The sequence below is a fragment of the Helianthus annuus genome, chromosome 8, assembly GCF_002127325.2.
Source record: "Helianthus annuus cultivar XRQ/B chromosome 8, HanXRQr2.0-SUNRISE, whole genome shotgun sequence".
In the NCBI taxonomy this organism is placed as follows: domain Eukaryota; kingdom Viridiplantae; phylum Streptophyta; class Magnoliopsida; order Asterales; family Asteraceae; genus Helianthus; species Helianthus annuus.
Window position 1 is genome coordinate 35,110,348 of NC_035440.2, and position 72,089 is coordinate 35,182,436.

The 72,089-nt window shown below is 35.0% G+C and overlaps 4 protein-coding genes and 1 long non-coding RNA gene across 5 annotated transcripts; all 5 read left to right on the forward strand.

Annotated features, from left to right (window-relative positions):
- The first annotated feature begins 12,138 nt into the window (after window positions 1–12,138).
- LOC110871021 lies at window positions 12,139–12,742 on the forward strand. The gene is made up of 3 exons (XR_002553430.2): window positions 12,139–12,229; window positions 12,515–12,594; window positions 12,719–12,742. It is a non-coding gene; the product is annotated as an uncharacterized LOC110871021 (long non-coding RNA).
- Window positions 12,743–15,155: 2,413 nt separating this feature from the next.
- On the forward strand, window positions 15,156–16,229 carry LOC110869857 (ATP-dependent DNA helicase pif1-like). The gene has a single exon (XM_022119065.1). The coding sequence runs from the start codon at window positions 15,156–15,158 to the stop codon at window positions 16,227–16,229; it is 1,074 nt and encodes a 357-aa protein (XP_021974757.1).
- A 10,684-nt stretch (window positions 16,230–26,913) lies between these two features.
- On the forward strand, window positions 26,914–29,171 carry LOC110872617 (scarecrow-like protein 30). Its single transcript, XM_022121455.2, has one exon. The coding sequence runs from the start codon at window positions 26,930–26,932 to the stop codon at window positions 28,916–28,918; it is 1,989 nt and encodes a 662-aa protein (XP_021977147.1). The 5' UTR covers window positions 26,914–26,929; the 3' UTR covers window positions 28,919–29,171.
- A 3,285-nt stretch (window positions 29,172–32,456) lies between these two features.
- Window positions 32,457–34,491, forward strand: LOC110872616 (thylakoid lumenal 15 kDa protein 1, chloroplastic). Its single transcript, XM_022121454.2, has 8 exons — window positions 32,457–32,601; window positions 32,677–32,802; window positions 32,868–32,963; window positions 33,041–33,113; window positions 33,820–33,881; window positions 33,962–34,043; window positions 34,109–34,169; window positions 34,269–34,491. The coding sequence occupies exons 1-8, from the start codon at window positions 32,476–32,478 to the stop codon at window positions 34,318–34,320; spliced, it is 678 nt and encodes a 225-aa protein (XP_021977146.1). The 5' UTR covers window positions 32,457–32,475; the 3' UTR covers window positions 34,321–34,491.
- A 635-nt stretch (window positions 34,492–35,126) lies between these two features.
- Window positions 35,127–36,722, forward strand: LOC110872615. Its single transcript, XM_022121453.2, has 2 exons — window positions 35,127–35,827; window positions 35,915–36,722. The coding sequence occupies exons 1-2, from the start codon at window positions 35,353–35,355 to the stop codon at window positions 36,652–36,654; spliced, it is 1,215 nt and encodes a 404-aa protein (XP_021977145.1). The 5' UTR covers window positions 35,127–35,352; the 3' UTR covers window positions 36,655–36,722.
- Window positions 36,723–72,089: the final 35,367 nt, after the last annotated feature.

The window sequence follows — 72,089 nt, forward strand, 5'->3', positions numbered from 1 at the left end:
ACCTTTATTTTAATAAAAATCAAATAAAAATAATTTCTAAGGATTCTCGCGGGCCGCGACCCATCTCCCTAGGTCTGTCGCGGGGCGCGACATACTGACACCAGGCGGAACCCGCTTGCGCCAGGTGTCCCAACGCGTGTGAAGGCTACCCGGGTGACTCGCCAAGCCTACAACCTAACCTACATCCCTCGCGGGCCGCGAAGCCCTCTTGTGTTTCCTTCGCGGGGTGCGACAAGGTGTCGGTCAGACACTATAAATACAAGGCATCGGCCTTTAGTCCCATCTCGTTCAGAATTCTCAACTCTCTCTCAAATCTCTAAAGCTAAAAATTATACCTGGGTATTATACCCCCTAATAAGCGAAGCTCTGCCTCGTCGTAAGTATTCTAACCTCCGGTTACGTATTAGATACGCTGCTCGATTGATCTAGTGCTCCGTAACGACTGTCGTGGCTCTGCCCGACGTAGTTGTTGGAGTTCTGTCTCTGGGAGGGTATAACTAATGTAAATTGGGTTATTATACTAACGCGTGTGCATTGTTTAATTAATAGATTACAACCAGGAAGTCACAGGAAAAATACCTAAAGTAGCAATGTGATTAATCTCCTTTTTGCAAAATATTTTTACAAAACCTCACACGATTAATTATATATTAAACAGTTATTGAGTATTTGTATTCTACAATTGTCGTCGGTATGTTGTGGTTTTGTATACAACATTTGTTACTACCTTGCGAGGAGTAAGATGGCCACAAGTCGGGTTGACAGTACCGTGGGTGGTAGGGCTGTAAACGGACCGAAAGAACACGAAGAAGGCCTTGTTCATGTTCGTTCGTTAAGGAAATAAATGTGTTCACGAACGGTTTATGAACACTTACCGAACGAGATTTTATGTTCGTGTTCGTTCATTAAGGAAATGAGCGTGTTCGCGAACGGTTCATGAACAAAAACGAACACAAATAAATTTGGCGAACCCGACGAAGGATAAAGATAGATGGCCCAAAGAGTAGCACTCGAACTTGAATCCCTCATTGTGGAACGGAGGTTGATCGTATTCGACGATGTAAATAATGAGAAATGAAAGGGAAATGGTGCATAAACAAGGTGAAAGTGGGTTTGCTAGTTTAATTGTTAGGGTAATAAAGTAAATAAAAGTTTAATAATATAAAAAGTACAAATAAAATATAAGAAAGTACAAAGATCTTCAATTAAAACACAAACATACCAACATAAACGAACGCAAATCAACGAATGTTCACGAACACGTTCACGAACACCTTACCGAACGTTCACGAACACAATCGAACGAACGAGACCTCTATTCATGTTCGTTCATTTAACTAATCGAACGAAATTTCTTGTTCATGTTCGTTCGTTTATTAAACGAACGAACATAGACGAACTTCCCGCCAAACGGTTCATGAACTGTTTGCTGAACGTTCGGTTCGTTTACAACCCTAGTGGGTGGTAATTGAATAGATGGAAACAAATATAATTGCGCGACCGCCCTCAATACTGTACAATGGTTTTTACTAAAACTTGATTAAACTGGGATTCACTCACCAGTATTTCCCACTGACAAAAATGTTTTAAACGCGTTTCAGGTAACAAAAATGTGAAAGCCAAATAGAAGCCAGCTGGAGAGCACTGAGGGCTTAGAAACGTGGCTATAAAAGTTACCTAAATAAAAAAGAGATTTTAGTTAGGGTTTATCCCTCTATCCCTATAGGGGAAGGTTCAAATGAAAACCACTAGTTATTGTGAAAACTCGAAAACTAATTAAAAAAGCCAAAAAAACATACCAATTTTTTTTTGCATAATAATTTTCGCAGGTATTTTTATATAAAGAAATTAAAAAAAAAACATTGTGTAGTGCACATGTGTAATGCTACACATGTGTATGTGTACTACAGATGTGTATTATTACACATGTGTACTACAAATTTTTTTTTTGAAAAAAAGTTTTTTTTTTCATATATAAAAACCAGCGATTTTTATAAAAAAATTGAAAATTTTTTTTTGTTTGTTTTTTATGCTTTTTTTAGTTAGTTTTCGAGTTTTCACAATAAAAGTGGTTTTCATTTGAACCATTCCCTATCCCTATAAATGCATTGTAAAGAAAACTTGGGTTTTATCCCATTTATCTATTTTAAACATTTTGGTGTTTAACTCTGATAAAGATATTTCCTAACTACGGTCTTGATGAAAATTTCTGCTGCCAAATTAATAAACACCGATATCATCTGACTGGTTCGCGGCTCCCGCTCCCAGGTTGGGGTCGGGGGTTGTGACAGCATGCGCGATAACGTGCGTGATTTATGTTTCCTACATGCGTGATTAGGTTTTTTGAGTTTATAACGTGCGTGATTTTCAAATGAACGTGCGTAATTTGGTCGCGTACGTGATGTATGTTAAGCCCTAATGTATTTTACACTTTCTCTCTCTCTCTCTCTATATATATATATATATATATATTTATTATTTTTATACGTGTATATATATGTATATTATATATATTTAAAAATAATATTCATATTTAAAATTGTTTAACATTTGGTGTTTAAAATTCTTATATATAAAAATATTATATATATATACGTATATATAATTTTAATTTATTGTTTAATGTTTAAACTTTTGGGGTGTTACAAAATTTAAATAATCTAACCTCTAAAAAATAGTATATGCGTATACATACGCATACTATATATATATATATATATAGGGTGGGAGTTGGCTACAAAGTCTATTTTTCCTACAAAGTGTAAAATGTCATAGAACACCATAATGTTAACCATAAAACACACTCAAAATTCACAAATAACAAAGTGAAGATAACTAAAACGGCATATTTGTGGGTTTTGTGTTGTGTTTTGAATGATAAGGTTTTGATTATCGAATGACTAAAATTAGTGTGTTTTATGTTGATTATCATGTTGTGTTTTATATTCATAGTTCTACGATGGTGTGTTTGAAGTTTTTATGGACTGTTAGGGTTTGGATGTTGTGTTTTAGTGATCTTTAGTCTGTTATTTGTGGGGTTTGAGTGTGTTTTATGGCTGAAATTGTGGTATTTTATGACTTTGTACACTTTCTAGGAAAAATGGACTTTGTAGTCGAACCCCATTATATATATATATATATAAGTTTTTGTATTTAGGATCTTTTTATCATCTATTATATGTATTACTTTGATTACATACATGTTAAAAGTAGTTTACATATGTTTAATTGCCAAAATTATATATATATATATATATATATATGTGTGTGTGTCATAACTAATTACGTATATGTAAAAAACTAGTTTACATATATGTAATTTTAAAATTACATATTAAAATGATAAAATTACTCTTAATATGTATATAATCGTAAAATTACACATAATAAAGATAAAATTATCCGAAATATAAAAATATATGAATAAAAAGATTGTTTATTAGGAGTTGTGCGAGTACTGTAAATATTTATGGTTCTAAAATGATCCATCCCCTATATATATATATATGTAGGGGATGAGTTATGAGAAAACTAGTTTAAATCGCTAGTTTTTATGCATGGAAATTTTTTTTCAAAAAACTAACTAAAAAAAGCGTAAAAAACATACCATCTTTTTTACAAATTTTTATAAAAAAATTGCTAGTTTTTATGCATGGAAAAAATTAAAAAAAAAATCAAAATTTTTCTTTGTTGTGTTACACATGTGCACTATTACGGATTTAGTGCACATGTGTAATACACATATAATGCATATGTGCAGTACAACAATTTTTTTTTGAAAATTTTTTTCCATGCATAAAAACTAGCGATTTTTTTATAAAAAATTGTAAAAAAAATTTTTGGTATGTTTTTTAGCTTTTTTAGACTTTTTTAGTTAGTTTTCTAGTTTCCTCGTTCATATGTAGTTTTCTCATGATCCTCTCCATATATATATATATATATATATATATATATAGGAAAAGTGTAAAATACATCACGGCTTATCGTACGATACGTACGCGATCATCCCAGCCGTTCGATCTGGTGCGAATTCAATCTTCGCATGTTATTAAAAGGCAAATGAAATCGAATGGCTTGAAAATGCAATGAAATCGCATGTTTGAAATCCCATGCAAATGAAATTGCATGTGAAAAAATGGTTAGCATAGGGTAATGTGAAAAATGGCATGGGGTGTGTAGATGGACAAAATCACATGTGGAAGATTGAATATCGCATGTAAAAAAATGGCTAGCATGGGGTATTGTGAAAAATGGCATGGGGTGTGTAGAATTGCATGTGGAAGATTGAATATCGCATGTGAAAAAATGGCTAGCATGGGGTAATGTGAAAAATGGCATGGGGTGTGTAGAATCGCATGTGGAAGATTGAATATCGCATATGAGTAAATGGTTAGCATGAGCTAATGTGAAAAATGGCATGGGGTGTGTAGATGGACAAAATCGCATGTTGAAAATTGAATTCGCACAGTTCGTACAGTTCGCATGGAGGTATGAAATCGCATGGGAGATGAAGATCTGACTGCTGGGGTTATCGCGTACGTAATGTACCATAAGCCCTATTGTACGTTAACTGGCCTCTATATATATAATGTACGATAAGCCCAAGATTTAGAGAAAACGCTCAAAACTGTGAGAACGGAGAGAACGCTTATGGATCGTCAGATCAAAACAATCTATGGACAAGATGACGCGATGGCGTTTTCGTAAATAAAATCACTTTTATTAATCTGGCGCGCTTCATTAAGGGTCAAAGGGTCTTTTGACTTAACATAAAACGCCAAACTCACGTTATTAAAATCCCGCCTCAACACACATAGCACACTTCCTCATAATATAACGCCATAGATATAAAACGCCAAACTTTGTTTTTAACCGATAAAGCTGAACAAACAATACTGAAACGACGAAACTTTATTACTACCATTTGCTGTAATAAAAATCGCGCCTAAAATAAGCGCCAAAAACTTCCTATATAAACAAACTCTCAGAACTACTAAAATCCACACCAAAACCCCAAAAACCTATATTTTCCTCTATACCATTCATCTTATAAACGCCAAAAGAACCAAAATATCAAAGATTCCAATCCATGTTTCTTTGATATACACTATTTTCTCAATAAACCTTCGCTCTATGTAATGAGCACGATCCTCAATATAAACGCCAAAACATACAAAAACCACAAAACTTCAAAAACGCCATTCATGGGGTTTCAGTTTTTGTTCTCAATAAAGTTTAGCTAAACGGGATGGATAACATTGTTACACATCTTTCTTGACTGAGGATTAACAATGTTATCCATCTCGTTCAGCCAAACATTATTGAGTTTAGCACGACCAAAATTAGAAGTTTATGGTAGTTGTATTTAGTGGCGTTATTATTTTTTTTGGCATTTAATTTCGTTGTCCGATCTTCTATTGTTTGTTACGTAACTTCGAAGTAGCATGTTATGAACAAATAGGTAGAAAAAAGAAAAAGATGCAAAAAAAATGATGTATAAAAATGATTTAAAATGCCAAACTGAGATCTGTTTGTGTTCTATAGGATTGAAATATAAAAAATGCCAAACTACTCTACACTGGCTCTTGAAGACCATCTGTATGTGTTCTATAAGAATGACAAATACAAAACGCCAAACTACTCTTCACTGGCTCTCGAAGACCTTGTCGATCTTCTTTTAATTACGGCATGTTTGCATGTCGATGCGTAGTGTCCATAGGCTTTGCAGTTCTGACACTGTCTTTCTTTGGCCCTGGATTTCGACTTTGATTTCTTTTTGTCGATTGCTATCTCCTGTTTAGATTTCAGGTGCTTCCGAGAAACAGAACCTTTGGATTTATAACCTACATGGACTCTTATCGGATTCTTGTCGTTTTTATATTGACAGGTTATCTCGGCAAATCTATCCCTAGAACTAGCAGGAGGAACAACAATCTGCATATCTTGAACCTTCTTCATATAAGATTGAACATGATCCTTGTATAAGGATTGCTCCTCTTTATTACCAGATAAACGGTTCAAAGTGTATTCGGTTGAAAAAATAATATATCGCATCATACTTTGCACATCAGGATCAAGCTCGGTCATATATTCACGACTAATTGAGAATTCAGGAGAGCAGTTTGGGGAAGCCTCTTTGCACCATCTATTCAGAATGTATTGTTATGGAAATTCCCTACTGTCCATAATTCTCAAAACATAGAATATATGTCTACATAGCAAGCCAAACTGTTCTAAACGCCTGCATGAGCAACTGCATGTGCAATCAGACTTACGGAACATTACCTGAAAAACTCCAAAAACAATATCTCTATAACGCCATGCATAGAATGTTTGTCTAAAAAGCAAAAAAAAACACATTACATATGATAAAACGCCATTAACAGAAAACGTCATAAAAACCAAAATGCCATTATTTACCTCAAATAAGGATGTACAAGGCTGTTGGAAGTCATTTGCGTAAAACTTAACAAACCCATCAGGCTGATCTTCGTAACGTTGATTTATGCAATCCGCAACTCCAATAAGCTCAGCTTGAACGTCACAAAAAATTCTTTTTGTGTATATGTCAACAACTTTCCCTTCCAACAATTTGTAACTACTCTTCAACTTGGGTCTTTTGTATCGAGATTCATGATCATTTTTACGATGTGTGTGACGCTATGCTTCTATTACAGTCTCGTAATGCGTCATGAACTCAACAAGAGTAGCTTTCGAATTGCACACTTGACCAAAAAAATGATTCTCACTCTCCGACCTGGATGTCGTTCGCATAAGACCAGACATATGCTCCATTCTATAGTATGCAGGGATCCAAGATTCCCTAAGAGCAAAAATATCAGATAGCCAGTCATTATCTTCTAAATTGAATTATGCGATAACCGCTTCCCATTCTGATTCAAACTCTTCAGGTGTGAGAATATCCGTCCACACAACACCACAAATATGTTCTTTAAAATTGGTGGAATTACATAGCCTAACACCAACCTATATATAACACGAAAACGCCATGCATAAATAAAAAAACAAAAGACAAAACTTAACTAAAAAACACTAACAAGGTAAAGAACGCCATGTATTTTAAAACATAGTGTATCCTAGAACGCCAAACGTAAAAAAAGCATAACAACCTTCAGAGAAAGTTTATGCATCACATGCCACATGCATAACCGATGCCTCGTGTCAACAAATACAACAGAAATAGCCTTCTTCATCGCTGGATCTTGGTCAGTGACAACAACTTTTGGTTGAGAACCAACAGCTTTTAGAAAAACTCTTAACAACCAAATATACGTATCAGCAGTTTCCGACGCCAATAATGCTGCACCAAATGTAACATTGCAGTGATGATTGTCTATACCAGTGAACGGTACAAACATCATAGAGTATTTGCATATGAAAACGCCATGAGAACTGAAACAATAACAAAACGCCAATGAATGTAAACTAATAAAATGCCATTGCATGTAAACTAATAAAACCCCATTGCATGTAAAATAATAAAACGACATTGCATGTAAATTAATAAAACGCCAAAAACAGAAGAAGTTGAATTATAAAATATTACTTGTTGGAACGATACGTGGCGTCAAACGAAATCACATCACCAAACACGTGGTAATTACGTTTGGCTTGATCGTCACACCAAAAAAGACCCTTCAAGCGATTCTCTTCGTTTGTGATGTAATCATACGAGAAATTAGGATGGGAATGTTTTTTTTCATACAAATGTTTCACAACCATATCGGCGTCATATTCCCCTATGAAAAAGTTAATTTGCCTCTTATAGTTCTTAAATTCAACTTTGCTTGCACCCACGTCTTCAAAACCGCCAAAACAAGTCTTCATAACATTAAACGCCTTGACGGGACCCAAATTCAGCTTAGACATGCTGTGTATAACATGCTTCTGGGGCTGAGTGAGGTGTCGTTCAGTTGGAAGAAAATCCTTATCAGGACGTTCAACAAGTTCATGATTGTGCTCCTCGACAAACTTATACACCTCCATGATCCAGCCTCAAAAAGTACACAGAACTATGCACCATAATTAGCCCTCTTTTAAAAGTTAGATCGCACTACTCGCTCCTTTTGATTGGGGTCCAACGTATCAACTTTATTGTCCTTGTATAACCCAGATCTCGTACACAAGTAATACTTAATATGTAAGACACCTTTAGAGTTTGTCTTTGTAGTCCCTTTCCTGACTGAAAACCCACACTCCTTGGCATACTTAACATACATTGAATAACAATCATCAAGGCTTGAGAATACCATGTCCATTCTGGGCTTTAATTCTTCATTGACGCCAGGAATAATAAATGGTAATCCAGTTTTGGGGCAAACCCTTTGACTCGAGGAAGAGACTTCGTCTGAGAAAACACAGTGAGGAACAGAAAAATCAGAAAAACAGAGTGATGTATCGTAATAACATTATACATTAAAACGCCATTAATTGAATAATAAACAAGACATAATAAACGCATAACTTAACAACGACATGATAAAAAAGCCATGAGAAGAATAATTAAAAACACTTAACAACATAAATAATTAACAAAATATAACATCATAATGAAAACGCCAAAATTACCAAAACTAATGTTTACACAAATTAACAAAATAGTAATAACTGATGTTCACAAATACTACTAAATAAAATTAAAAACTAATCAAATAGATGAAAAACGCCAATGATCATAAAAACATAAGAAATACACTAGAACGTAAACGACAATTAAAATTAATATGGAAAACTCCAATTGTAGTTGTTAATAATTGTTTAAATATCAATTAAAACGCGATTAAATTGCATATTTGAAATAACGCTATTGAAAATCATACAACACATTATAAAAATAATAATACAAAGAAAAACGCCATAGAACAATGATAAAAGAACAAAACGCCATATCTGTTGCATGATTTGCTGGAACGAAAATTGAAAACGCCAACGAATTTTACTTTGTCGAACAGAATCCACGTTAAACGCCATAGATCTGAGAAAGCTTGCAAAGGAGGTAACAGCTAACAATAAATCTTTGGAGTTTTAATTTGAAATAGATTTATAACGTAAATAAGGAGAGAACTTATAAAAGGACAATCGTACCCCCGCATAACAATTAGGTCCCCCTGCCACGTGTTGGGCCAGGATCCGTTCTCACCATTCTCACACTTTTCACCGTTACGGTGAAAAGTGTGAGAACGGTGAAAACGATTTTGGAGTTGACATGTGGCATTGATGCTAAATTACACTAAGGGGTAATATTGTCAAAAAAAACCCACATACATGAACTAGGTGTTCAAATAAAACGTCATAAAAACACCAAATTTAGAAAAAAAACGCCATAAAAATACCCAGTTAAAATGCCATAAAACACTAAGTTCAGAAAAAACACCATGAAAAACTCAGTTTAAAACGCCGTAAAACACTCAGTTAAGAAAAACGCCATGAAAATACCTAGTTAAATTGCCATAAAAACACATAGTTCAGAAAAACGCCATAAAAATAACTAGTTTAAAACGCCATAAAACACCCAGTTCACAAAAACGTCATAAAACCCATTTCATTCTTTTCGAAAAGTATATCAATAGTATTCTTGTTGGAAAGATAAAAAACGCTGAGTTTTATGGTGTAATTTTTTTAGAAAACTAAACACGTATAAAAAAGTTATTGACGTTTAAATATGATAGGGGAAAATGGCATGTGATTAGCATGTGCACCCTTGTTAGGATCTTTTAATTTTACCCCTCCTGGTACTTATAAGGTTCTCATTATTTACAAAAATGTCACCGCATCATCTTAACCACAAATCACAAAGATCCTATGGCTGAAAATCGTTCTCACTGTTCTCACACTTCAAATCATTCTCTCCTGATCCCATTCCTATACATATATATATATATATATATATATATATATATATATATATATATATATATATATATATATATATATATATATGTATGTATAGGGAAAGTGTACTATACAAATGCCCTTATCGTACAATACGTACGCGTCAATCTCAGCCGTCAGATCATCTTCCCGCATTTTAAGATCACATGTTTTTTATAACAATTTCGTATGTGATAATTTTTGATGAATTCGCATGTTTTTTTTTGTACCAATTTCGCATGTGATAATTTTGAAGAAATAGCATGTTGTTTTTTGTACCAATTTCGCATGTGATAATTTTGATGAAATAGCATGTTGTTTTTTGTAACAATTTCGCATGTGGTAATTTTGATGAAATCGTAAGTTAAAAAACCAACATACGAAATTGTTACAAAAAAACAACATGCGAATTCAATGCGGGAAGATGATCGGACGGCTGAGATTGTAGCGTACGTAATGTACGATAAGGGCATTTATACGTTAACCTAACCCTATATATATATATATATATATATATATATATATATATATATATATATATATATATATATATATATAGGGAGAAGATCATGCGAGAACCACCTCTTATTGCGAGAACCGCGAGAATCAATGTGAACACAACTAAAAATGCCTAAAAATAGCTAAAAATCACACAATTTTTTTTTAATATTTTTTATATAAAAATCGCTACTTTTCGAAGAAAAAAAAATTTGCCACTAAAAGTAGCGATTTGAGCATAAAAATATATAAAAAAAAATTAGATTTTTTTAAGAATTTTTTTAGGTTTTTGGGGGTTTAGTTTTTATCATTTTAGCTTTGGGGGGTGGGGGAGGGGGGTTTAGGTTTTTTTTTTTTTTGGGGGGGGGGTAAGGTTTTTTTTAAGTTTTTTGGGGGTTTTAGTTTTTACCATTTAGCGGGGGGGGGGGGGGGGGGGCTTAGGTTTTTCTAGGTTTTTTTAGCTATTTTAGGTTGTGTTCACATTGGTTCTCGCGGTTCTCACAATAAATGGAGTTCTCGCATGAGCCCCTCCATATATATATATATAGGGAGAAGATCATGCGAGAACCACCTCCTATTGTGAGAACCGCGAGAACCAATGTGAACACACCAAAAATGCCTAAAAATAGCTAAAAATCACACAAAATTTTTTTTTTGAATTTTTTATTATTTTTTATAAAAAAAATTTTTAAATTTTTTTTTTGGCTTAGCAATTTTAACATGAAAAATATTAAAAAATTCAAAAAAAATTTTAGATTTTTTTTTGATTTTTTCAGATTTTTTTAGGTTTTTTGGGGTTTAGTTTTTAGCATTTTAGCTTGGGGGGGGGGGGGTTGGGGGGAGGGGGGTTTAGGTTTTGTGGGGGGGGGGATGGGGTTAGGTTTTTTTAGCATTTAGCTTGGGGGGGGGGTTAGGTTTTTTTAGCTATTTTAGGTTGTGTTCACATTCGTTCTCAAGGTTCTCACGATAAGGGTGGTTCTCGCATGAGTCCCTCCCTATATATATATATATCTATACTACTTTAATAAGCATATAGGAAGGACAAAATGGTAATTTGGCAATATGTTGAAAACACCCTCAATGCACAATGTACAAGTCTTAAGGCACCAAGAAATACAAATAAATTACCCTTCTACCGGTTCATCTTCAGCCGTCCATTTCTCTCAATTTTCACACGGATCGCGATCTCAGCCGTCCACTTCGCTTCACACGGATCAACTTTTCAATTCCTTTCTCTCTCACAACTCACACATCTCACAAAACCATCAGATCTTCTCTCTCTCTCTCGGCGACTCAAGAAACCCATGCCAGATCTATCACCAGATCCGTTTCATGAGCAGATCTGTGAGGATTCCACCGCCTATTCCCCTCCGCCTTGTTACGCTGCTTCAATCGCGGCTTCTCCTTCATTCCAGGTATCATACTTCTCTAAGAATCGAAAACTTTTAATTTTTTTTCCCAAGAACTGAAAATTACCCATGATTTGTCTTTTATTCAGGAATCGTCAACGTAAAATCAAAGCTTTGTTCTTGATTTTGTTTTTAGGGCTTTGCTGATTTCTGGCAATCTAGGGTTTTGAAAGTGGAGATTTTGGCGATATAGGGCTTAAACAAGCTTTATCTGGCAACTTGGTAAGAACCGATACCTGTAGAATCATTTCTTTCTTCTCATTTAATGAATATATCTGGCTCTAATATGGCAAGTGATGATGTTTGACGGTAGTTTCTATATGTTTTTCAGATGTCGAAGGCACCAAGGGATCCACAGATTTGCTGGAGAATGGCCGGAATCAGGTGACTGTCTGTCCATGAATCTCTCTGGAATCATGTTTCAGATGAAGGTAAACACACAAATCGCTCTTTAAGACGACGTTTTACTTCCATATTAATTACGTTGTCCTTTGCACAACTTGAATTACTATTCTGAATTCTTAAGAACTTTCACTGATTTAAAGATTTTACACTAAATGACACTCTTGGATGGACTTTAGTAGAAGCAATCTTGAATTCCGACATGGTGTAATTTGATGTATAGCTTATTTCGTTGATTTAGGGTTAAACAATGGTAAAATAAGTTGTAATTATTTTCTTTTGAGTTAACTTTATGTGATCGTTGTCTTGTGCAGACATTGATAGAACAAAACCAAGACTCAAAATCCTGCACTCAGTCATTCACCAAAGCTTCTAAATAAAGCACATGTTGATTGTAAGTTCATTCTTTGGTGTCTTTATCCAACGTTGAGGTGATTTCTTAAGAAACCCGTAACCCTAGGTAAATCGTGTTTCAATTTATTTATTCTTGATTGTTGTGAATGTGTTATGAATTTCAGTTGATTTAAGAATGAGAAGAAATCCAAAAGGAAATCGGAATCGAAGCTGCAAGTGAGTTAACAATACATATTTATTAGGTTGTAGTTTTTTTAGTTAATTAATCTTTGGTTATTTGATCTTATTTAGGCGGTAGATTGGCGTAAACAAACTTGTAGGATTTGTTGGTGGTCAGAGATTGACTGTGTGGAGATCGACATTGTGGAGAAGTACTTTGCAATTCTTAGATAAAATCCCAACCAAAGAAGCTCTAAAAAGAAGGGGGCTCATAGTGTGCTAGGCAACTTCGTATGATGTACGACTTGACCGGATGAAATGGAACAAATCTTTGTCAATTGCCAAGTGTGCTAGGCAATGGTGCAGGACAGACTTCTACAAGCATCTCTGCTGGCCTAGGTAATCTATAATTAAATATTGTAATTGTAATTTCCTGTTACAGTAAATACTACTGTAGCCAATACTTTGAAGTCATTTGAGGATCGAATCGAGACTCTCATAGTAGCCAATACTTTGAAGTCATTCGAGGATCGAATCGAATGCTTACAAAGGAGACTAAGCTGAACTTGTGATGTATTTTTTTTGTTGTACAGCAACTTCTGATTGGATCTGGTGGCTGATGGGTCGTGGAGCGAAACCCTAACAACGTCGACGAGCTGAACGGTATATGAAGTCTAAATCTGTATTTTCATACGTTTTTGTTCGCTGTTTGAGTCTGATCTGTTTAATATTTATATAGTGTTTGGATAGGGTTCAATGACACCGAATCGATGATTTTCTCTCTATTCGACACAAGATCCACTGGGGTTGACCTCTAGGTATCGTTATAAACCACATCTAATGTTTTTTGTTTGTTATTTGAGTCTGATCTGTTTATAACTTCTACATATGTGTTCGGATCTGGTTAACTTTATGTTTGCGACAAGAGTTATGTTTATTGACTTGAGCAATCATATTAATGGTTTTTTAATAGAAAATAAATATTATTAGTTCATTAACAACTAAAAAGATTCAGTAAAATATTTTATTGAGATTTTGTAATCACTAATCATATATTGACCAATGGGTAAATATAAGACATTCAAGATTTACCTTACCCGAGCAGGCGAGCAGGAGTTGCAGCAGAAGCAAGAGCCATAGTAGAAGTCGAAGCCGTAGCAGAAGGTATGAACTGTGAAATTCAGTTTTTGTTCTTAGATTCATAGAAGACGTTCTTAGATTCAATTTTTGTTCTTGAATTCAGTTTTTGTACTTGAATTCATCAGTTTTTGTACTTGAATTCATAAAGTTAAGATTGAATTCAATTTTTGTTCTTGAACTCAGCTATGCCTTTTCGGTTTCTTGTCCTACATACGATAATCGATGTACAAAAAAATGTGTATGTTCTCAAGTTAACTTCTATATATGTAATTTATGTATTCAAGTTAACTTGTGCTGCTTATGACACCTGTTTTTACATGTACCAAAAGCTTGGTGATGTTTATATTCAGCCGTCTGCAAAAGTTCATCCAACTGCAAAGGTAATTAGGCCCTCCCCTTTGCAGGTTTCAAATTGAGTTCTTTTTCAAATACGTTAAATCTTTTTTCTATATAGAATTTGCATTTGGATGAATATAGCAGCCTCTATTGAATATGCTACGTTTTTTGGTATATTGATCTCTAAAATTGTATAGATTGGTCCAAACGTATCCATATTCTAGAGCTTGCATTTGGATTAATATAGCAGCCTCTATTGAATATGCTACGTTTTTTGGTATATTGATCTCTAAAATTGCACAGATTGGTCCAATCGTGTCCGTATCTGCGAATGCACGTATAGGAGCTGGTGCACGGTTGATTAATTGTATTGTTCTTGATGATGTCGAAATCAAGGTACAGGAGTATATGTCAAGATAATGATACAGAATTTACAGTTTAGCACTTGCCGGTGGAATTGTAGCTTAATATTGTTATTCGGTTGTCTCAGGAAACGCAGTGGTGATTCATTCGATTGTCAGCTGGAAATGTTCGATTGGGCGGTGGTCACGTATCCAGACTGAAGGAGATCACAAGGCAAAACTTGGAGTCACAATTCTTGGTAAGCTATTTTTAACCTTTTGAGAAAGTTATGATAAGTTAACTACAGGTAATAATCTCATACATTGAAAACTTCTGAATAGATTAGCTCATTTTCTACGTGTGACCCATTATCAGTTAAGTACTCATCGCATTGACTCATTTCTAAAATTCAAGTGAAGCTTTTAATGTTGAAGATGAGGTCGTGGTACAATCCATGGGTAAAAATTTCAATGAATTCGACCTTCCTAAGATAACAGACGATGTTAACTTACAAGATGCAGGTTATCGTGAGTTATAAGAAGAGTATGGGATTGTTTTGGAACCTGAACACTTAAGTGCCAAAGATTCACTTAATCCGGACCAAAAAACGTGTTTGATGAGATCATGATGCATGTTGATAATGATCTTCCAGGCGTGTTCTTTATTGATGGTCCAGGTGGAACTGGAAAAACATTTTTGTACATTGCCTTGCTTGCTGAAATTCGGTCACGTGGTCTTATTGCTCTCGCAACAGCTTCATCAGGTGCAACGGCTAATAATATGCCAGGAGGTAGAACGGCTCACTCGAGATTCAAGATTCCTCTTAATCTTGAAAATAATTCAATGTGCAATATCAAAAAACAGAGTGGGGCCGCTAAACTAATTCGGTCTGCCAAAATAATCATATGGGATGAAGCGTCGATGGCTAAACGACAAGCGATAGAGGCAGTCGATCGTACATTCCAAGACATTATAGGTGTTAGTCTCCCATTTGGTGGAAAGATAATGGTTATGGGAGGTGACTTCAAACAGGTGTTGCCAGTTATTAAACGTGGCACTCGAGCACAAATTGTAGACTCCAGCGTACGAATGTCACCTCTTTGGTCGTTGACTAAGAAGATGCGGTTGACCATAAATATGAGAGCGCTGAAAGATCCATGGTTTTCTAAATTTCTTTTAAGAGTCGGCGATGGAACTGAAGAACCAATCGAAGGAAACTATATCCGCATACCCGATGACATGACAATTCAGTGCAACAACAGAGAAAACGCTATAAAAGAATTGATCCATGCCATCTTTCCATCAATTGAAGATAATGTATATTCTTCAGATTATATAATCTCTAGAGCAATATTGTCCACTAAAAATGATAGTGTTGACGAGATTAATAATCAAATGATTGAAATTTTTCAAGGGGAGGAAAAAGTTTATTACAGTTTTGATGAAGCTGAAGACGATCAGCGCAACTTCTATCCGGTCGAGTTCTTAAATTCGCTAAATGTTAGTGGTTTGCCGCCTCATAAGCTTCGTTTAAAAATTGGATGCCCAATAATATTGTTACGTAATATCGATCCATCACATGGCCTGTGTAATGCCACGCGGTTGATATGTAAGGGTTTCATGCGAAATGTTATTGATGCGGAAATTGCAGTCGTCAACATGCCGGAAAAAGAGTTTTTTTGCCAAGAATCCCTCTAACCCTTTCTGAAGATGACATGTTCCCATTCAAGCTGAAAAGAAAACAATTTCCAATTCGACTTAGCTTTTCCATGACGATTAATAAAGCTCAAGGTCAAACAATTCCGAACATTGGTATTTATCTACCGGATTCTGTATTTTCACATGGACAACTTTATGTCGCGTTATCAAGTGGGATTTCAAGACAAAGTACGAAGGTGTTGGTACATATCGCCAAAGAATTCAAACAACGCGGAGTTTACACATCAAATGTTGTCTACCAGGAAGTGTTGCGTGACTAATTAATCGCATCCGTATCAAAACGAAGGTAAGTTAGTAGATTTTGTGCCTTATTTGCTTCCAGAAATTACTTTTTAATTACTATTTTAAAGCACCTGTAAGCGTGTAACATTTTTTTATGTGTCGAAATCTGGTACAGGAGAGGAGAAGATACAAGAAAGTCATAAGCGAACGGATGTATTGGTAAAACAGGAAGAGATACAAGAGACTCCCCGCATTTTGTTTTTATTGTTTTGTCCAGCTACTTGACTGTTTTGAACTCTTCTTGTTTTTAATTACATCTACTTCCTTGTTTTGTACTATTCTTGTAGAAGATCACGAATAAGAAAACTAACTTAAGTACTATACGATATATCACGAGACGACGGACAAACTAACGGTAAACGAGTATCCTATTGTAAATCGCCACTCCCGCCGCATGGCGCGGGTAAGTGACTAGTATATATATACATATATATATATATATATATATATATATATATATATATATATATATATAGGGAAAGGTTCATTTGAGAAGAAATTTAATGTGAGAAGAAAAAGAAGAAAGGGCATATTAGTAAAATGTTATTTCATTTATAGCTCATATCATTAATTTTTCTCTCTTTAATTAATTAGTCAACTATTCATTAATTATCCTACATATAATCTACAAAACCTATACATATCAAAATTTTCCTACATATACCCTACACATTATAGAATTTTATCCTACACAGTCAAAATTTATCCTACACAGTCAAAATTTATCCTACACACCTCGAAATATATCCTACACAACTCGTAATTTATACTACACAACTAGTAATTTATTCTACACTTTAAATTAAGTTGTTTTTTTAATTTGAAAAAAATATATATTTTGAAAAGGAGTTACACATTTAATTTAGCTAGTTATTAAAGGGGAAGAATACAAATTAATGATTTATGTAAGTTTACCAATATACCATTATATTAAAATTAAATACAAATATTAAATGAAGTAAAATGAAGCATTCTTATTGGTTGAAACTTCTTCTTTTTTCTTCTTACAAAAAAATTTTTCTCATTTGAACCCTCCACTATATATATATATATATATATATATATATATATATATATATATATATATATAGGGGACCGCTAAAATAAAAACCACCTCCAGTTGTAAGAACCATGAGAACTTTTTGATCCGGGGCGAGGTGGACCAAAACTTTTTTCATAAACGTAGATGCGTGTACTATAAACACATTTGTAAAAAAAAACTCAAAAAAAAAAATGTCGTGAGTGTAGTTTTGAGCACCACAAGTTTGTGTTTACGGGTACCGTAAATTTTATTTAAAATTTACGGTACCCGTAAACACAAACTTGTGGTGCTCAAAACTACACACACGACATTTTTTTGAATTTCTTTTTTACAAATGTGTTTATAATACACGCATCTACGTTTATGAAAAAATTTTTTGGTCCAACTCGCCCCGTACGGTGTAGTTCTCATGGTTCTTACAACTGGAGGTGGTTTTTATTTTAGCGGTCCCCTATATATATATATACATATATATATAGGACAAAGATCCGTTAGGAACCACTCTTTATTGCGAGAAACCGCGAGAACCAATGTGAACACATGGCATTATTGTAAATATATTCAACTACAACACAACGCGGTGGCATATATTGTAAATATATTGACGTCCCCTGTTTTAGGGTTTCTCCCGTTCAATTCAGTCATTCCTAAACCACAATCTGCATCATCAGCCATCATCAGCAGCGACACATTGAGGGATCACGGCTGTTCACGGCGGCGTACAGGCGGCGCACAAGAGTGTACGGTGGTTCTCACGGCAGTAAACAACGGTCGATCCCACAAATTTCACAGGTTCGTTCGTATCTCATCGGCCGTTCACGGATTTCACGGTGGAGCGGCAGTCGGCGTTCACGGGTTCCACGGCGGGGCATAAGTCAGCGGTGGTGATGGTCTGGTGGTGGTGAGCATGACAACTGTGTGTCTAGGGTTCCGGCGAGGGTACCGGTGTCTCTCATCGACCGATCTAGATACAGAGTGTGACACTTGAATGTGATCTTGAACAACCGCAACGTCATTGACTTGAATCGACCGATCTATATACAGAATGGGACACTTTGAAGGTGATATTGAAGTCAGAGACTTGAATCAGATACTTGAATCGGTGTTCCAGCGAGAATTCAGGTAATCTCTTTTCGTCTGCATCTCTCCATTTTTATGTAGATCGGTTCATCGTGTGGTTAGTGGGCGAGCGTGAAGGAGATGGGCAGTGACTGTAGGTTCACCACCGTCAATCCAACATCGCGGTCACAACTACACCACAGGACCATCCCGGATGGGTCACTGCGGGTTGGACATTTGTAAGTGTTTATTATTGTGTAAATCGGTGTTAATTTTAAGTTTTTATGTCCGTATGTTGCTTTTGAATTATTACATTTACTATATTTGAAGTGCTTATGTAAAAGTGAATAAAAATGACGTCAAGAGGAGATGAGATTGCTCTGATCGGCATAATTCAGTGTTTCTCATCTTTGTAAGTTTTTATGTGACTAATATGCACATGTGCATTGCAGTTTATACGGTTTGAGACTAAAAGGTATTATACATCTATACTTGTAAATTATCTATACTTGTGAATTATACTACTGCATTAAAATGATAAGCAATAAATTATACTGCATTGAATGGTATGTAAATGTGCATTATGTTGACAAATACATTATGTCGTTATATATTAAATGATAATGCATATGTGCATTATGTGACAATTACATTATGCACATGTGCATTATGTAGACATTATTATGTTGTCAACTACATTGTGCACATTTGTGCACATGTGCATTATTTCGACAATTAAACTATGTAGACATTTAACGACAATCCGTAACCATCACAAATTAATCATCACATATAAACTTTTAGCCAACCCAATGGTACATAACTATACATATGTTTAAACATCACTAATACCACCTATTTGTCATTAATAAACATCAAACAACTAACTTATTGTTTTCTTACGTATATTACTTATCATGCACATGTGCATCCCATTACCACACCCCCACACCCTGTAATAATTACAAACTTTTAAACAACTTTTATTTATTATTTACACAGGAACAATACAGGAACAGTACGCCTAATGGCGCCTAATGGCACCCCATATTGGATACCCAATGTTGACGATGATCCCGAAGAATCTGCATACATACAAGAATTTGAGCAAACTCTTAGACGTTCAACCAGACCAGAAGTCCGTAAATCAACCAACCCGACTTATTATTCTTGATTGAAGTATTTACGACGATAAACGTTTTGCACTATATGTTTGTTTTCAAATGTTTATGATTATCATCGTTATATTTTGTTATCAATTACCTATTGTATGTGTTATACTTTGTTACCAATTACCTGTTATATGTAATCGTTTCATATTTTATTATTATCCATCTAACATATATGACCAAACTTACTATATTGACAGAAAAATGCACATGTGCATACATGTTTACTGTTTGACTCCATATGGTTACTGATATGAAAAAAATGCACATGTGCATACACTTATTTAATAATGCTCATGTTCATCCAAACATATTTTGTTTAACAACGTAAAACACAACACAACGATTTGATATGCATATACATCGATCACGTGTACATATGCATACACATCGCTCTCATATACATACTCTCATATACATATTACATCGCTCTTGATATGCATATACATAACTCTAAAATACATGATGCACACAACTGCGAAAAAATCAAGGCTGCCAACGTGTTGTTGCTATTGCTGTTGGACTACCTGCTCCGTCTGAATCCAGTTCTGATGATGTTGATCTTGATGACACCGATGAGTAATGAGTATTCTGATGAGAATTCTTCTTATTCTGATGATAACCCTGATAATACCCTTGAAGTCCCTACATATGTGCAAGAACCTGAACAAACTCTTAGGCGTTCGACCAGATGTCGTAAATCAACCAACCCAAACTCATGATTCTTGATTGATCTATTATCTATTACAGCTTATGATTATCGAACTTAACTACTTATGACTATCAATTTTTGTTTTGATTATGTTTCTTAATGGACTATTTATGCGTTTTTTAATATATTCATCATTGCCATCATCCTAATTTGTTATAAATTATGTATTACATGTAATTATTTTTGATTTTATTATTACCCACTTAACATAATGTAATTTTATTACTACCCATTTAACTTACAATATTAATATTAATGCCTAACTTACAATATGCACATGTGCATATGTATCTACCAGTTGTATCTAACAGTTGAATCCACTTGTTTACTGACATACCATTGTTTATTATTATACTTGTTACTAATATTAATATAAAACCATTTGTTGTACCTTACATATAACTATACCCATTTGTAATACATTACATACTACACAGTACATTATATAACTTTATGCACATGTGCATACCCATCATTTAATTTATTAACCAACATAATATAACATATTTTAACAATCGTGTACATCTATAACACATTATATATTACTAACATGCATTTAATCATTACTAACATTCATTACCAACCATCTTGTTAGTTTAACCATTTTAATGCACATGTGCATAAAGAACAACAACCAATACGAACTCCAAACATTGATTACTATATCAGCTAAAATACCAACTGATTACTATATCAACTACTATACCAGCTGTTGTCAACCACATTTAACCAAAACTATAAACGACATCATAACAAAGTACCATCTGACGTGTTAAAACAAACAAAACAAAAACAAAGTACTAGTTTCATTAACATAAATCACCAACAAAACAGAAATACTATATGTTCCTACAGTTAATAACTTGTTGTGTTAACTCATACCCTCAAACTTTGTCCTCGTTCTTCCATTTGTCAAGCATGTTCCAACATTTTTCTTGTTTCATCGCCTCTTTGTCTAACATTTTCCGCATTTTTTCATCTCTCAAACCAGGTGTTGTCTCTTTTGCAAGTTACATAACAGTTTCCTTGTACATGTTTGCCTCTAATAGTAACAGTTTTGTTGCTATCTTCATCCTCAAGTTTTTCAATCCTTTACTTGTTTCCTTGTACATGTTTGCCTCTAATAGTAACATTTTCTTGTTTCCAGCGCCTCTTTGGTGTCTTTTACTTGTTTTCGCGATTTTACAATCCTTTTGTTCTTTGTCTTAGATGTTACGTCCAAAGCTTTGGTTGTTTCTTCGTGTTTCCGTTTACTTGTCCTTCTTTCTACAACAACACATTTAGTTGCATCATCTCGTTTATGTATGCTTTTGTCCTTTTGTGCGTTCTTTTCCACCTTTAAAATACCTGAATTCAAAAAATTAATGCGTTTGCGCGAGTTATAACATTTGAAAAAAAAAACTGATAATGCACATGTGCATAAATGCATATTGCGTCATTAACCCTAACTAATAAACACAAATTCAATAACATACCGAAATCAGAACGTTTATATGCACATGTGCAAACAAATCAACAATATGCAAACGTTTATGATACGTTCTTACATGCTAATGCACATGTGCATAAAAACATATCCGAATCAAAACAATTATTATAAATAATCAACATGATATAACCTTTTTGTTTATTATTCATATTACCTTTCATTGCCACTGTTGTGTATGTGTCCGCATCCGTGTCGGGCATCTTTGACGTTTATGTCTCCGTATCCGCGTCGGGCATCTTTGACGATCCTTCATCTCTTGGTTTTAATACAAACGTGACTTTCTTCAAATTTTTTTCCGATTTTTTTCCATTGCTGATATACAATTGACATGTTGAAAAAAGCACAAACAATAAACCCAGTAGCCAGTACCTCAGACAGACAGTAAGCGAATGTAATATAACTATGCACATGTGCATACAGACAGTAAAGAGCGGATGTAATATAACTATGCACATGTGCATACATACAACAATATTATGCACATGTGCATTCCAAAACAAACACAAACACGTAATCAACATAAACACGTAATCGTATTTACATGAACAGTGTTATGCACATGTGCATTCCAAATCAAACACAAACACGCGATCGTATTTACATTAACAATATTATGCACATAGAACAATATTATGCACATGTGCATTCCAAAACAAACGCACATGTGCATTCCAAAACAAACGCACATGTGCATTCCAAATCAAACACAAACACGTAATCGTATTTACATGAACAATATTATGCACATGTGCATTCCAAATCAATCACAAACACTTAATCGTATGCACATGTGCATTCCAAGTCAATCACAAACACATAATCGTATCGGTATTGACCTACATCGACTGTAATCTATATGAACAAGCACATAATCGGATGTAATCTACATGAACAAGCACAACTCTGTAATCTACATGAACAATCACATACATGAACAAACACAACATAGTATGAACTTACATCAGTATGAACTTACATCGGTTGTGTATGAACTTTCAAGTGCGTAAATCAATGCAACGACGACCGTATGCTCTTCGTAATATATAAACCTCGCCGAATATGCCGAGTATGGCCGTTTTTTGCCCTAAATCTATTCGGTATTTGCCCTAAATCTATTCGATTCGATATGGCCGTTTTTTGCCCTAATTTCGAGCCGGCGATTAATGTACGGACGGCGATTGAACAGCGACGATTATCGTATGGCGAAATTGCTGATAAACTGCTGGAATTAGGAGCGTCAGTGAGTATCGGGAGTATCGGCGATTGAGTATTGAGTATCGGCGATTAAGTATCGGACGACTGAATTGGGAGAGTTGTGATAGTTGTTGGACTTGAAATTGTACTATATATCATAATTGAATTCAACGTTGACGTCCGGGAGAGCGGGTTTCTATTTTTTTATATATTTACAAAATTGCCATCCGTTCACATTGGTTCTCGCGGTTCTCGCAATAAAGGTGGTTCTCGCATGAACCTCACCCTATATATATATATATATATATATATATATATATATATATGGTAGGGTTCATGCGAGAACCACCTTTATTGCAAGAACCGCGAGAACCAATGTGAATATAACAAAATAAACCAACTACACCACCAAAAACCTAAAAAACCTTAAAAAATAACCTAACCCCCACCCCCCCCCCCCCCAAAAAAAAAAAAAAAAAAAAAAAAAAAACTAAACCTCCACCCAAGCTAAATGCTAAAAACTAAACCATAAAGCTAAACCCGAAAAAAATCTAAAAAACACATAATTTTTTTAATATTTTTTTATAAAAATCGCTACTTTTAGTATATAAAAACATTTTTTTATTTTTTTATTAACGAAAAGTAGCGATTTTTATAAAAAAATATATAAGTAGTGATTTTTATAAAAAAATATATACATTTTTTATGTGTTTTTAGATTTTTAGGTATTTTTGGTTGTGTTCACACTAGTTCTCGCGGTTCTCGTAATAAAGGGTGGTTCCTAACGGATCCTTCTCATATATATACATATATATAACACTATATAACATCATATAAACATCGTATAACAATATGTAACACCATATAACACCATATAACACTATGTAACACTATATAACACTACATAACAAATATAACACTATAGTTTGTCTGATAGCATGTCTATGATAGATATATAGTGTTATATATTGTTATATAGTGTTACATAGTGTTATATGGTATTATATGGTGTTACATAGTGTTATACGGTCTTTATATGGTGTTATATAATGTTATATATAGTGTTATAATACACTTCTCATACTTTTGAATTAATGTACACTATCCCTACCCTATATATATATATATATATATATATATATATATATATATATATATATATATATATATATATATATATATATATATATATATTGCCCTTACGGTAAACTAATTACGCAACTTATATATAATTACGCACAATAATAAATACCGACACACAGTAATTACGCTCTCGTAAAAAAATAATTACATATAAAAATTACACAACTTAAAAAAATATACTTTGAGTATGGCATTGCTATGATTTATTTTTTCAATATAAAAAAATACGTGATTACGCGCTTTATGGTGTTTGTGTTACCGTGTTGTATTCTCTGTCGTATCGTACCAAATTGATTAATGAGCTATTACACAAGTTGAAGACACAACTATCATAATTACTCCATGAATACCATGTTTGATCATGAACTAATCGAACCTTTTATAGATTTTTATACATTGCATTGAGATTGTTTTAGGCCATATATGGTATGTTATTTATTACTGTATGTGTATATATATGTATATAAATCTCTATGTGTGTGTCTTTTTTTTGGTACATCTCTTTGGAGATTAGATTATTTAAATTTTGGAACAACCAAAAAATTTTAAACATTAAACAATAAATTAGATATATATATATATATATATATATATATATATATATATAAGAATTTTAAATATATGTAATATCATATATATGGATGGGAGTTTCCTACAAAGTCTATTTTTACTATAAAGTGTAAAAAGTCATAAAACACCATTATGTCAACCATAAAACACACTCAAAACTCACAAATAACATAGTAAAGATTACTAAAACACCATATTTGTGGGTTTTGTGTTGTGTTTTGGATGATAAGACTTTGATTATCGAATTACTAATATTAGTGTGTTTTATGTTAATTATCATGTTTTGTTTTATATTCATAGTTGTACGATTATGTGTTTGAAGTTTTTAAGGACTGTTAGGGTTTGTATATTGTGTTTAGTGGCCTTATTTTGTTATTTGTGGGTTTTGAGTGTGTTTTATGGCTAAAATTGTAGTGTTTTATGACTTGTACACTTTGTTGGAAAAATGAATATATATATATATATATATATATATATATATATATATATATATATATATAGAATTGCGCTAAAATAAGAACCACCTCGAGTTGTAAGAACCGTGAGAACTTTTTGATCCGGGGCCAGGTGGACCAATTTTTTTTTTCATAAACGTAGATGCGTGTATTATAAACACATTTGTAAAAAAAAATTCAAAAAAAAAAAAAAATCGTGTGTGTAGTTTTGAGCACCACAACTTTGTGTTTACGGGTACCGTAAATTTTCCGGCAAGATTTACGGTACCCGTAAACACAAACTTGTGGTGCTCAAAACTACACACACGACATTTTTTTTTGAATTTTTTTACAAATGTGTTTATAATACACGCATCTACGTTTATGAAAAAAAAATTGGTCCACCTCGCCCCGTACGGTGTAGTTCTCACGGTTCTTACAACTCGAGGTGGTTCTCATTTTAGCGGTCCCCTATATATATATATATATATATCAAAAAAGATACAACAAAACCAATTTTTTTATAACAGATTTACAACATCAAAAAAGAATTTACAACATCAAATAATTCATTTCTCCTTTCAAAATCACCCTTTTTAGATTTTTTACACATGTGTAATTATAACAGATTTACACATGTGTAAATGGCAAACTTACACATGTGTAAATTTTCTTTATTTACGAATTCACGTAAATTTAAACGTGTAAATTAAATTTCTAACATTGTATTCGAATAATAATGATAAGTGTAGAAAAAAATTAGAATTTGAATTGTTTTTGATTAAGTTCTCGCGGTTTTTTCATTTGTTCTCACGGTTCTCACAATATTTAGCGTTCTCATTTAAACCTTCCCCTATATATATATATATATATATATATATATATATATATATATATATATATATGTATACAATACTTTGATATATAAGAATTAACTTTCATTTCCGTCTATAGGGGTATTTTGGTCAATTAGCCAAAATTTAATAGAACAAACAAACCAAGTTAGCCATTTGGATGAAAAGTGTTAAAAAGTGCAAACATGAGGGCTAGATTTGTTATAAATTAGATTTTTGGACCGAAATAATTAAGATTGACAAACCTCATGATCAAAAATAGATATTTACTCATATAATAATATATAACATGATACAGTGGTTAATGGTTAATATATAAATACTTTTCTTGCATCCTAAGTTTATTTGTCAACTCCGAAAATCAGTTCGGTGTTTTCTTCAGTCTCTCTACTTCTAGGGTTTGTCTCTGGTAAATCTCTTTATATTCACCCACAGTTACCTTATTGTCTTATACTTTTATGTATCATATGTATATGTGTAGTTGTTAATGTTGATCATTTAATATACTATTTAAATTAAGTTCCAGAATCAGTTGGCATTGGTTGTTTTCACTTTAATAGTTTAATGTTACAGTCTGCTGTTTCCAAATGTTTGTTGATCCAGTATACATACAAATTATTTATTTATTTATCAAGTTAAAAGAAAAATAAATTGTTAATTTGTTATTGAGGAATTTGTGGTACATGATTCCTAGTTAATGATAAAAATATTTTTTGGAAATAGTTTAGGCCATGGATGGACGATTGGGGGCGGATACTGGTTTATCGAATCAAAACACAACGAAATGCAACGAAGAATATGATTCGATTCCAGCGGATCAAAATGTTCCAAAGGCGACGAGCTTCGACGAGTCGATGATTACAGATTGTAATCTTAATGGGGATTCTGATTTTAGTAATTTGGGTCTTAAGTATATTAACCAGATGCTTATGGAAGAAGATATAGATGAGAAAAACTGCATGTTTCGAGAGTCTGCTGCTCTTCAGGCTGCCGAGAAATCTTTATACAATGTTCTTATGGTTCAAGATCAAGATACTAATGCAGAGGAAACTTTATGTAATGTTTCTACGGTTCAAAGTCGAGATCTTGCTGCAGAATCCACAGATCTTACCTATGATATTAGTGAATCTTCTGTTTTACCGACCAGTTTTGAGTCACAGTCTAGATTTCATCCGTCTTACAGCTTGTTTAGCAGTGCTAGTAATATCGTTGATGGATTTTCGGGTGCACCTGAGCAATTTCAACACGGTATAGATGAAGCAAGTAGGGTTCTTCCGAATGGTGTCCAAAAGGAGAAGACACATGAAAGTAGCTTCATCCCAAATGAATCAATAGGAAAAAAGAATCCTTATTCGGAAGATCTTGTTGAGGCTGAAAGGAATTCAAAGCAACGCGCAGTTTATAGTGAGCCAGATGTGAGTGTGAGATCTAAGATGTTTGATGATGTGTTGCTATGTGATGGACCCAAAACTCACCCTTTTCAATGTGATTTTGTTTGCAAAGAGATCGGTAATAAAGGACAACCGGATAAACCTAAGGGGTCTAATGTGGTTAAAGCCTGTGAGAAGAAACAAAAGGAAGTGGCGGATTTGCGAACACTTTTGAGCCTATGTGCACAATCGGTTTCCATCAATGACCAAAGGGGTGTGACCGATTTACTCAAACGGATAAGAGAGCATGCTTCACCTACGGGTGACGCTATGCAAAGATTGGCCCATTACTTTTCTGCTGGGCTTGAAGCTCGTATGGCCGGTTCTGGAACCGGAATCTACAAAAAACTTCTTTCTATACCCACATCAGCAGTCGATGTATTGAAAACTTACCGTTTGTTTCTCGGGTGCTTCCCTTTTACTAAAATCTCCCATTTTGTTTCAAACAAGACTATTATGTCTGTTGCACAAAACAAAACCAAACTGCACATCATAGATTTTGGAATTCTTCACGGTTTCCAGTGGCCGTGCCTTATACAAAAACTTTCAACTAGGCCCAATGGGCCACCCGAGCTTCGAATAACAGGGATCGACTTCCCATGTCCTGGTTTTCGACCGACCCAACGGGTTGAAGAGACAGGGCGCCGGTTAGCAAACTATGCTGAAACATTCGGTGTTGGGTTTAAATTCAAAGCGATAGCACAAAAATGGGAAACGATCACAATCGAGGATCTTGAGCTTGACGATGATGAAACACTTGTTGTAAATTGTGGTTACAAGTTTAGAAACTTGCTTGATGAATCAGTCATGGTGGATAGTCCAAGGAATAAAGTTTTAGATCTTATAAGGAAAATGAACCCGAAAATTTTTATACACGGGATCGTGAACTCGTCGTATGGTGTACCTTTTTTCCTGACGAGGTTTAGAGAGGCTTTGTTTTTCTTTTCTTCTTTGTTTGATATGCTTGATGCAACTGTTGACTGTTTGACCGAAGAACGAATGCTGGTAGAGAAAACCATGTGGGGACGTGAGGCGATGAATGTTATTGCTTGTGAAGGCGGTGAGAGGATTGAACGACCCGAGGCTTATAAACAATGGCAGGTTAGGAATCAACGGGCTGGGTTTCGCCAGGTGGCGTTTGATCGAAAGATCTTGAGGAAGGCTAAAGATAGAGGGACTTCTGATTACCATAAAGATTTTATAATCGATGAAGATGGTTATTGGATGTTGCAGGGGTGGAAAGGGCGTATGTTATATGCGATATCGGCATGGAAACCGGCTTGCTGCTGACAAAGTTTTGTTCTTGGAATGGAGATCATGGGTTGCTTTTCTTGCTGTTTTTGGTATTTGGAGTTTGTTTGATGCAGGAGGCTCAGCTGGAACATTTGACAATGAAGAGAGAATTATTATTTGAAAAATTGTAATTCTCTTAGAGTCAGTTGAAAGAAATCTTTTTATTTCTATTACTGTTGTAATAATGCTATCAGAAGAGGAGTAATCCAATATAATTCTGGTAGATTTCACTGTTGTAATAACTTCTTGTATTTTAAAATATTAACGTCTTGAATTTTAAAATATTTTTAATATCTGATGCTTATATGAATAATGTATTGTGTGGAGAGAAGGATAGAGATAAATGTTTCAGTAAGTTAATTTCGTTTCTTAACTATAAAAACTATTTAAGTTTAATTGTTGTGTATAGATAAATACTTGGTTATATGTAGTTGGTTGTATCACATGCTTGATCATTTATAAGTTTAATTTTTGTGTATAGATAAATACTTGGTTATATGTAGTTGGTTGTATCACATGCTTGATTAAGTTTAATTTTTGTGTATAGATAAATACTTGGTTATATGTAGTTGGTTGTATCACATGCTTGATCATTTATACTTCTACACACTTTTGTGTTTTGATCCCTCAAGTTTTAGTAATGACATGTTAAGTAGGGGTGATAATTTTTAATTATTTATTTATTTGGTTTTAATCACTTCATATGTCTTTCTCTCACGAAGTTTGTTTGCTTCCTTGCTTTTTGTTAAATTATGTTTCATTTGATAAATGAATGTGTTATTATGGGACTTTTATATTGATATATTGTATATTTGTAATGCAATAATTTTTATAGTATTGAGATTGTCATTACTCCATTGTATAACGATATAAAAATAATTAAAAAGCTTATAAAGAATAGATGTTTATGATAAGAGTTAAATCAATTAAAAATGCAAGATAATCATAAAGAAATTCAATAAATATTTTATTGATTATTTAAGGTTAGATAAACACTATGGAATTTTTATAGAATTCTTCCCAAATTTTTGGGAATTTTTGATTTCAATTGGGATATAGTTGACTTTATATATGTTTTAATCATTTTAAAAATACAAAATTAGCACAAATAAATTTTATAAATATATATATATATATATATATATATATATATATATATAGTGGAGGGTTCAAATGAGAAGAAAATTTTTGTAAGAATAAAAACATATATATATATATATATATATATATATATATATATATATAGGGAAGGTTCAAATGAAAACCACTAGTTATTGTGAAAACTCGAAAACTAATTAAAAAAAGCCAAAAAAACATACAAAAATTTTTTTTTTAATTTTTTTTTTGCAATCAAAATTTCGCAGGTTTTTTAATATAAAAAAAAAATTGAAAAAAAAAAAATTTGTGTAGTGCACATGTGTAATACTGCACATATGTATGTGTACTACACATGTGTATTATTACACATGTGCACTACACAAAATTTTTTTTTTTTTTTTTGAAAAATTTTTTTTTTATATATAAAAACTAGCGATTTTTATAAAAAAAATTGAAAAAAAAAAATTTTTGTGTGTTTTTTAGGCTTTTTTTAGTTAGTTTTCGAGTTTTCACAATAAAAGTGGTTTTCATTTGAACCATCCCCTATATATATATATATATATATATATATATATATATATATATATATATATATATATATATATATATATATATATATATAGGGGGGCTGCTAGAATGAAAACCACCTCGAGTTGTAAGAACCGCGAGAACTACACCCCACGGGTGGGCGTTCACCATGATTTTTTTTTACAACTAGATGTGTATATTATAAACACAGCCGTAAAAAAAAAATTTTAAACGCCGCGGCCGAGGGGGTAGTTTTTTACACCACAAGTTTGGTGTTTTTAATTTTTTTTTTTCTTTTTTCTTTTTTTTTTTCACCAAACTTGTGGTGTAAAAAACTACCCCCTCGGCCGCGGCGTTTAAAATTTTTTTTTACGGTTGTGTTTATAATATACACATTTAGCTGTAAAAAAAATCATGGTGAACGCCCACCCGTGGGGTGTAGTTCTCGCGGTTCTTACAACTCGGGGTGGTTTTCATTCTAGCGGCTCCCTATATATATATATATATATATATATATATATTAAGAATATATACATTGGTGATTTTCATTAAAAATAATATTCCGGAAAATTTGAATACAAAAATTAAGTATAGGAATACTTAATAAATACAACAAAAATACGTATTCCCGTACGTACAAATACACACCGAAATACGGCACCAATACTTGGCAAAATACACAAGTCTAAAAATATAAGTATAACTATACCCATCCTTGGGGGAAATTATTCATGAAGGATTACAAAACAAACAAGTTAAAATATATATTATTTTAACTAATATTCCAATAAATAATAAATATAATTTAAGTTAAAATATTATTATTTTAATAACTAATTATACTTTGGAATAATATTTATGACATCAAGAAACGTAACTCATCAAAGATACTAAGTCATAACAATTAAGACTAAGTCAATGTACGACCCATCCGTCTTATAAACCATAGCACGTGTGTAGGTAGTCGTGCGACCGAGAAGAAGCTTTGAGTTATACCAGTATACAAGACGCAAGATTGTGAATTCATGTCCCCCTTTTCTTTTAATTGTTTTCAGTTTTATAACTTTGGGGGTGAAATACATGTTACAAATGTTTCGATGATTACAAATGGTATGGTTAGCTAAGGAATGAACTGTTAGATCATGTGAATGAGTAGGCGTTAACTTAAGACCATTAATCCTTGTATAAGGACTGAGGGGCATGAGTGATAGATCTATTGGGTGTTGCGAGCCCCACCCATGAGCCCGCGGGTTGGACCATGTGGTGACTATGTCGTTCCCGCCGGATGGCTCGGTACGAAACACGCATAAAGGGTTGAGTCTTCCTACACCGTTACACACATATTAATGTATTAGCTACACATTAATTGATCTATTCATAGACGCTTTCATGCCGGTTTACAAATACATACATACAAACGTTTACAATGTTATTCGTGCACACATACAAACACAGGAACTCGCTCAACTTTTGTTGATGTTTTCAAACTATATGTATTTCAGGAAATTGAGAATGGATCTGGCGGGCGTTCAAGGTTTACAAGTTGTGTCTACAATAAATAATGTCATCCGCACTTTTGTAGGGTTTGAATTGGATGTCTTATCCTAGATAGGACATTCACTTCAAAGCCTTGTTTTATCAATGTATTGTGTCAAGTCCGTTATGGAACGTAAAACTTTGGTTGGTTTGTATTATTGAACCTGAAGTATGTGTTTGGTTCTAAAACAATATAGTTTTGTATTATTTTGAAACTTAATTATGGATGAATATCGTGGTTCCTATCATATAGTTGTTTGTTATGATTGAATGCAATGATATTAAGCAAGTCACAAAGTGAGGGTGAGGGTGTGACAGAGAGTACATGCAATTTGGTGTAAAGATAAACCACAAAACCAAATTTTATTTATTTATGTAATTTATAAAATGACATGAATTATCCATCTTTCTTCTCCCCCACAAACTTAACAATGGCGGTTCTCAACTTCGCCTTGTGTTGTCTCCCCCCTTCCAAACTCTCTTCTCTCCCATTTCTTCAGATCCCTAACTCTTCACATGTAAAATCTAAATTCCCCAATTCTTACATGTTTAATCTTATGAACATAAATGTAACGACTAAATTATATTTACAGGGACGGGCCCAGATCAAATTCACATTCACTGATGATTCTTCCATCAATCTGGCGTCCAAAGCATGCATTACAGCTTTAATATCTGCTTCCCTCTTCTTTGCTGCTGATCCTGCTCTTGCATTCAAGGTTACTTTTTATCATAATCATGATATAATCTGGAATTGGATTGAAGTTTTGAACTTTTGATACAGGGTGGAGGACCCTATGGTTCTGAAGTCACCAGAGGACAAGATCTTACTGGAAAAGATTTTAGTGGCAAGACTTTGATCAAGCAAGATTTCAAAACGGTATTCATCTTTTCAATTTTGGATATACATTTCAAATTCAACCCAATTTGTTGATTTTATCTTATCTGTAATTACAGTCCATTTTGAGACAAGCTAATTTCAAGGCTGCAAAGCTGGTTGGAGCAAGCTTCTTTGATGCTGATTTAACAGGTTTTCTTAATTTGTTTTTGGTGATCAAAATCTAGAGTTATATATGTTGTTGGAACTGAGAAATTGCACGCCCCGTTGGAATTGGGTCGGTCCCAAACCAGATGATGAACTGGACTTAAACGTAGGGGCTGTTTGTTTAGCTCTTAATGGTTCACACTGTTTGTTTCACAAGCAAGCAGATGTCTGAACGGTTCAGACATTTGCCTCTGAATGGTTAAGCATTATACTGAGTTTGGATGGTTAAGACCTATAATCTGAATTGGTTAGACATTTGCCTCTGAACGGTTAAGCATTATACTGGCTCTTAATGGTTCAGACCTCTTACTGATTCAGCACTTAATGGTTCAGACCTCTTATTGTAGTGAAAGAAAAGAAAATCGATTTTTGACCGGATAGGTACAGACCAGGCTGAGAACCGCCTTTTTTTAGCTGCTATAGGGAACCGAGAAACATACCTAGTTATATCTTGCCTACTTGGTGTTCTAAGAATTTGTAGTAATTCAGATGCTAATCTTGTGTATGCTTGGTAGACGATCTGGTAGTGTGCTAGCCCGTCTTCTATCGAGTGTTTAGGCGGGCCAAGTGCGAATGGGCTTAGTTGTTGAACTTAATTATCGATTAAGATCCTCAGCCGAATAAGCCTGTAAAGTCTCCCCCTCCCCTCCTACTGTTACACACACCACTAAAGATGAGGCTTTAATTTCAGGAGCTGATCTTTCTGATGCTGATCTGAGAGGTGCGGATTTCTCCTTAGCGAACGTAACAAAGGTTAATGTTTATGATTGATTCTTTTATCGCAACTTCTTTAGAACCAGGAACTCACACAACATTATTTAATATTTCTACAGGCGAATCTGACAAACGCCAACTTGGAAGGAGCACTTGTTACAGGGAACACGTCTTTCAAAGGATCGATCATAACAGGCGCAGGTATGATTTCATTCGGTTATATCATTGTACTCAGTTTCATAAAAATACTTTGTTATTCTGTACAGATTTTACTGATGTCCCTCTAAGAGAAGATCAGAAGGAATATCTTTGTAAAATTGCCGATGGGTAATCTACTAATCCCTATAGACTTAATTATTATGTTCATTTTTTTGCATATGTATTCGCGTCCGGTTCTAAAGATGATAAACTGTGTCTGCATTTTAGGGTGAATCCGACAACGGGCAATGATACACGAGAAACATTGTTTTGTAAGTAAGCCATGTCACAGCGCTCTCGTTGCATTCTATTTAGGAGATCTTGTTATGAGGTGTGTAAAACTATATCATTCTTTTAAAAAATATATTCAAAAAGTTCCCACATTTGTGTTTGGATTGAAGATCATCATATATTCAAAAAGTTCCCACATTTGTGATTGCATTGAAGATCATCATCATCATATTCATTGAAGTATAACGTCAGCGGTCTATGTTACAGCCTTACCCACAACATGCTTCAGTCACCTAAAGAGTTCATTGACTCTCAAAACCAATTAAAGTTGGTGATACTGGCACAAAAAAACTCATAAGTTACTACCTTTTGGCTTATGTTGCTGGTACATGAATCAACATAATTCATCCCTGTTTGCCTCTGATTTTGAGGGTTCATCCTAACACCTTAAATGAACCAAAAGACAACTTGTTTGTGAAATGTCGCGATGATGAGTTTACTTATGTTTATTTATTAAGCAAGCGAACACGAACATGGTTTTATTCGTTAATTTTAATAACTAAACCGAGAAAAAGGTCTCGTTTATTCAGTCTCATTTTACGTTTGATATTTGCTCATTTTGCAACATGTATAATGACGGTTTGAAAAGTCTATTATGGTCTAGTATGATTCATTACACTCGGATATAACCCTTTTAGCTCTGGTTTGACCAATTAAAGCACAACCAAGCCTTAGTTACCGTGATAAGTAAAGCCAAATATGACCCATTAAGACATGTATGATCTATTAGACTAGAAGGTATGGGGGCCGGCTTGGCCCGGCGCCGGACCCCCACACCGCCCCCTGGCCCGGCTTCCATCACAATCGGCCACCCATAGCCGGGTGTGCCGCCCCTCTTTTCAAAATAATACCGTTATTCAACGGCTATTTTAATAAAAAAAAAATCAATTTCCTTTTAAATAAATACCATAATCCCAATCCATTTTTAAACCAATTTCTCTCATTCTACTCCCATTCTTCTCCATTTCTCATCCTTTTTTATAAAAATACTCTATATTTTTTATACCATTCTCTCCCAAACATGAATCCATTCAACCCAAACAACCCCAACCCAAACAACCCCAACCCGAATAATCCCAATCCGAACCAACCTAATTTTTTTTCGAGTCCCGCTTACACTCCGACTATGGATCCTTCGTGGGGGGCTTCGCAATTTCCGTTTTCGGGTTTCCAACAAACACCCAACGCCTTCTCACAAATGTCTCAACTACAACAAGTTCAACAATATCAAGCGCTCCAACAAATCATGCAACGCAACACGTTTGAACAACTCCAATCCCAATCGCAACCCCCGGTTCAAGTTGAAGATGATGATGAAGAAGTCGTCCCCGAATCACCACCGCAAGAGCTCACGCGCAAAAAAAAGAAGGGGAAGGGAAAGATGGTTGAACCCGAAACCGCGCAAAAACCGAGAGCAAAGGGGAGGCAATGGACGAAAGTAGAAGAGGAGGCGCTAGCTATGGCGTTTACTAAGGCCTCTAATTGCCCGATAGTCGGTATATTTTTTTTTTTTATTTTCGGTTTCTATTTTTTTTATAAAATTTAATTTTTTTTTTACTAATGCACTATTTTTAAAATTTTAGGAAACAACCAAACGGGTAGTAGTTTTTGGAAGAAGACAACGGATAGGTTTAACGCGATTATGGAGCATGGGGAGGCTCGTGATGTCGAATCCGTCTCGGGCAAGTGGCGAAAAATGATCAAGGTCGTCAACGCCTTTAATCAAATTTATAACCAAATTTACCTTTCTCCTCCAAGCGGGAGTAACGAGCAAGATATTCTTAACCTTGCTATCGCCAAGTGGGACTCCCAAAATTCAACGCCTTTCCCGCACTTCCGAGCATGGAACGTTGTAAGGAAAGAACAAAAATGGAAGCCGGTTCCAAATGAGGTCGCAACGGCCAAACGCACTAAAACTTCCGAGTCCGGAAGCTATAGTGCGGGAGGCTCCACCGCTCGATGTCAAATTGACATAAACGACGACCCGGAAGATGACGAGGATGTGTTGCCCATTCACGAGTCGGATCGTCCCACCGGGAGGGACAAAGCAAAAAAAGAAGCGGCCGGAAAGCGAAAAGTGTCCGGCTCGAGTGGAGGTAGAGGCGAGAAGGCATCGTCAAAAATGGACGACTTGATAAACGAATTCCGTTCGTTCAAAGAGTTCGCGACCGAAAAGTATAGTCACAAGAAAACCGTGTCGTCCGACTATGCTCGAGCGGAAGATTTTAGGATTATGCGGTTGGATCTCGACTCGGTTCCGGAGGATGAACGTGAGGTTTATCGGAGGATGAAGGAAGAGGTGAAAAAAAAATGGACGTCGTAGGTTTTAGGAAACGTAATTTTTTTTATTTTTTATTTTCGGTTTCTTTTTATTTTTTAGGAAATGTAATTTTTTTTTATTTTCGGTTTCTTTTTTTTAGGGAATGTAATTTTTTTTATGGAATGAAATTATTTATGTTGTTTGATGTGATGTTTTTTAAATTTTATAAAGTTTTTATTACCTTGGTTATTAAATTAAACAATAGAAAATTATAAAATAATGAGGTGGGGCCCCATCCTCCATCCCCCTCCATCCCTCATTTGGCTCATCCTCCACGGGCCGTCTACGTGACGCCTACGTGGAGGCTCATCCCCGTGGGGATGAGCCGAACCATACCCACTAGTCTTATTATCTATCATGATATGATATGTATGATTTACTACAAACTCAATATAACGAAGGAGAAACCAATATGATCTTATAAAGCCTATCATAGTCTATTAGGAGCCATTACAATGATCTGCTAAGATACGTATGAAATTTTATTAATTTTTATGATCTAATACGAGTCATTACACCTCAATATACATCTTTAATATTACTATATATTATTACTATATATTATTATTACTATATACTTACTAAATGAATTGAAATGAATAGTAATTTTAATATTATAATAATATATAGTTTTTTAATACTTTTATTATTTTAATATATTATAATAATAGTTATTTTCTTTACTTTTAAAACTTTAATACTTTTTTTAATATCAGAGGTTGGGATAAGCTTGCTGTCAACCGGTATCGAACCAGTATTGGTATCGAAAATACCAGGACGGTCCTGTTCGGTATCAGTAATGAAGGTAAAAACCGGCACTAATACAAAAAACGCCAAAAGTTGGTGCCGGATTGATATTGGAAATCTTTTGGTTCGAGAAATTCAGTGCTGCTACCCGGTACCATTTGCTCATCCCTGATCACGGTTACCGTACGGACAACGATATCGTACAACTTTTTTTTGTTGATTTTCTTCAACTTTTACTTTTTTCTTTTTTTTAGTTTCAGGGGTAGGGATGAGCTCGGTGCCAACCGATACAGAACACCGGTTACGGTACCGGTATATGATGGTAAAAAACGGTTGTGAACCGGTACCAGGAACGACAAAAGTCGGTACCGAATTGGTACTTAAGATCTTTCGGTTCGACAAATTTGGTACCGGTACCCAGAACAATTTGCTCATCTCTGACCACGTATTTCATACGAACAACATCGTTACCATACAACTTTTTTGTCGATTTTCTTTCGGTTAACTTTTAGTGTTTTTTTCTACATTTTCTTTTTATTATTGTCAGCAGTTCAAACCTAGTTTATAGCTAAAAAACAGACCATATGTTTAAACTAAATGTCATTTTAGTCCCTACGGTTTGGGCCATTTTGCCAGTTTAGTCCAAAGGTTTCCATTTTTTGCATGTGGGTCCAAAAAGTTTTCGCTGTTGCCATTTTAGTCCACTGGGTTAATTTCATCCATTTTTCTGTTAACGAGAAGGGCAATTCGGTCATTTTATATGTAATTCTATTAACCAGAAAGACAATTCGGCCATATAAAATGACCGAATTACCCTTCTGGTTGATAGAAATAATGGATGAAGTTAACCCAGTGGACTAAAATGGCAACGGTGAAACCTTTTTCGACCCACAGTCGAAAAATAAAACCTTTGGACTAAACTAGCAAAATGGACCAAACCTCCAGGGACTAAAATGGCATTTAACTCTTGAAAAAAAAAATCCAAAAGTACCATGACGACCTACTCATTTTTGTCGACGCTTCGATAGTTGTCTTGGTCAGTATTGACGTGTGGATTAAAATGTACAAGTAGATAATGCCTTAATGTACAAGTGATTAAACTCAACGTACTTAGTCATCATCCAAGAATGTTTAATAGCTACAGAATGTCAAGTGATTAAATACCGTCAAATTAATCATCTCATCTAGATTACACTTTAATCCCTCATTTTAAATAAAATTATAGATAATTAGTTAGTCCTTACACTTTATCCATTCATAAAAAAACTAACCCCCCCCCCACACACACACACACACAATTTTGGTCATAATTTTTTGGTAATTTTTTTTAAATTACACCATATAAACGAGTATTTTATTCTCTTTAATTTGAGTATAGTATTATTATAGTTTACTTGATTAAAAAATTGATATGTTACGTGATTAACAGTGTCTAAGGGTAAGTAATAACTGAATTGTTAACCGAAATAAACCAAAAACTGATTTACTGAAACTGGATTAACCAAAAACGGTTATCGATTTTTTGTACCTTCATTTAACCAAAATTAACGGAACCATTCATATTTTCATATATTTCTACCCCCGTTTTATATATTTATACCTCCATTTCATGTACCTATACATCCATTTCATGTACCTATACATCCATTTAATGTATTTATACCTAAATTTCATGTATTTCTAATCAAAGTTTTAGCCCAAGTTTGGTTTTGGCTCTTAACCGAAATTAAATGAATCAAACCAAAAGCCGTCAATCTAACATATAAACCAAACCGATTAACTGAAAGCGGGTTGGTTAATAAAATAGACTAATCGATGACCTCGATTTCGGTTGAGGATAATAATCTAACCAACCGAACAATGCACACCATGACAATGTCTGTGTTTCACGCCGCATCGCTCAGTATTATTGGTTATTAACTAAAACCAATTATTAGTGAGCAATAACTAAATCGTTAAACTAAACCAAACCAAACCAAAAACAGACGAAATCGAACTGAAATCAACCAAAAAACTGAATTAACTGAAAACCAAATTAACATAAAACCGGTTATCAATTTTTTTGTACTCTCTTTTAACCAAAATTAGCTAAAACGAACCGATGTTCATATTTTCATATATTTCTAGCTTTTATACCTCTGGTTTATATGTTTCATATTTTATATCTCCATTTCATATATTTATACTTTCATTTCATATATTTATACTTTCATTTCATGTATTTATACCTCAATTTCATGTATTTCTAAACAAAGGTTTTAGCCCATGTTTTGTTTTTGCTATTAACTGAAATTAAATGAACCAAACAAAAAACTTTCAATCTAACCGAATAAATCGAAATGATTAACCGAAAACTGGTCGATTAATAAAATATACTAACCGATGACTTTGGTTTCGGCTTTGGTCGAGAATAATAATCGAACCGACCGAACCATGCACAACATAATGAAACGAATTACCCGATTACTTCGCTTTTGATGTAAATCTATCACAATGATGCTACAATAAATATTATATGAATAAGAAAACTATCAAAAACGAGTATCGCAATGCGATGTGTCGCTCCTACTGCATCGCGCGGGCATCCTGCTAGTAAATGACAAGTATCTAAGAAGAGATCAAGTTAAAAGGGTAATTTTGTCAAAAAAAAATGTACATGCAAGTCACATGCCTAAAAAACATGTATATGCAAGTCGCATGTTATTTCCCCCTCGTTTTTAAACGTCTGTAATATTTTTTTATACGTCATTTGTTTTAAAAAATAATTATACCATAAACTCGAGCATTTTTTATCTTTAATAGGAGTACCATATGTCATACTTTTAGAGAAAAAAATTGAAAACCCAGTTCCGTAAAACACATTAGACATAACATAAAACACAATGAGTAAAACCTTAGGGACCCAGATACCAAAAGTTTTTATTTTTGAACAAAAGTGGCGAAAGTGGCCTAAACTCAGGGATCATTTTGGCATTTTACTCTAAATTAAATAAAAAAATAGTTTATGGCAAGGGTAAGACGTCGCCAATGTTTTATGATGTAAACACACCTGCAATGAAATTGACATGGTACAATTTGATTAGTTGGAGACTTGGAGCTAGGGTTGGCAAATCGTATCTTATCGGGTTTAACAGGTCTCTAACGACGCGTGTAACCCAAGTATTAAACTTGAATACAACTCGTTTAACTACTTTATATCTCGTGTTTATAACACAGTTTTACGTTTTATGTACCAAGAAGAAGAAATGGTGGATCCTAACCTTATAATTATATTTATTTTTAAAAAGTAAAAAAATCACGTTGTGTACTTTTTCAGTAAATAAGTTTAATCGTGTCTTATACAAATATCTATTGTCAGCCCTAGTTAGAGCAAAAGTACTGCCCTTGGGAGCCCTTACCCTTAAGTATCATCTATGTTCAAAATGCAAAACATTCATCCATGCATTAAGGAAAAACTCAAAGATCCTATGCTTCGTTCTAAAACATTGATCACTCTTTATTTTTTGTTTAATTTTTCCTTTTGACTTGCTTTTATATTTATTAGTTTCTCTTTAGAGAAGTTCCACCCAATCATTTCACTTTAAATTTTATAAAAACTTTATCAAGTGGTTTTCCACATATAAACTTTGGCATTGGTTGATCTTGTGTTTGTCACTATACTTTAAGTTTGTATTGATCTTGACTCTGTTTGTCATTTCATACTTTAGTTTGTATTGATCTTGACCTCTCACGGTACGTCTTGGTAACATATATCAATGCTGATTGTAGAGATAGACCCGGTTTGCCCAAGTTAAATCGGCTAACACGTATTATAACCCAGTTACGCCGTAATCGACTTGGTTTAATATGATAAATTTATCTATACTATATAATAAAAGAAACCAATAAAAGAACATTTGTCATTATTCTAGACGATCTACTATTAGATAATTATTATTTAATTTAAATTATTAAATTTAATATATGTTTCAAAGATTTAAGAAATTACGGATGAAGTTCCATAAATTATCTTATTATTTATTTATATTAATTACTAGGTTCTAGACCATCTCCTATTAGATAATTATTATTTAATTTAAATTATTAAATTTAATATATGTTTCAAACATTTAAGAAATTACGGATAAAGTTTCGTAAATTATCTTATTATTTATTTATATTAATTACCAGGTTATTATTCTAGACCATCTACTCTTACTTAATTGTAGATAATTATTATTTAATTTAAATTATTAAATTTAATATTTGTTTCAAACATTTAAGAAATTACGGATAAAGTTTCATAAATTATCTTATTATTTATTTATATTTATATTAATTACTAGGTTAGAAATTATATCTTAATAATTGAAACAAATATCGAGCATTTTCATAACGAGGGTGGAGGGAACGATTTTCTTATTTATATGAATTACTAGGTTAGAAATTATATCTTAATAATTGAAACAAATATCGACCATTTTCATAACGAGGGTGGAGGGAACAATTTTCTTGCTTAACAAATAATTTATTTATTTAATATATTTAAAACACAAGAAGAATAATAACTACATTTATCATACTAATAAATTTATTCAAAAACAATCATCCTTTTAAGATGCAACTCAAGTCCATATACGTAAATTTTAAAGTTATATAACTTAATATTTACCGATAATTTATACTTATCTAATTAATTTAAATATTATTTTGTAGCTATAAGTTTATCTAATTGGCTAATTGTTATATGCCTAATCTAAACATTTCAACAATATTTTTAGAACTAATAAATTAAGACCACTGTTATTTAAATAAAACTTGGGTTCACGTCGTGAGAAAGTCGATGATACAATTTGTCTTCTAATCGATGGTTAAAATGCTTTCATATTTATAAACTTGACAAACATCACAAGTTTTGATAATACATAAAACAAAATTTTGTTCAGATATCAGAAAAGTGTCTTAAAATATCGTTTTATAATGGTTAAATCTTCATTATTAACAATTTGATATTTTATTTACTTAACCCGTATAATACATGGGGTTATAACCTAGTATATATAATAATAAAGTAACCGAATCTCCAAAGAATATGGAGATCCTAAAAGAATGACCAAATCTCCTATTTTATGGACGAGTATCTTTACTCAACTAAAACTTCTATAACGGGGGAAACCCTAATTACCACCAACTATAAATATGAGACTCTTCCCCGATGTTCTACAGGTTCTCTTCTAACCCTAAACTCTCTTTCTACATACTTATAATTCTTGAGCATACATGTCAATCTGATACTGACTTGAGCGTTGGAGGGTGGTCCAGAGACCTCAGTCTCTAACCCCTTCTAACGTGTCTCTTTGTTCTACAGAACTGAAGCGAGACGGAGAAGAAGAGGTGTTGCTATGTTCATATTCACATCATTGAAGTACAGACCCGTGTAGGTTCATGCTTCTACATTGATCGACACGGTGGGATCGACTACTTGAGAACAAAGAAAACGTGTTTGTCCCATATGCTTTTGATACTTTTGGTTTCTTGGCGTCAGAGGTTGACCTACTTAGCCGAGTTCAAAGGGTCATGTATAGTAATTTAGTTTTTAAAAGACTTAGTTTTACTATTTAAAAAGGGGTAGCGGCGCAGCTTGTTGGCTGTTTACCATCCATCTTAATGTAAATTAATAAAAACTAGAATTGAGACCCGCCGCAATGCGGCGAGAATTCTTTAGTTATAATTAAGTCATTCTAGGACCAGCACGTTATGTTAAACCTGTCAAACGGGAAAAAAATAGACGATGTAAAAATGTTCACCCACACACGCACGTTGCGTCGTGTTAACTCGCAAAATTTAGAACGAAGCGTAAAAACGTTAAACCAAAGACGCACGTTGCGATGTGTTAAGTAACAAAATTTCGAACCAAGCACAAAGCAAAAAATTTACGGAAAATGAAAACTATAAAGGACTAAAGTTGAAAGTAAAAAAAGTTGTGAGGATAGATTGCAAAAGATAAAAAAGTTTTGGGTTAAAAGTAAAAAAACAAATAGTTTTGGTTAAAAGTAATTTATGAAATACTTTTGGGTGAAAAGTAAAAAAAATTAGTTTTTTTTTTCAAAACCGCCAAAGCCAAGGTTACGACAACCATATGCATAACCATTTTTTCTTTGGAAAACCCTCAAAGCACACCGCACGTTACGGCAAGGTGTAAAACGGTGTCAAATAGTACTAATGTCACACAACCGTCATCGACCACCAACACTGACTCAACCTAGGATCTGCGTGTTGCGACGAACCTATCAACCATGAAAAAATAGAGGTAAAATGTTGAAGCACACATGCACGTTGCGCCGTGTTAACTTGCAAAATTTGAAACAAAACATAAAAAAAATTGAACCACACTCGTACGTTACGTCATATTAACTCGAAAAATTTAGAACTATATGTAAAACAAAAATTTGCCAAAGATGAAAAGTATAAGTGACAAAAGTTGTGAAGTTAAATTGCAAATAATGAAAAGTTTTGGGTTAAAGTTAAAAAAAACAAATTATGTACGGTTAAATTGCAAAAGCTAAAAACCTTTGGGTTACGTAAAACAAAATTTTGCCAAACATGAAAGGTATAAGTGACAAAAGTTGTGAAGTTAAATTGCAAATAATGAAAAGTTTTGGGTTAAAGTTAAAAAACAAATTATGTAGGGTTAAAATTGCAAAAGCTAAAAACCTTTGGTTTAAAAGTAAAAAAACAAGTTTTTTTTCTTTGAAAAAGTCCCAAAGCACAAGGTACAAGTGGTTGTGCACAAAAAACTTGCTTATTTATATATGGAATAATAACATATATTAATGAAACCAAAAAAAATGGACCTTCATAATCGATGCATGGTACAGCCGTAGAATCTACCATGAAAGCTTCATCATTGACTTGTGTCTAAGACCGTACGTAGTGGGGCACAATGGTTGTGAGCTATAGCGCCCCATAGCTCCCTCCACACCATTACAGGCGACGCTATGGGGCTTAAATTTGATGGGAGCGTGATCTTGATACCGGCGTTTTAAAGGAGAATTTTCAAATTAGTACCGTTGCAAACGGTCATAAAGTAAAAAAGAAAAATTCAATTAAACCAACATACCTTCAAACCCTCTTTCTCTCTACTTTTTTTAAAAAATCTAGAATTTTTATACAATGCCACCCTTCATCCGTGGTTTTATTCCTCCCCGTTCGAGTGCAGACCCGAACCAAAGTAGCAATCCTATCCGCCCCGTGTCTCCGGTTCCCACTCGACCCACCCCTTTCGGATCCGGTTTTGTCGATTTTAATCAACATAATACCAGGTTCATGAACCTTTTGAACCAACCACTCTCATGGGACCCGAATCAAAAACACGGACGGAATGGGGTCGTCTCAAGCATTCGGATCGGCACAAGCATTCGACTCCCCACTACACGACCCCGAGGTTGTTCCAGAAACACAACCGGAAGTAGAGGAGACGTAAAAAGGAAACAAAACGCACACATAAAAAGAAAACAGAAACCACCTGAGCAAAAAAATGTAATATCGTGGGATGCCAAAGAGGAATACCGGCCGGCGAACATCGGGCAAGTGGACCGATATCAACATGAAGTGCACGAATTTTCAAACCGTTTACCAACGCAATTTTGCCGGATGGAAATGTGGAAGTAAGGACGAGGACATTACACAAGCGGCCTTAATCGAGTATACACAAAGTCAAGTCAATTTCCCGTACTTAAATTGTTGGCAAATTCTTCGGCATAGCCCCAAATGGACCAACATCCCTACGCCTAGCGGTCGGTCGACAAATAAAAGGTCGTCAAAGAGACCAAAAACCAACGAGTCGGGTGAACCCGAAACGCCAACCTCCGACGCTCGAAACACCGACGTCAACGATGATATTCCGGAGGAAGAGCCGACGGAAGAGCTACGACGACCCGCCGGAAGAAGAAGCGGTGCAAGATCGAAAAGGCACGAGTCATCGTCGATGGGATCCGAAATGACTAATGCATTTTCGGAGATAAACAAACGACTTCAAGACATACACGAACTAGGGACTAAACATATGGAAGAGAACAGCGAAGTGACCGAGATTATGTGGGATAGACAATGGGCTCATGACTTTGAATTCTACTCGAAACCGCACGACCACCTAACCGAAAAAGCGTTGAAGATGGCGTTGGCACAAAAGGGGCGAATCGAAAAAGAAATATAATCTTTGATTGTGTAATGTTTTTTTATTTTATTTAACTGTAATGTTTTTTATTTTATTTTAATGTTTTTTTAATTTTATTGTATTTAATGAAATGGTTTTTAATTTTAAAAAGTTAGAAACTAATTAAAAATTTGAAAATTAATTAATTGAGTAATGATATGTATGGGCTTTAATTATGACTACGTGCAAAAGTGATATAGCGCCCCATAAAGCCACTGTGTAACGTGGCACAACACGTGTCACATAACGCTCACAAAGGGGCCTTATGACTATACATGGCCTAAGCATGATCTAAACATGGCGGTAACGGTATTTTCGGTACCGGTTGGTACCGAGCTCATCAAATCCTGTAGCAACGTAGCAATGCAAGTAATTGCACCGTTTAGATTACTTTTCATACACATAGTAAGTAAACTATATTTCGTTTGAATGAGGTTTTATATACACAACAACTTATTTTGCTTTCTTTTTTTTTTGTCTTTTTCTGTAATGAATAGATTGTAGCATGTAAAATTAACTTGGATATTTAGATTATTGATGAACAAATCGTATCAAATCCTGTAATCAAACCGGTATCGTATCGGTACCAAATTTACTATACCAAATCATTTTCGGTACCACTTTGGTACTCACCTTTTGACGTTTTCAGAATCGTTACTTTCGGTTCAACACCGGTTTAGCACCATACCTGTATTTATTGATTTTTACCTTTAAACACCATACCGTATTGTACCGAGCATTTTCTGTGCCGGTACCTAATTTTCGATAATTTTCCGGATCAGTACTTTTGGTGTCGTTACCGTACCGAGCTCATCCGTATTTTAACATGTTCGCACCATAATAACTGTTCTGAAAACAACCGAATTTCCAACGTATAGGACGTGTGGGTCCTAATATTATATATTAGGTTATTTAAAATCTCTTTTTTAGGACAGAGTAACTATCCTTACCACGTCATTTTTATTTATGTTTTGATATTCGGTATCTGCTTGCCATTGCTGACACGCGTTTTGCAGTCATTGGGTCCCGCCGCAACGCGCGGACGAAAAATCATTACTATAATAATAATAATAATAATAATAATAATAATAATAATAATAATAATAATAATAATAATAATAATAATAATAATAATAATAGTTTGCTATAGAAATTAGTAAACGATTCAGTGGCTGATCTAGACCAAAATTTCAAAGGTTACATTAAAAAAACTTTTTTTATCGATATAGTGTAAACGAAACAAAAATAAAAACATGATAATAAATAAAGTTAAACATATACCTAAAAGATTTCTCCACTTTTGTTTTTGAAAGCTTGAAATCAAGTCATTACATCCTTTTTTACTTTATGAAAAGTTTCTTTTTTGATCGTACAAATTAAAACATTGTTTGATTGCGTAAATATGTCTTGATATCTTTTGCATTAGATCGTTGTTGAATGCTCTCACTGTCTTCTTTAATGAAAGCAAGTACGTCCACCTTGATTATCAACACTTTCATTAAACAAGTAACAAAATAAAACGTTTCCGGCTATTAGAATAGTTCGTCCATTTAAATTGATTACCTCGTGTTTAAGAAGTACTAGTAGTAAAACCCATGTGCAAACACGGGTGGTTTTTAGAAAACCATGCATACCAAATTTTTTTAAACGACGAATGACTATACATTTTTTAAGGTTTAACTAAAAATAGATTACAATGAAAGGGAACATCTTTTAAATAACAAATTAAGGGAACATCTTTTAAATAACAAATAAATAACAATCGAGCACACATTATTCTATATTCCATGATCGTAAATCTTGAAACATATCTTGATGCAAGATCCTTCATTGTTGCAGTTTAGCGTTCCATAAATTTGTCATATATCATAAATTTTGAATTAGTATTGATACAAATCAACAATTACAAACCTCAAAATTCACAAATTTAATAATGTTTTCATGTTCCTAAGTTGTGAACAACATGTTTTCTCCAAAAAACACTATTTTAACGCAACAGTGGTTTTAAACCACCTTTTTTACCAACAGTGGTTTCAACCACTATTTTCTCCAAGAAACAGTGTTTTAACCCAACACTGGTTTCAAACATCTGTTTTCATCCATCTGTTGACCCAACAGTGGTCTCAAAACACTTTTTTAACCGAAAACAGTGGTTTCACTTTTTCTCCAAAAAACACTGTTTTAACCGAACAGTGGCTTCAAACATCTGTTGACCAAAGTCAACAGATGTATCAACCACTGTTTTATCAAATGCTTTTCTAATTATCCAGTCAAATACAAATAGAACTTAACGCTGAAAAACCTTAGCAGTCGTTGCAACAGTAATAATATATATATTGATCTATTTTACAAGTTTTTTATTCATCTTTCATAACACATGTTTTCCAAACTCTTTTATAAATAAAAAACAAAAAACCAATTTAATCAACAAATCACCAAGTTCTTGAATTATTTTAGCCTACGGACAGGTGGGTTACCAGGTTTTCCCCGAAATTGGTGGTGGACGACTCGGGTTACTCTCGGAGTACTTCGTTTGTCCAATGAGTACCCAAATAGTGCTCGGGATTGATTTGTAAAGTCTAAAAATGTATGTTGTATAAGATAGGTATGTCAACATGCTTAACCTTTTTCAACTTGACTACAACCTGGGGATGGACGCCGCACCCGTAAAAAAGTAAATAAATAAAAATAAAAAATATTTTGTAGGGAAAAATTTTGATCGCTTATCTTATAAGTTTGGTTAAGTCATCTGATCGGCCGATCAGAAAACAAATCCTAATTAAATCAGCCACTGTCTACAACTTGTCGGCCTTTTAATAGTGGTCATATAGATGGTACCATATTTTAGGCCTAGTAAAGTGGGTTAAAGAGTTAAAAGAGGATTAACCTAGAGGTGTACAAAAAAACCGCTTAGGGCCGGGTAAACCGTCGCCAGAGCTGGCCCGGTTTGCCAAAAAGAAACACGAGCTATTTGGGCGTAAATAATCATCAAGTGTGGCTTTTTTCAACTAGTGGCAGGGTTATATCGCTTAGGAGAACAAGAATCACTTTGGAATCAATTGATTGAGATGTCCATTTGCTTAAAGGATTATTTGGACCCAGCAGAAAGAATCCATTATTTGCCCTCACTCGAAGGCAAAATATACAAAGATAAGGTAGATCAAAGATTGACAAATCCAATAACCGACAATTAAGCCACACTTGATGGTTATTTACGCTCAAATAGCTTGGGTTCGGGTGGCGACAACTAAAATATCATCAATCGTATATTTTTTTAAAAAATTTTATGGTAATACATTTTGTATTTTATATTTTTTTGTGTTTTTATCAGTTTTTAAGCAATAATAAAGAAGTATTTTAAAAAAATTAAAAAAAATTATGGTAATACATTTGAATGGATCACTGACGGATCATTGAAGTATCATTGTGGCATCAGCATAATCACCTGATCATATCTATCTTCGTTAGGCAATAATGTCTATACACCAATTCAGCAGGAAACTCAATAAATTTGGGAAAACTCCGTTTGTGGGAATCGAACCCAACACATAATGGTCCTTAAACCTTATCTTCCCTTTAATTGTTACTAGGCTATAATGTCATTAGCCTTATTTCAAGCTTTTTGATGTGTAGAAGGGTTTAATATAAATTTTCGTAAGCATATTTATAATTCACAAACATGTTTTTATTTTCACTATATTTAAAATATTGTACATTATTTTTTAGTATGAACTCATCTTATATCATTTGTGTTATAAACTCTTATTATTATTATTATTATTATTATTATTATTATTATTATTATTATTATTATTATTATTATTATTATTATTATTATTATTATTAGACCATGTGTAGTGGTAGAGGGTTATAATGCCCCCACCATGGGGCATTATACGACACGTGGCGTCCTAGTCAGCAAGGGGCATTATAGCAAAAGTGGTGTAGTGGGCATAATGCCTAATAATGCCCCTTCCAATTATTTAAAAGGATTAAAAAAAAAGTTATTCAAAAAGCTGGATAGTCAAACACTCATCTCTCTTCCCATTGGTCAACACTCATCCAATTTGTTTGCTTTGGACGTTTTAAAGAAAACGCCGGATCAATTTTTTTTCAAAAATTTTATAAAGTAACGCCCCATGTAATGGTGGGGTAGGCGTTATTGGGCGTTTTTTTTGAAATTTTTTTAAAGAAAACGCCCCACTACACATGGTCTTATTATTATTATTATTACTACTACTATTGTTATTATTATTATTGTTATCTAATCTAAATATTAATAAAAGACTACAAATAATGCCACATGGCATTTCCTCCTTCAACCTCATAAATTTTATTTATATTTGTTTAATATATTTCTTTTAATATTAATAACTAATATATAAATATCACTTATCTTTATCTTTATACTTATCTTTCTTTTAATATTAATAAATTCAAATAATAATATTATAAATATCTAAATTTAATACCTAATAAATTATTAATATCTTTTGAACTAATATGAAAATAATTAATTCATAAATATTAAACTAATCAAAAAATAATAAATAATTTGAAACCATATCGTGTATTATGCAGATAATAAATAAGTATTCAACTATTAACTAGAGTTTACTCTATTAATATAACTAGTTAAATTTCTGCCTGCGCATTGCGGCGGGGACCCAATGACTGCAAAACGCGTGTCAATTTCGGCAAGCAGATAACGAATATCAAAACATAAATAAAAATGTCGTGAAAAGGATAGTCGATCCGTCCTAAAAAACGATTTTAAATAACCTAATTTATAATAATAGGACCCACACGTCCTACACGTTGGAAATTCGGTTGTTTTCAGTTCAGTTATTACGGTGCTAACACGTTAAAATATGGATGAGCTCGGTACCGGTAACTGCACCGAAAGTACCGATCCGGAAAATCATTAAAATTAGGTACCGGCATCGAAAATGCTCGGTACAATACGATATAGTATTTGAAGGTAAAAATCAATAAATATAGGTATGGTGCTAGACCGGTGTGGAACCGAAAGTAAGATTCTGAAAACGCCAAAAGGTGGGTACTAAATTGGTATTGAAAATGATTTGGTATAGTAAATTTGGTACCGATAGGATACCGGTTTGATTACAGGATTTGATACCCTTTGCTCGTCAATAATCTAAATATCCAAGTTAATTTGCATGCTACAATTCATTCATTACGTAAAAAGACAAAAAAAAAAAAAAAATAAATTGTTGTGTATATAAAACCTCATTCAAACGAAATACAGTTTACTTACTGTGTGTATGAAAAGTAATATAAACTGTGCAATTACTTGCATTGCTACGTTGCTAGGATTTGTTGAGCTCGGTACCAACCGGTACCGAAAATACCGTTACCGAAATCCCCAAAAATGGGTACCGGTACCGAATAAACCCGGTACAATACGGCTTGATACGGTCGGTACGGGTACGGCACCGGTATTTGAGGGTAAAACCCGATGAATACCGGTGCCGAACGGATACCGAAGATACACTCAGTTTGATAAATTTGATACCGATACCGGTACCCGATATACTATTCATTCATTTCTATTTTTAGTATTATTCATTCATTTCTCTTTATAATATTTATTTATTTGTTACTGTTCATTTACATCCCTTATTAATATATAGGTCAATAGTTTATTCAAGTTTTAAAAAAATAAAATTTGTAGCTTTTTTTGTAATTTATGGTGTTGTCCCTCATGTATATGGTTTTTTTTTCTTTTTTCATTTCTAACCCAAACGTTTACTCTTTTGCAATTTAGACCCTTTGTTTTTTTACTTTTAACATAAATCTTTTCACCTTTTACAATTTAACTCCAACTCTTTTTATTTTTCAATTTTGGTCCACCATACTTTTCATCATTCCCAAGTTTTTCGTTTCGTTCTAAATTTTGCGAGTCAACGCACTGCAACGTGCGTGTAGGGTTCAACATTTTTGGTGTATTTTTTTCCCGTTTGGCCCGTCGCAACCCATCAATATTTCTCCATTTGACAAGTTTGTCGCAACACGCGGGTCCTGGATTGACTTAGTTATTTTTTTTATGTTTTACGTTTCGGTTTAATTTCTCCGCAATGAGCGTGCGTGATTCAAAGATTTTACGTCTGCTTTTCGCTCGGCTTTATTTTTTTCTGTTTTTATTTATTTTGTTTTTACTGTTTTTATTTATTTTGTTTTTACGAGTTTTTCCAATGTTGGCGATTGCTGATAGTGGTATAGCATTGGTACTACTTGACACAGTTTTACGACAACCGCTGCAACGCGGGGGCTTAATACTATTCTGAGAATATACAAAAGTTACTAAAATGGCTAAAAGATGCATTAAAAGTTACCTTCAGTAATGATTTTAAAGTCTTACAAATAAAAAATTAAGTAAAGATTTACAAATTGAATATTACTTATTATTATTATTATTATTATTATTATTATTATTATTATCTGAGAATATACAAAAGTTACTAAAATGGATAAAAGATGCATTAAAAGTTATCTTCAGTAATGATTTTAAAGTCTTACAAATAAAAAATTAAGTAAAGATTTAGAAATTGAATATTACTTGTTAATATATTATCAACAAAACACCATAATTACATATAAAAAAGTTATAAAGTTGTATCGAATAATTGTAGCCCCATCAGAACAAACAAAAAGCTACATTTTCATGGAAATTGCAAGCTATAGTATACTCTGTTTCATTTTTACAGTGGCAGGCAGCCCTGCAACCAAACAGAGATGATGAGATGTTATGAATTAAATTGCTGATTTTTAGTTAATATGCCCATGTGGTATTTTTCTTGACTAAGGTGAGATGACATGGCTATTCTATTAAAAAATATTAAATTTAAGTCTTTTTGGAAAATTAGATTTTTAAACTTTTATACCTACTTTTTCAAAAAATTTCTATGTACTTTTTGTATCTTAAGATTGCTATAAATTCTTTTCTGCTTTTATAAAAAGAATAATAATAATTTGGTTAGCTAGTTGTAATAATTGTTTTTTATTTGTTTTGTATATAAGTATTTGGAGTAAATTGCCATTTTAGTCCATGAGTTTTGTCCAAATTTGCCATTTTAGTCCAAATAGTTTTTTTTTTGCCTCTGTGTCCCTGACTTTTCCCTTTTGTTGCCATTTTGATCACATACACTAACTCCATCCAAAAACTTCATCTTTAACTAGGGATATTTTGGGGATTTTCATTTTAAATGTTTTCAATTGCCATTTTGATCCAATTCCAAAAAATCAAAAAAATTCCAAAAAATCAAAAAAATTCCAAAAAATTCTAAAAAATCATAAAAATTCTAAACTGACACCGTTTCAACGCGAACCGTTTCGACCCGAAAAAATCTAAAAAATTCCAAAAAATTTCGAGCTGAACCGTTTCAACGCAAACCGTTTCGACGCGAACCGTTTCGAGCTGAACCGTTTCGACGCGAACCGTTTCGACCCGTACCGTCTCGACCCGTACCGTGTCGAGCTGAACCGTTTCGAGCTGAACCGTTTCGACGCGAACCGTTTCGACCCGTACCGTTTCGACGCGAACCGTTTCTAGCTGAACCGTTTCGACCTGTACCGTTTCGAGGCACGGTTCGCGTCGAAATGATTCAGCTCGAAACGGTTCGGGTCGAAACGGTACGGGTCGAAACGGTTCGCGTCTAAACGGTTCAGCTCGAAACGGTTCAGCTCGAAACGGTTCACGTCGAAACAGTTCGGCTCGAAACGGTTCGGCTCGAAACGGTTCGCGTCGAAACGGTTCGCGTCGAAACGGTACGGGTCGAAACGGTTCGCGTCGAAACGGTTCAGCTCGAAACGGTTCGGGTCGAAACGGTTCGCGTTGAAACGGTTCAACTCGAAATTTTTTGGAATTTTTTAGATTTTTTCGGGTCGAAACGGTTCGCGTTGAAACGGTGTCAGTTTAGAATTTTTTAGAATTTTTATGATTTTTTAGAATTTTTTGGAATTTTTTTGATTTTTTAGAATTTTTTTGATTTTTTGGAATTGGATCAAAATGGCAATTGAAAACATTTAAAATGAAAATCCTCAAAATACCCCTGGTTAAAGATGGAGTTTTTGGATGAAGTTAGTGTATGTGATCAAAATGGTAACAAAAGGGAAAAGTCAGAGACCCAGAGGCAAAAAAAACTATTTAGACTAAAATGATAAAGTTGAACAAAACTGAGGGATTAAAATGGCAATTTACTCAAGTATTTGAATTTGATTGATGGATAGATGTTTTATAGGTTTGATAGTTAATTATAAAGTCATAACCACCACCATGTGCACCACCGATCACCTCTGCCCACCACCAACATAATCACTGACAAAATCAAACAAAAGATTCCCGGAATCAAATAAATATGTTAGTGTAGGGTAAAAAACACTCAATGAAAAGTTGTATACTTGATATATGTGAGAAATCTAGAAAAAAGTCGGGAGTATCCTTAAAAAAAGGTGTTAATATTCGTATATCATTTGCCTCTTGAGAGATCTAGAAAAAAGTCGGGAGTATCTTTTAAAAAAGGGTGTGATCCACTAAAAATAGATTTTGCCTAAGTAGCTTAAAAATAATTGTGATCATGTCATCTGGCACTTCATATAAGTAGGAAGAAAGGACATTTTGACTCTTATAAATAGAAGTGTGTAAATGACATGTGACACCTTTTTTGTTTTCTAAAAAATAAAACAAAAAAAAAAATTCCAATACAAAAAATCTAGAATAAAAAATCCAGTATAAAAAAATATAGCACAAAAAATGCAGTACAAAAAAATATAGCACAAAAAATCTAGTACAAAAAAATATATCTCGAAAAAATTCAACACAAAAAAAAATCTAATACAAAAAAATATAGCTCGAAAAAATTCAGAACAAAAAATATAGTACAAAAAAATCTAGTACAAAAAAATATAGCACGAAAAAATCCAGCACAAAAAAATCTAGTACAAAAAAATATAGCACGAAAAAATTCAACACAAAAAAATATAGTACGAAAAAATCTAGTACAAAAAAATATAGCACGAAAAAATCCAGCACAAAAAATTGAGGAAAAAAATTAGGACAAAAAAATTAAGCACGAAAAATTTAGTAGAAAAATATAGTACAAAAATCTAGCATAAAAAAATGTTACACAACATAGAAATACAACACATTTTGTGGGTTTTTTAGTCGTCATATTGTATATAGCAATATGGTACTCAAATTAAAGATAAAAAAACGTTTGATTTTATGGTAAATTTTTATGAAAAAATAATGTCGCATAAAAAAGTTATGAACATTTAAGAAATGAGGATGGAATATGCATGTGGAGAGAGAAAGTGAATAAATAGGATTTTCACAAGATACCTTTACACTCCTCTTTTTTCCTACATTTTCATTTTAACCATTGATTTGAAAAATGAATGATTAAAATTACTTCTCATCCTACTTAGAAAAAATTAACTTTTTATTTGATCTAACCCCAATTTTTTATTACACCCTTCACCTCTATCTCTCTCTATATATATATACATAGATACATGGAGAGATAAAGTGAAAAATGGTGTGAGAATAATATAAAGGGGTGTAAGAATAAGATGTCCATAAATTTTGAATTAATGTTATTTGAATTTTGCACAAAGGTATTCAAAACATAAAATGGAGAAGAAAAAAATTGTATTAATTTCGTATTTCGCTGACAAAGTTGTGGGAGTGGTCTACTGATGTGTGTAAAATGCAACATATAAATCACATCAATTAAGGCATAAAACTAACCCTTTTTAAGTACTAATGTTGGAAAAAGAGTGTTTTTGTCTTCCTTTTGTATTTTCAGGATGAAATGAGCTCAAAATCACAAAAGAAGCAAAAAGACAACTAATTCTACCATAAATACAAGAAAAGGAACAAAAGTAGACTGCCCGGACCCTCAACGGCACCTCCCAAAGCAAAGGAGAAGAAACAGAGTCTGAACACGCCCCGTGTCCAGCGAACACGGGGGCGTGCCCAGGAAGCAGCAGAAAAGACAAACCAGTAGAAGCTTCCATTGCCCACCACGGGGCCGTGTCCAGCGGGCACGGGGGCGTGGTGAAAGTACAGCAGGCGCATTAATTGTAATTCGCAATTACAATTAATGAAGAGAGAGAATGTCAGACGGGCACGGGGCCGTGTCCAGCGGACACGGGGCCGTGTCCAGCCTTCTGTTCAGCCTATAAATAGAGGAGCTTGGCTTCATTTTCTCTCATCCCTTGGCACACCACCTCTCTCACACTTCATCCACCACCCACCACCACCATAACACCATCATCCACCACCATCATCCATTGTCCATCGTAGAGTGTGTGAGTCGTCTCGGGATCCAAGATTGATCGTAAGAGTTCTTGACAATCAAGGCCATGTTTGCCTAAGTCTCTTACATCACTTGGTGAAGGCAAGTGTTTAGTATAATACTTTTTATTTTTAATCTTTTGCACTTTTTATTTGGTTTTGTATTAATGACTTTAATAACTAGTTACTTATGTTGAAGGTGATCTTTCCTTATCGTTTGTCCGTGGTGTCTTGGCATTATTTTACTGTCTATATAAAATAAAAGATTTTCACCATTCATATCTCCACGGTCTATATGGAGGTATGTTGGCTACCTGGTCGTGCCCAACCCGACAAAAATCTCCATCACAGAAGGCTCAACACGGGCCGTGCCCAACCAACACGGCCCCGTGCTGAGCCCCCTGCAGAAAATCACCCAGTTCAGGTAACTGGACACGGGCCGTGTTCAGTGGACACGCCCCCGTGTCCAGGCTTCTGTTTCAATTCTCAAATTTTTGTTACTGGCACTTGACCACGGGGCCGTGCCCGGTCAACACGGGGCCGTGTCCAGGATGCCAGTAACACAAATCTTTGCTTTTAAACCCACTTTTACACATTCTAATCAACCAAAAACTTTATTTTTGGACACATTGAGGACAATGTGTAATTTAAGTGTGTGGGGGATGTTAAAACCTTGAATTTTGCAAAATTCTAAACACAAGCCTTACACAAAACTCTATTGGAACCGCTAAACACCCCAAATTTTTTCAAAAACTTTTTCATTTTTTTTTATTATTATTTACTTGTCTTAGTTTAAGTTGGGAATAACAAGTTCTAAAAAGGTTATATTTTTACAAGTTTACAACTGATAGCGTCGTGATAAAAAAAGAACCAAAATAAGAAAATTATGAAAGGGCATAACAAGTCTAGTTAAAAATTCGATTATATATACTTGATCACATTAAAAACCCATTCCCACAAAAGTGAGTTTTGAGCCTTTATTGAGCACAAAAATATACATATTTAGATTAAATGCTCATTTTTCGTTTCTTGTGTGAATAGCCGCTTGGTTCTTACAAATCTAGAACTTGCCACAACGATACATTCCCGGTCCTTACCAACTTAAACCCAAGTAAGTAAATGATGGAGGCATTAGGACTAACCATTTTTCTTTCAAAACCATTATTTTTCAATTTTTTTTTATCACCTACCCAAAATCCCCCTAGATAGCCCCTTTGAGCCTAAACCTTTCATTTCATTACCCCAAAACCCTTTTTACCCACCAAAAACCTTTTTATTTTTTTTCACCCTTTATTTTAGTAACAAGCTCGCTTTTTCGTAAACTCACCTTTTTATGTGACGATCAAAAAAAAAATTTATAAAATATAGTGATGAAGTAAAAAACAAACAAAAGCTATATAAAAGCTTGTTTGGAGAAATACTTCAAAAAAATAAAAAGTCACTAAAAACAAGGTATTTCACGAAAACCGACGCTTGTTACGATTTTCGCCCTTTTTACTAACCACTAACCAACCACCCACCTTTAACCTAAGCCTAACCCTTCACCCAAAAGTCCTCTTGATATTTACAAAGGTAAAAAGTTAAAAAGGAGGAGGATTGATTGCTTGGCAAGCCTATGGAAGGCGTAAGTTCCGTGCCGCTCTCGAGTGATTCACTAAAATATACACCTTCGGCCGAGTGTTGAGTGATCTCCCGTGAGGTATGTGAACTTGTATATAAATGAAATTTTAATAAGGCATGCTATGCCCAAATAAGTAATTTATCTTATGAAACGTTCAAAATAAATCATAACGAATAGGATTGTAAATAAATAAAAATAAAACTTACAAAGACCTTGGATTCCCGGCACTCTAGGACAAGCTAAAAACTTCTCTTCTACCTATTCCATTTGGGAGTGTAAGCCACATTTAAAGAGTTTTGCTTGAGTACAAGCAAAAGTTCAAGTGTGGGGGTATTTGATGTGTGTAAAATGCAACATATAAATCACATCAATTAAGGCATAAAACTAACCCTTTTTAAGTACTAATGTTGGAAAAAGAGTGTTTTTGTCTTCCTTTTGTATTTTCAGGATGAAATGAGCTCAAAATCACAAAAGAAGCAAAAAGACAACTAATTCTACCATAAATACAAGAAAAGGAACAAAAGTAGACTGCCCGGACCCTCAACGGCACCTCACAAGGCAAAGGAGAAGAAACAGAGTCTGAACACGCCCCGTGTCCAGCGAACACGGGGGCGTGCCCAGGAAGCAGCAGAAAAGACAAACCAGTAGAAGCTTCCATTGCCCACCACGGGGCCGTGTCCAGCGGGCACGGGGGCGTGGTGAAAGTACAGCAGGCGCATTAATTGTAATTCGCAATTACAATTAATGAAGAGAGAGAATGTCAGACGGGCACGGGGCCGTGTCCAGCGGACACGGGGCCGTGTCCAGCCTTCTGTTCAGCCTATAAATAGAGGAGCTTGGCTTCATTTTCTCTCATCCCTTGGCACACCACCTCTCTCACACTTCATCCACCACCCACCACCACCATAACACCATCATCCACCACCATCATCCATTGTCCATCGTAGAGTGTGTGAGTCGTCTCGGGATCCAAGATTGATCGTAAGAGTTCTTGACAATCAAGGCCATGTTTGCCTAAGTCTCTTACATCACTTGGTGAAGACAAGTGTTTAGTATAATACTTTTTATTTTTAATCTTTTGCACTTTTTATTTGGTTTTGTATTAATGACTTTAATAACTAGTTACTTATGTTGAAGGTGATCTTTCCTTATCGTTTGTCCGTGGTGTCTTGGCATTATTTTACTGTCTATATAAAATAAAAGATTTTCACCATTCATATCTCCACGGTCTATATGGAGGTATGTTGGCTACCTGGTCGGGGGTTAAGGGAACGGTTTGGTAAGGGTCTTGCCCTTGTTCAGCGTTTAGAGGTCCTGCTTGGGACCTGGGTCAAATTTAGTAGGATCTCCTTCAATGCCCATAGGTATTGGATGGCGGGGATCCAAACTCTTTGACCCCCTCATAAGTTAACTACTATTAATACTATAACCCGGCTATTTAGGACTGTATCCCTGCTGACTCAGACTACTTAGCCGAGGGTAACGTCACCGCCAAAAGCGGGGCCTACCACAATTTGCATTAATAACTTAATTAATTATCTTTCAATAATCCGACCCTTTAGGATTGTATCCTTGCTGACTCAAACTACTGGGTTGAGGGTAACGTCGCCTTCAAAAGAGGGGCCTACTACAATAACTAAGATAATCTCTTAAACAAGTGCAAAAGTACAAAAATAATCAAAGGTTATACTAATACACATGTCGGATCCAAGAGATTCATCTTGTCTATCTGTTTTTATTTTATTTTTATTTTTCAGCATTTAGTTAGTTTTTATTTTCTTAGTTTAAAAACATTTTTCTAACCTTTTTGATTTGATTAGACGTTGAGGATAAACCGGTACTAAAAGCTCTTGTGTCCTTGGACGACCTCGGTATCTTACCAACACTATACTACGTCCACGATGGGTGCACTTGCCCATATGTGTGTTTAGTGTTAGTAAATATCGTGTTTTATAAATTTAAAACTTGGTTAAAAGTGTAAAAAGGGGCTTAAATATACATCAAAAATATATACACACCGACACACATCAAGTTTTTGGCGCCGTTGCCGGGGAACACAAGGATTTTAAGAAAGTTAGGAATCAACGGCCTAATCATATTTTTAGTTTTCTTTAATTTTTTTTTTAGGAATTTTTTTTTTTTAGTTTTTCAGCTTCTGCAGAGCTCAACACGGGGCCGTGCCTGCTGAACACGCCCCGTGCTCAATCATTGGAACTGGCAATCCTGTTTTAAGTCAGACAGTAGGCTGAACACGGGGCCGTGTCCACTCAACACGCCCCCGTGCCCAAGATTCAGTTGCTGAAAACAGAACCATTAGATCCCGACGGTTGGTAATTTCTGACACAAACATGAGTGATAGTAATTCTTTTTACTTTCGGCACTCTTATGGCTTGTGGTGTCGAATATGTGGAGGCGAACATGAGGAATTAAAATGTTATTTTCTCACTTATAGGCCCCACTATATAGACCCACCGATTCCTTATAACCTTAAGAGGGGCGAAAGTAAAAATAAGCACTATTTCTCCCTCGAATGCGCCCAGCCAGATATTCTAGGAGAAATGCTCCTTGACGAGTTATTTCAACTAGAAGAACTACTTCTCAATTGGTCAAAAGAACTTAGGAAGGATTTTTTAGATCCATCCCAAGATGATGACCATGAGGAAATGTTGGAACCGCATTCCGACAACCTCGTTGCTCCCGAAAATACCTTCTTACCTAGAAAAGACGTGGACGATAGTCGTCCCTGTGCCGATTGTGCCGTGAAGGACTCCCCATCGACCTCGTTCGGTGCATACATAGACCTGAGCGATTCGGCATACACCTTCTTTAACGAGAGCCCGGGAAAGGGTTGGACTTGTCCACCTAGAATGAAAATAGGAATTACCCTCACCGACAACCTCTTGCGTTCTCGCCTTAGTATAGGACAATTAAGGTATCTTAGGCACTTTGGGGTTGTTCCAACAAGTCAAGAGCCACCCGATATAGATTAGCTCCTTAGTAAGAGACAAAACTCCATAAAACAGCCTGCCGACACGGGGCCGTGCCCGGTCAACACGCCCCCGTGTTCACTCAGAAGATTCTCTGCTGATTCTGTCAGAATACGGACAAAATGTGTCAGGATTTTCTCTGTACACGGGGCCGTGTCCAGCGGACACGGAGCCGTGTCCAGTGTGCTGTCGTTTTCTTTAAATGCAGCCTGAATCCTGCTCATTTTTGACCACTTCACCAAGCAGAGATTCCTGGGATCTTCACATATACCATCCTAGGTAAGTGCTAAAAGAAGGTTCCTAAGGACCATCTTGTCTTTTCCACTTTTGTTCATTTCTTCTTCTTCCAAAATTTTTCAAACCTTACCTCCATGGAAGCTTGGAAACCCATGATTCCAACCTTCTATGAAAGGTTTGTAGGAGTTTTTTCTACGGATTCTTGTCTAAAGTTAGTTCTATAACTTTGTTTTAAATTATCTGAGCTTAAAACACAAATAAAAGTGTATTAAAATAATTTAAAAACCTGGAATCGTTAGACAAAAATCCTGCAGACAGCTGAACACGGGGCCGTGCTCACTGAGCACGGGGCCGTGTTCGAGGTACTGTTTTGTAAAAGTTAAGTTATCTTCGGCTTATTTCGCAGAAAATGGCCAGCAGAAACAGCGGAACATCTTCAAGAAATAACCGAAATGGAAGGAGATCGTCCACAGCGGAGGATTCCCTAGTAAACTACGTTTACGCTTTGAGGGAAGCCATAGACGAAATGACGGGGGTAGAAGAAGCATTGGTGGACCGTATTAATCATCTGACGGTAGGTTTGGAGGGCTGCCTGCGAGAAGTAAACCTCCTGCACCAAAGGTTAAACCTTCTCGCTTCCCCGCCTTTGGTTCCGGTGATAACCCAAAGGGCGTGGAATGTAGTACCCGAGGTCATCATTCCAGCCGAATGGCACGCCATGCACCAAGTACCTCAACCAAGGGTGGTGCAAGGAGTCCCGGTGAGCGTTCCTCCTCGAGACACCGAAGAGAATGAAGCTACCTTCTACCTCCCAAGGGAGATAGAAGAATGGCTTTGAGTGACAACCGAGGAGCCATCGGTTAGAGAGTGTTACTACATCGGGAAGCTATTCCCGAAATTTTCCTAAATAAGTAGAACCCTTATGATAACCTCATGTATCCCCTAGTTATTTAGCTAACTTAATGTAATGTCTCTCTATGATTAGCAATGTTATGATGATTTTTAAGATTGATGGTTGTTTTGAGAATAAAACACACTCATGGTGGTAATGGATGAAAAAGGGAATGAGAAAAATGGAACCATGCACGAAGAACAGAGCAACCCGACAAAAATCTCCATCACAGAAGGCTCAACACGGGCCGTGCCCAACCAACACGGCCCCGTGCTGAGCCCCCTGCAGAAAATCACCCAGTTCAGGTAACTGGACACGGGCCGTGTTCAGTGGACACGCCCCCGTGTCCAGGCTTCTGTTTCAATTCTCAAATTTTTGTTACTGGCACTTGACCACGGGGCCGTGCCCGGTCAACACGGGGCCGTGTCCAGGATGCCAGTAACACAAATCTTTGCTTTTAAACCCACTTTTACACATTCTAATCAACCAAAAACTTTATTTTTGGACACATTGAGGACAATGTGTAATTTAAGTGTGTGGGGGATGTTAAAACCTTGAATTTTGCAAAATTCTAAACACAAGCCTTACACAAAACTCTATTGGAACCGCTAAACACCCCAAATTTTTTCAAAAACTTTTTCATTTTTTTTTATTATTATTTACTTGTCTTAGTTTAAGTTGGGAATAACAAGTTCTAAAAAGGTTATATTTTTACAAGTTTACAACTGATAGCGTCGTGATAAAAAAAGAACCAAAATAAGAAAATTATGAAAGGGCATAACAAGTCTAGTTAAAAATTCGATTATATATACTTGATCACATTAAAAACCCATTCCCACAAAAGTGAGTTTTGAGCCTTTATTGAGCACAAAAATATACATATTTAGATTAAATGCTCATTTTTCGTTTCTTGTGTGAATAGCCGCTTGGTTCTTACAAATCTAGAACTTGCCACAACGATACATTCCCGGTCCTTACCAACTTAAACCCAAGTAAGTAAATGATGGAGGCATTAGGACTAACCATTTTTCTTTCAAAACCATTATTTTTCAATTTTTTTTTATCACCTACCCAAAATCCCCCTAGATAGCCCCTTTGAGCCTAAACCTTTCATTTCATTACCCCAAAACCCTTTTTACCCACCAAAAACCTTTTTATTTTTTTTCACCCTTTATTTTAGTAACAAGCTCGCTTTTTCGTAAACTCACCTTTTTATGTGACGATCAAAAAAAAAATTTATAAAATATAGTGATGAAGTAAAAAACAAACAAAAGCTATATAAAAGCTTGTTTGGAGAAATACTTCAAAAAAATAAAAAGTCACTAAAAACAAGGTATTTCACGAAAACCGACGCTTGTTACGATTTTCGCCCTTTTTACTAACCACTAACCAACCACCCACCTTTAACCTAAGCCTAACCCTTCACCCAAAAGTCCTCTTGATATTTACAAAGGTAAAAAGTTAAAAAGGAGGAGGATTGATTGCTTGGCAAGCCTATGGAAGGCGTAAGTTCCGTGCCGCTCTCGAGTGATTCACTAAAATATACACCTTCGGCCGAGTGTTGAGTGATCTCCCGTGAGGTATGTGAACTTGTATATAAATGAAATTTTAATAAGGCATGCTATGCCCAAATAAGTAATTTATCTTATGAAACGTTCAAAATAAATCATAACGAATAGGATTGTAAATAAATAAAAATAAAACTTACAAAGACCTTGGATTCCCGGCACTCTAGGACAAGCTAAAAACTTCTCTTCTACCTATTCCATTTGGGAGTGTAAGCCACATTTAAAGAGTTTTGCTTGAGGACAAGCAAAAGTTCAAGTGTGGGGGTATTTGATGTGTGTAAAATGCAACATATAAATCACATCAATTAAGGCATAAAACTAACCCTTTTTAAGTACTAATGTTGGAAAAAGAGTGTTTTTGTCTTCCTTTTGTATTTTCAGGATGAAATGAGCTCAAAATCACAAAAGAAGCAAAAAGACAACTAATTCTACCATAAATACAAGAAAAGGAACAAAAGTAGACTGCCCGGACCCTCAACGGCACCTCACAAGGCAAAGGAGAAGAAACAGAGTCTGAACACGCCCCGTGTCCAGCGAACACGGGGGCGTGCCCAGGAAGCAGCAGAAAAGACAAACCAGTAGAAGCTTCCATTGCCCACCACGGGGCCGTGTCCAGCGGGCACGGGGGCGTGGTGAAAGTACAGCAGGCGCATTAATTGTAATTCGCAATTACAATTAATGAAGAGAGAGAATGTCAGACGGGCACGGGGCCGTGTCCAGCGGACACGGGGCCGTGTCCAGCCTTCTGTTCAGCCTATAAATAGAGGAGCTTGGCTTCATTTTCTCTCATCCCTTGGCACACCACCTCTCTCACACTTCATCCACCACCCACCACCACCATAACACCATCATCCACCACCATCATCCATTGTCCATCGTAGAGTGTGTGAGTCGTCTCGGGATCCAAGATTGATCGTAAGAGTTCTTGACAATCAAGGCCATGTTTGCCTAAGTCTCTTACATCACTTGGTGAAGACAAGTGTTTAGTATAATACTTTTTATTTTTAATCTTTTGCACTTTTTATTTGGTTTTGTATTAATGACTTTAATAACTAGTTACTTATGTTGAAGGTGATCTTTCCTTATCGTTTGTCCGTGGTGTCTTGGCATTATTTTACTGTCTATATAAAATAAAAGATTTTCACCATTCATATCTCCACGGTCTATATGGAGGTATGTTGGCTACCTGGTCGGGGGTTAAGGGAACGGTTTGGTAAGGGTCTTGCCCTTGTTCAGCGTTTAGAGGTCCTGCTTGGGACCTGGGTCAAATTTAGTAGGATCTCCTTCAATGCCCATAGGTATTGGATGGCGGGCATCCAAACTCTTTGACCCCCTCATAAGTTAACTACTATTAATACTATAACCCGGCTATTTAGGACTGTATCCCTGCTGACTCAGACTACTTAGCCGAGGGTAACGTCACCGCCAAAAGCGGGGCCTACCACAATTTGCATTAATAACTTAATTAATTATCTTTCAATAATCCGACCCTTTAGGATTGTATCCTTGCTGACTCAAACTACTGGGTTGAGGGTAACGTCGCCTTCAAAAGAGGGGCCTACTACAATAACTAAGATAATCTCTTAAACAAGTGCAAAAGTGCAAAAATAATCAAAGGTTATACTAATACACATGTCGGATCCAAGAGATTCATCTTGTCTATCTGTTTTTATTTTATTTTTATTTTTAAGCATTTAGTTAGTTTTTATTTTCTTAGTTTAAAAACCTTTTTCTAACCTTTTTGATTTGATTAGACGTTGAGGATAAACCGGTACTAAAAGCTCTTGTGTCCTTGGACGACCTCGGTATCTTACCAACACTATACTACGTCCACGATGGGTGCACTTGCCCATATGTGTGTTTAGTGTTAGTAAATATCGTGTTTTATAAATTTAAAACTTGGTTAAAAGTGTAAAAAGGGTCTTAAATATACATCAAAAATATACACACCGACACACATCATCTACCCCTACCTCCTTCATACATCCGCCCATGACTCCACGTTGTGGGCGTTAAACCCACTTGCGCCAAACCCACCTAAGCCAATTCAGATGTTAAACACCTACACGCAACGCATGAAAGGAGGGTGTCAAAGTGGGGAGCGCCACCCCTTTAACGGGTGTAAGAGGCAAGGGTGTGAGGTCCACCCTTGATCACATTTTTTTGTTTATTCTTTTATTTTATTCTTAGTTAATTATTCTCTTTCATGTAATCAAAGTTTCATTCTCTTTCTGTAATTTACTAAAATTTATCTTATCTTTTAATACCTCTCACATCCCATTCCCCATCCCTTTCTTTATATATTTTTTTTAATGTTTTCCTTTGCAATTTAACTAATATCAATTTAACTAATATGATTGTATGTCATCATTTAATTAGTTGCTCGAATTTAGGGGATGAATAGTACAGCCCCAAATATGAGGATTCATTTTAGCTTTCTCTTAAATTATGGAGATGGGGTATACAGGCGGGAAATGTGAGTGGTGTTTTTAGGTGATTTCTTTGATTTTTAAAGATGTGAAACAAGACGTGGAATGAGTTAGAGATGCTTTAACAGCACACGTCGGAACCTATTCACCATCCTTAAAATTTTGGGAAATCACCTAAAATATCACCCCATCCCATTCCTCATCTCCATACCCCATCCCCATAATTTAAGAGAAAGCTAAAGCGAATACTTATATTTAGGGATTCACTATGCATCCCCCAAATTCAAGAACTAGTTGTTATATGATGACGCATAGGCATATTAGTTAATTTATAGGTGTCACACCCCGATATTTCAACCACATACCCGGTGGGCCTGGTGGGGAGTACTGTGACGTAAGTTGATATCATCATAGTCAATATACACAGAATAGCACAGCAGAAGTCTTGGAGTATAAATTATTATTACAAACCATAATGTCCAAAGTTCAAAATAAATATACAGACGGTTCGTAATAAAAGATCCACAGGCGGATCATATAAATGTACAAAAGATGTTCAACAGACTTAGGCATATCTAAGGATTTGCAAGATCCTCTTATTTCAATACCAAGCAGCTTCTAGCCTATTACGTGTTGTACCTGTTACTTAATCTTTTGAAAATACGTCAGTTTTCACTAGTAAATACAATCAACCGACGCATTTTGAAAACATTTCAAAATTGATTTAAGTGCACAAGTCACATGAAAATCTTTTGTAACTTTGGACAACTATAAATAATCTTGTATGCAGTTTTACATGTTTGTCAATACATATGAGGCCCAATATGGAAACCGAGACATGATTAACCGACACATCACTTATAAACCCACAAAGGAGTTATCCTCAACTTGTGGGTAAAACATTTTACATTAAGCATCTGTCGGGTGTATGCCTACACCCCGTGCTTGGTCGTGGCCATTAGTAACTTAAATGAGCCAAGGATATCCAAGACACGGTCGCGTTAACCCCCCAATGTTTAAGTTATCAAACAAAACAGAATAAAACGGGTTATGCGGATTTTGTAGCCACAATCCGGCATATGATCCCATACCCGACCAAGCGGTAATAATTTACCGTATCCCAAACCCGTATAGGAAAATAGGTTAAAAGTATTTACCTGAGCTAATATTTGACTTTAAGATGCAAAGTTATAATAACTCAGGTGTTTATTCAAATGAAAAGTGTAGATAGCATTTACTGGAAGGCTCTAGTCTGGAATGATGGTTTAAATAACCAATTAGAATGCTAACGGGTCCTATTTAAGTCGTAGACTTAGACCGGCTAGCTTAAAGTATCAAAAACGGTACGATGCGCTAGATTAAGCGATGAACGGAACAGAATGTAGTTTAAACCCAACAAGTATAAAGACTTGTATAATATGTGCAAACTATTAATATTCTGAAAATTGAGATAAAAATGATAAGGTTAAACCCGTTTCGATAAACTTATGTAAACTAGTTACATAAGTCGAATCGTACGCGTATAAGCGTTAACGGGTAACCGGATGAGTCATGAACAAGTTCGATATGCTATTATACTTTAAACAAGTTATAATATCAGTAGGATATCAACTTGTATGCACGTAAAGCTTTTAAAATCCAATTAAGCCTCGTAAGGGCGTTTTGGTCATTTAGCGACTTATAAAAGGAACTTGCATATAAAATGATGTTATGATCATAAACATTCTAGAAAAAAATAATTAATTTGTGATATGATATCAGTAGGATATCAAATATATGTGTGGTTTATAGTTTAAGACCAAACTATGCACCGTAGAGGCATTTTGGTCATTTCACACATAGTTTGAAAGCTTATTTGGGAATCTGAGTTTATAACATATACCTACTATAAAAATATTTTAAATAAGTTATAAAATTAGTAGGTAACAAGTCTTGGTTGGTAAATATGGTTTAAAACCATACTACGCGCCAAAAGGGCGTTAAAGTCGTTAAATGACGATATTTGCGATGTTTAATGAAAACTGATGTTAAGACCAGGTTTATATGATCAAAATATGTTATTTAATATAACATATCAGTAGGTAAAACGGTTTTGTATGAAAAGCTTGATTAAAACCATTTTAAGTGCCATAAGGGCATTATCATCATTTATCGACATAGTACAAGAACTTGTACTTAAACTCAGAATATAAACTGACTTGATATCCCAAATACTTCTACTTATGATATTACATCGGTAGGTGGTGAGTTTTAAAAAGAAAATTATGTTTAAATCCATTTTAGATGCCGAAAGGGCATTATGGTCCTTTAAAAGCATAATTAACGATGTTATACTAAAATTCAGTTTATGATTAGAATAATAACATCAAAATATGTTAAACATGTTAACATATCAGTATGTAATTCATTTACAAGTTCAATGGTGTTTAAGACCCGTTTGACTTTTTAATGTTTATAATTTTGACCTATCAATTGACCAAGCAAACGATTCTTAGGAGGTGCCCTTTTGAGGGATTAACACCTACCTAATTACGATCACGTGGCCATGTTCGCCTCGAACAATGTCTGGACCATTAAGGTCTAAACCGAAAGCCAAAGCATTTATCGAAAAAGCTTGACTTTCGGCTTTTAAAAGCCTACAAACGAAAATGCAGGAGGTTGGAACACTTACAAGTGGTACTAGCTCGAAATAGAACTCAAGTGGAGTCTCCCTTCAGTTGGGAATCTCCAGAGGAAGAGAGGAATTGATTTAAAGAAGAATGAGCAAGTATGAGTGTTGAAGAACACCCCTATTTATAGTTGGAGCTGATGTTTTGGATCAATCCAAGTGTTATGAGGGGCTAGGAGATCATTCCAGGTGTCCTAGGACATGTCCAAAACCAGGTTTCAGCTCATAGTTTCAAAATTAAGGAGCATTGGTGGTTTGTGTGGTGAACAAGGCAAAATTCAGCAACAGTTCGACACTTTCTGCTAGATAGCCACCGTCGCGCTACGTGACGAGAATAGGGGTGGGCCGTCGCGTGACGCGGCGCCCGCTATTAACTTTGAAAAATTGGAAGCTTTGGCCCCTTGTCTCCAGAACTTATAAAACTTTCATTTTTGGCACTTTTAACCCCTCATAACTAATATTAGGTATACCTGGGAGTATAACCTAATATCATAAAGCTCCGGGTTTGTTAAAAGGTCACTCATGACTAATTAACATGTTGACGCTTTTAATCCTTCAATTAACAATCTTTCAATTAAAATAAAAAATGGTTCCTCTTGTCCAACAAGTGGCTCATTTGGGAATACGAATATCGTTAAAGGTCATTCTGAGGCTGTTTTAGCATGTTGACACTTCTAGTCCCTCCACATTCATACTTTCCACATTTAGCAAAAATAGTCCCTCATAGCCAACATTAGTCATAGATTAGGATTAGGGACACGTGTCAATACATCATTGGACATGATTTTACGAGGTGTTACATCCTCACCCCCTTAAAAGAAATATCGACCTCGAGATTTACTCAAAAAGGTGGGGGTACTTCTGTTGCATAGTGGACTCGACCTACCACGTGTACTCGGGGCCTCTACGGGTATCCCATTTTACCTTTACAATAGGTACATGCTTCTGTCGAAGCTTTTTAACCTATCGATCCTCGATCGAAACCGGTTTTTCAATAAACTACAGGTTTTCATCAATCTGCACGTCTTCATGAGACATTGCTAGCGACTCATTGGCTAGACATTTCTTTAAGTTGCAGATGTGGAACACATTGTGAGTTCCACTGAGATCCTCAGGCAAGTTTAACTTGTATGCTACGGACCTGACACATTCGATGATTTCGAATGGTCCAATATATCTACGGCTTAACTTGCCCTTCTTACCGAATCGCATCACACCCTTCCAGGGTGATACTTTCAGTAGAACTTTGTCCCCTACTTGGAACTTAAGAGGTTTGTGCCTCTTGTCAGCGTAGCTCTTCTGCCGATCTCTGGCAGCTTTCAGACGATCACGGATTTGTACAATCTTATCCGTCATATCAAGGACTATCTCAGGTCCTGATAGTTGGGCCTCCCCGACTTCTGCCTAATAGACAGGCGTTCGACATTTTCTCCCATACAAGGCCTTAAAAGGAGCAACCTTGATACTTGTATGATAATTGTTGTTATAGTAGAATTCAATTAGGGGGAGATGGTCATCCCAGGTACCACCTAAGTCGATCACACATGCTCGCAGCATGTCTTCCAATGTCTGGATTGTACGCTCACTCTGTCCATCAGTCTGTGGATGGTAAGCCATACTGAAATTCAATCGAGTGCCTAACAATTGCTGGAAGCTTTTCCAGAAGTTGGAAGCGTATCTTGTATCTCTGTCGGATACAATAGATACTGGCACTCCATGCAGGGAGACAATCTCGTCCACGTACAATTTCGCCAACTTATTGGAGCTATGCGTCTCCTTTATGGGTAAGAAATGTGTTGACTTAGTCAGCCTATCAACAATAACCCATATTGTGTCATTACCACGCTTGGTTTTAGGTAACTTGGTATAAAATCCATCGTTACCATCTCCCACTTCCATGTGGGAATTTCCAATCGTTGTAGTAGTCCTAACGGCTTTTGATGTTTGGCTTTAACCTACGAACACGTTAGACACTTAGCTACATGGGTGGCTATGGATTTCTTCAAACCCATCCACCAATAGTTCGCTTTTAGATCCTGATACATCTTGTCACCTCCAGGGTGAACTGACTAACTGACTATTTAGAAGGAGGAGTAGATCTCTATGTCCTCCAAAGATCGGAACCCAGATTCGACCATTGAATCTAAGAATCCCATCATTCCCAGGTGATAACTGATCAATAGTTCCACCTAATCCTTCACTTGGAAGGTTAGCCTCTATCATGGCTTGCTTATGCGCGTCTAACAGCTTCTCATTCAAGTTGTTCTTGAGCTCTATGCTCTTGGCGTTAATCCTTATAGGTTTAACCCTTTCTTTGCGACTAAGCGCATCAGAGACTACGTTCGCTTTGCCGGGATGATAGCGAATTTCGCAATCATAATCGTTTAACGTTTCCATCCAACGGCGTTGTCTCATATTCAGATCTTTTTGATTGAACAAATGCTGGAGACTTGTGATCAGTGTATATAATACACTTTGTTCCGTATAGGTAATGTCTTGTCACAACCCCCGTCCCCCTGATACAAACCCGGGAACGGGCGGCCGTGAGCCAGTTTCGGTGGTATCTTGTTATTGTCTAATTTGGCAGCGGAAATTTTCATCAGGACCGTAGTTAGGAAATATTTTATCAGAGTAAACCACCACATTTTATAACATTAAACACATGGGTAAAACCCAAGTTTGTAGTACACACATTTTCATAGGAATAAATCCTATTTTGTTTAATAAAAACATCTATTTTATTTTAGGTAACTTTATTGCCACTTTTCCAAGCCTTCAGTGCTCTCCAGCTGGCTTTTATTGGCTTCACACTAAGTTACCTGAAACACGTGTTTAAAACATTTTATCAGCAGGAAATACTGGTGAGTGAATCCCAGTTTAATCAAGTTTAAATAAAAAGTCACAGTGTACAGTATTGAGGGCGCATCCGCAATTACATTTGTTTCCAAGATATAACAATTAACATCAGTGGTACTGTCATACTCAACTTGTGGAAATGTTACTCCTTGACCAGGTGGTAACAAATTTTGTGTACAAAACCCCAACATACCCACTATAATTGTATTGTTACAAATACTCAATAACTGTTATTCGCATGGAAAAGTATTTAAGGTTTTGTAAAAAACATTTAACAAAAAGAGGATTACTCACATTGCTATTATAGGGCTTTCTTTTGTGATTCCCTGGTTATAATCTAATTAAATAAACAATGCACACGCGTTAGTATAATAACCCATTTTAACATTAGTAATACCCTCCCCGAGACGGCATCTCAATGACTACGTCGGGCATTACCACGACAGCCGTTACGGAACCGTAGATCAATCGGGCAGAGTATCTAATACGTATCCATGGGTTATGATACTTACAACGAGGCAGAGCTTCGCTAATTAGGGGGTATTATACCCGCTTATATTGCCTAATATTCAGATTTGAGAGAAAGATATCGATTGTGAACGAATTCTGAATGAAACCCGATGGCCTGCTTATATAGTTGCTGAGTCTGATCCTCTCGCGGCCTACGTAACACGAGAATAGGGCCTACGCATCCCGCGTTGACCCCAGGTCAAAGCGTAGCTTGGCTGGGTCAGCTTATAGACTCGCCGGGTGTTGGGCCACGTGGCCGCACCGGGCTGCGCCACCTTTTGAACCTCTTGCGGCCCGCATAAGGGTTATGGGGTACCTTACGCGGCCCGCCTCAACTTCAATTTTTATGTTTTTCATTTGATTTTTAATGCTATATTGTATTTTGGGCTCGGTTTTCACATACGGGGTGTA

Bases quoted from the DNA above. Each gene is read 5' to 3' on its own strand.
- LOC110869857 (XM_022119065.1), top strand. From the start codon at position 15,156: ATGATGCATGTTGATAATGATCTTCCAGGCGTGTTCTTTATTGATGGT.
- LOC110872616 (XM_022121454.2), top strand. From the start codon at position 32,476: ATGAATTATCCATCTTTCTTCTCCCCCACAAACTTAACAATGGCGGTT. The intron at 32,602-32,676 runs GTAAAATCTAAA...TTATATTTACAG, and splicing joins AGATCCCTAACTCTTCACAT to GGACGGGCCCAGATCAAATT. The intron at 33,114-33,819 runs GTTTTCTTAATT...CTTTAATTTCAG, and splicing joins CTTTGATGCTGATTTAACAG to GAGCTGATCTTTCTGATGCT.
- LOC110872617 (XM_022121455.2), top strand. From the start codon at position 26,930: ATGGATGGACGATTGGGGGCGGATACTGGTTTATCGAATCAAAACACA.
- LOC110872615 (XM_022121453.2), top strand. From the start codon at position 35,353: ATGAATCCATTCAACCCAAACAACCCCAACCCAAACAACCCCAACCCG. The intron at 35,828-35,914 runs GTATATTTTTTT...TTAAAATTTTAG, and splicing joins CTCTAATTGCCCGATAGTCG to GAAACAACCAAACGGGTAGT.